Source organism: Sardina pilchardus, chromosome 4 (assembly GCF_963854185.1).
Source record: "Sardina pilchardus chromosome 4, fSarPil1.1, whole genome shotgun sequence".
NCBI lineage: Eukaryota > Metazoa > Chordata > Actinopteri > Clupeiformes > Clupeidae > Sardina > Sardina pilchardus.
The window spans coordinates 12694335-12759971 of NC_084997.1; the positions used below are offsets into that span (position 1 = coordinate 12694335).

Sequence of the window (65637 nt, forward strand, 5' to 3'; positions counted from 1 at the left end):
AGCAAGGTAAAAAATGATTAAATTTTCCTGAAATTACACAGTTAGAGGGAATCACTTCAGATTCATTGCTTCAGAAGCTAATATCAAATAGAATAGAAGAATAAAAGAATATACTTTATTGATCCCGTGAGGGAAATTCGTTTCTCTGCATTTAACCCAATTTAACCGAATTAGTGAACACAGCACACACACAGTGAGGTGAATCACACACTAACCCAGAGCAGTGAGCTGCCATGCCCAACCAGCGGCGCTCGGGGAGTGAGGGGTTAGGTGCACTTCAGCCGTGGTGGACTGGTCGGGGATCGAACCGGCGACCCTCCGGTTACAAGCCCGAAGCCCTAACCAGTACACCACAGCTGCCCAAATAATAGACTAAGCTCGTGTTCCAGTAATAAGCAGGTTAGCTAAAGTTCACCAAATGTTAGCTTAGCTACCAGCTAACTAACACTTTGGTTACTGTAATTTGTCTAAATGATATGCACTTGTATTTATCGTGTCAATTTACCGAACACTCTGGGTTAAACTCTGAAGTTAGTTGATGTTAAAGGGATATTCCGCCATTTTTGGAAATACGCTCATTTTCCACCTCCCCTCGAGCAAAACAATCGATATTTACCTTGCTCCCGTTCATCCAGCCATTCTGTGAGTCTGGCGATACAACTTTTAGCTTCAGCCTAGCATAGATCATTGAAACGGATTAGACCATTAGCTTCTCGCCTGCTAGCTTCATGTTTAAAAGTGTAAAAGATTTCTGGTAATTTTCCCATTTAAAACGTGTATCCTCCCAAGTTAGAAAGTGCAATAAGACCAACTGAAAATGAAACCTGGAGTTTTTCTAGGCTGATTTGACATGGAACTACACTCTCATCTGGCGTAATAATCAAGGCAACTTGCAAACGTACCATAGGCGCAGTGATATCGTATGCAGCATCTGATAATAGTCCCCATAGACAACAAGCAGTAGTAGTGCCAGAAGTTTGCAAGTTGCCTTGATTATTACGCCAGATGAGAGTGTAGTTCCATGTCAAATCAGGAGATAACTTGATGATAACTTGTGCAACCGATGTACATGATTTTTTTTAATGTAAATCTGAAAGACTTTTTTTTTCAGTGTATCTGGTACTCAGGAATATAGAAAAGTGTTACGAAATCATGAAATAATAGCAAAAAAAAAAAAAAACGCTAATTGTCAATAGAAATTTAATTTCAAAACCTCACATCATTACCTCTTGGAACACTGTTTTGGAAGAACTCTTTTAAAAATGGTAAGTGTCTGTATGTTCATGTGATTTAAAAAGGATGCAAGAAAATGTGCTGCCACATCATTATTATTGTCATTTTATTATTCTTATTTTTCTCATTATTATTATTGGATCTTATGATATGAGCTCACTTTCCCTGCTGTATATAGTTTTCTTTTGATGTCTAGCATTTTGTATGCTCAATAAAAATTGTTGATCACACACAATTTTTTTAGGCATAATACCATCTTGACATTTCACAGTCTGAAAGCCATACTCTTTCTGGAGAATTCCATCAAAAATACAGTATAGACACCTCTTAATTATTTTTCCAAAGACAGCTTAAACACATCTGTAGACAGACATAGTCATTTGCTAAACATTTTGTTTATAAGATTGAACTTTTTGGAGACTAAGATTGAACTTTTTGGACTGAACTCCAGATGTTAACCAAACACAGTACACCACCCAGGGCTGGGCAATTGGTCAGGATAGAAGTGAAAATGGATGCTTCCAAGTACACCCAAATTCTTGAGGAAAACCTGCGTCCCTCTGCATTATTATTATTTTGTATTTAAGTATTATTGTGTTGCATGTTCCAAATCTAAAGCACTTTGAGCTGCATTCTGTGTATGAAAGGTGCTATACAAATAAAGATTATTATTATTATTATTATTATTATTATTTACAGTAATTCACCTGGCTATCACCACACCTCAATGGGGATAGTTCAAATGGACAGGAAGCAGTAGAAATGTGCAGGTTTCCAGCCTGAGATGCAGGGCAAAATCCAATCACCGGCAGATCGGGCTGAGTTTACCCAGTCTACAAAGTAATGTTAATTTAAAAGAAATATGTAATGCAAAATAAGTGATTGCATAAATATTCACCCCCTTTAAGTTAGTATTTAGTAGAGCATGGAGTCTGCGTGGACAGGTCTCAGTTAGGCTTGCACATCTAAATACTGCAATTTTACTCCAGTTTTCTTTGCAAACTTTGTTGGTGTGAACAGCCCTCCAGTCTAGCCACAGATCATCTATATCTGGGCTTTGACTCGACCACTCAACATTCATTATGTTGTTTTTGAATAATTTCTGTGTTATTTTTGAAGTATGGGCTTATTGTATTGCTATAAAGTAAATCTTCTCCCATCAGGTTGTCCTCTAAGATTTCCATATATTTTGCTGAAGTAATTTTACCTTTAATTTTACAAACCTTCCAGAGCCGGCTGTCGAGTATCACCACAGCATGATGCTACCACCACAATGCTTCAAATTTGTGGTGTGGTGATGTGCAGTGTTTGGTGTACGCCGAACATAGCATCTAGTCTAATGGCCAAAAAGCTACATTTTGGTCTCATCAGACCAAAGAGATTTCTTCCATTTGACTTTGAGTCTCCAACATGTCTTTGGGCAGACTTTAGCCCAAAGAGCTTTGCCACTCACCCATAGAGCTTTGACTGGTGAAGAACTCAGACAACAGTTGTTCTAGAATTTCTCCCATCTCAGCTGCTGAAGCTTTGCACTCCTTCAGAGTTGTCATACCTTTGTGGCCTTACCCACCAGTATTCTTGCGTCTATGTTCTTCGAATGGAGGGAGGGACTATCAGTTGTGTATTTTCAAAATCTGCTGACCATTTTTCGAATTCCATACCCAACCTTTAGGGGATTTTTGTAAATTACTGTTTAAAAAGCCAAATTCAATTGATTAGTATTCCATTCCAAAAATTTCCAAAAGCAGTAAAAGGGGAAAGATCCAAGGGGGTGAATACTTTTTATAGGAACTGCGTAATACACAAAATACAGCATCCTACCCTGCTTAATGGGGATTACAGGTCTGCTCCAATAGAGAGCACCTGTGTGTGTGTGTGTGTGTGTGTGTCCGTGTGTCCTATGTATGAGAGAGAGTGAGTGTCAGCTGAACTCAGCAGCAGCCCCTGTGTTACCGTCTCCTCTATGTGACACCACTGATGCTGCACAGCTGGCTGCCAGCACAGCCAAGACCCCCAAGTACCTGACTTTCTCCCCTACCCTCCAGCGCTGCTCACTCAGGTCCTGGATTAAGGAGAACATCAAGAAGAAGGAGTGCTGCTTCTACGTGCAGAATGAGAGGTGAGTCTGTCCGTCTGTCTGTCTGTCTGTTTGTCTGGACTGTTGTTGTCTGTCTGCTTTGACCTTGTGTATGTTTTGGTGGTGAAGGGAGTGTGTGTGTGTGTGTGTGTGTGTATGTGTGCAATTCTGATACCCCAGAGACGTATATGGTAGCAAAGGAGAATAAGTCTATTCCGTGTAAGTGAAAAGCTAAGCAGTATTGGTCTTGGTCAGCCGGTTCGATCCCCGACCAGTCCACCACGGCTGAAGTGCCCTTGAGCAAGGCACCTAACCCCTCACTGCTCCCCGAGCGCCGCTGGTTGGGCAGGCAGCTCACTGCTCTGGGTTGTGTGATTCACCTCACTGTGTGTTCACTGTGTGCTGTGTGTTCACTAATTCGGTTAAATTGGGTTAAATGCAGAGAACTGAATTTCCCTCACGGGATCAAAAAAGTATATATTCTATTCTATTCTATTCTATCATAGCAGATGTTATCTGAAATGAAACCTTACAAATCAAACAGGAAGTGGACCACAGTTGAGAAACGTGCAAAATAGACACACTAACCACCAGTGTTGGACAAGTTACTTCAAAAACGTAATACATGTATGTTACTGTCATTTCAAAATAATGTGTTACACTACAATATAACTGTCTCTGAATTGTAAAGAATTACACTACTAATGCATTACTTTTGAGTTACTTCCATATAAACTTTAATATATATATATATATATATATATATATTATGTAGCTTATTATGCTCGATCCAGCTTAATCATATAGGCAGAATTTTTTTAAACTGACAAAGGGTTTAAGTCTGATAAATTGCACTAGAAATACGGTAACTTTAGGCCTAGCCTATAAAATCAGTGCCCACTATGTTATAACCTAAAGTCAAAGACCTGACAAGATACACTTTTTTTGCATTTCTATTCCACTTGAACCTCAGGAAGTAAGGACACTTGTGGCAGCTCATATTTATTGCTAATGTTTATTGTGTAGGCCTACAACAGACGTGTTTGTCTGGATCACAGATTGACATGATGTTGCTGTTCTAATAGTTATTTACAACAATGACAACCTGTTGAGGCAACAACACCTTACCTTGTCATTGCTAGTCTGGACGGGGGTCTTGCTAAAAGCTGGAGACTCCACTGCTGACAGCGGATGCATATCTTCAACCATACTCTTCCACAAGTCTCCTTACTTCTTGAGGTTCATGTGGCATCGCAGAACGGGATAATGTAGCTGCTTTGTATAGTCTCCTCTCGTCCACACTCACAGTTTGCTTTCTTTTTATTCGCGTAATGTTAGCGTGGTAGGCCTATCGCTCTATGTTTCGTGAAATTACTTGTGCTATTGCGTGAGGTAGATCTTTTGGTTTCGCACATAAATTGCACTTGCTGTCCCATCCTCATATCTTTGTCTCTAACAAACTGAAAGTAATGAAAGTATGTCCATCTCGAACATGTCCTGTCCGACGTCGAGCCTGCTTCAGCTTCAGCCATCTTTTACAAGTAGCCTAAGAAAAAAACGTTCTAGGCCTATATTAGCGCGGATTGCTTCTCCTCTACTTACGGAAGAGCAATAGGGCCACGGAGTAAAATATTTATTCTAAATCTCTGAGAAAAAAAGTCCAAATTTTCGAGAAAAAAAGTCGAAAATTTAAAAAGTCAAAATCTTCGAGAAATAATGTCAAAAGTTTTGAGAAAAAAAGTCACAATTTTCGAGAAAAATAGTCAACATTTTCGAGAAAAAAAGTCAAAATTTTCAAGAAAAAAGTCAGAAATCTGTAGAAGGCGGTAAAGGTTATGATTGAGATATTATTACACCATTTGCACAGTGACAGTGGCGCAACGCTAGCGCGTTCGTCTAACGGTGCAGTCACACGCTTGCCTCCGCCAACGTTCGTCTGTTATTTTCCCATTCACTTTACATTGGCTGGACTTCATTTCATGCCGCACTGAATTGTGGATCCAATGCGTTGCCTGGGATACGTTGCCTCCGCTAAAAAGTTGAGAAATGTTCAACTTTTGACGTATCGCGCAAGCGCCAGCCAATGAAATTCTGTTTATGCAAATTTTCCAACACTGACAAACCAATCAGTTTGCGTTTATGGAAATGTGACAAAATGAGGCAAACGTTGGCGGACGCAAGCGTCTGACTGCACCGTTACACTCAATAGACCAGGGTTCGAGTCCCGTTAAGGTCCAGCATCTATAATTTACATATTGACTGAGTTCCATGGCCATTTTTCAACGACGAATTTTCGTTAATGGTTTTTAATAACAAACTATCTGAAATAAACAGATGAATAGACAAACATTTTGAAATAAAGACAAATAAGTAGTCCAACAGATTGTCACAAACGATCGGGCAGGCAAATCTCCTCTCTTCCTGCTACTATTACGCGCGTGCGCAGAACAGATCACAGTCCCAGAATGGACTTGTCCTTGATGTCAAGCCTCGCCTTCCATGTCGCCTTCCCGCGGGCCGGAGCGAGCTGTACTTGAACGATATCCCTGCATCTGTCCGCATGCAGTTTCTCCTGCACGAAGGCTATCACATTGTCTATGTCCGACTGATTTCGCCTCCTACAGTCTAAGTTCACGACACCGCCTCTTCAGGGTCCGGATAGAAATCACAATAGGGCCTAGCCTACTGTAAATCTGTGCTAAGATTGCAGATCTTTGCTAGTTAATCCAATCTCAAAATAAAATGTAATTAAGTTGTCCATTACAGCAGCACTATGCCAGGAGACGAAGACTCTGTCAGCTCCTTGTTCCTGGTCAGCTAAACAACTTATTAGCCTAAGCTACAAAATCCTACATATGGCAAGTATTGAACCCCGGTCGAATGATTTCTAGACGAGAGAGCTAGCGTTGTGCCACTTGACACTGCATACTCAAGTGGACAATATCCCAAATTTGTAGCGGCCTTCTACAGTTTTCTGACTTTTATCTCGAAAATTTCTCAAAAACTTTGACTTTTTTTCTCAAAACTTTCGACTTTTTAAATTTTCGACTTTTTTCTCGAAAATGTTGACTTTTTTTCTCGAAAATTTTGACTTTTTTTCTCAGAGATTTAGAATAAATATTTCACTCCGTGGCCCTATTGCTCTTCCGTATCTACTGATCTTTACGGAGCCCGTGAAGGGTCAGGTGTGTGAATATTTTTGAGTGCACTTTTGCGTTCCCTCGCAATACTTTTTGCGTTCCCTCGCAATACTTTTTGCGTTACCTCGCAATACTTTTGCGTTCCCTCGCAATAATTTTGCGTTCCCTCGCAATACTATTTGCGTTCCCTCGCAATAACTTGTATGTGTTCCTGTCAACTTGGGCTCCATGCATTAGCCCACCATACAGGTTTACATGGACTGCAGTTCAACTCATGGATAATCTGGACATTATTAAGTTTTACTTTAACCTGGGGCTCACATAGGCTACAGCAATACTGGCGGATTTGTCTGTGAGACACAATGTGATTATAAGCATGAAAACTCTGAAGCGTCTGCTAAAGAAAAACGGCTTGTTTCGGCGCAGCATGAGAGTTGACAGCGCATTAACCTGATGTAGCCTAGGCTAGCCACCGTACGGAGCCCAATGTTAACTTTTGTTTACGTCTCAGTAGTTTGAGATTTCAGGGGAGACTTATATTTGGCTGCTCCAGGGCCGAGGTACTTGAATTGACTCGGGTTAACTCCCTCTCTCCTTCACAACAGCAGCGGGTTAATAACTTGCACAGTGGTTTGGATCAGAGAATTTATTTTGTGATCTTTATAATATAGCCTACATTCAGATCACTCAGGTCCCTGTAACATGCCTCTCTCTCCCACTCCAATCTCACACACCAGCACGCACACACACACACCCTTGCTCCCTCTCTACCCCTCCCACTCCGCAAACGGAACCTGCGGCTTAAGGGCATACATACAAGTTATTGCGAGGGAACGCAAAAAGTATTGCAAGGGAACGCAAAATTATTGCGAGGGAACGCAAAAGTATTGCGAGGTAACGTAAAAAGTATTGCGAGGGAACGCAAAAGTATTGCGAGGGAACGCAAAAAGTATTGCGAGGGAACGCAAAAGTGCACTCAAAAATATTCACACACCTGACCCTTCACGGGCTCCGTAGATCTTGCGTGGCGATAGCCTAGTATAAAAACAAAACACCACTTAATTGCAATGTAACTTGCGTTACTGACCTTTGTACAGAGTAAAATATTACCCATTTCGTTTTTGGAATGCCTTACATTACCGCGTTACAGCAAAAAGCAATAGGCTAGGATACATTACAGCTACATTACTTTTGTAATTCGTTACTCCCAACACTGCTAACCAATAGGCTACACCATCATGACTAGCCTACAACTGAGGTGCACTCTACACTGTCAATTGAAGGAACCGAGATTTAAGAGCTTGCTGTTGATGAGTGTGAGATGCTGCATCGGAGATTCACATGATGAGCATTTTGAACCACGTGTCTAAGCAGTGTTTCCGAAAGACTTGAATTTTGAAAGCTTGACACTGATTTGAGATGTCATTTCGAGTGCCACATCCACGTGACTACAGCTATACTGTAGGCTACTATAGTTTAGAGCAGGGATTCCCAAACTGTGATGCGAGATGAAAAGGTCTACGTCAGCCAAAGACTTTTAAACAAGAGACAGGGCAGTATTGACTGCCCTAGATAACTATAAACAGCTATTAGGACATTGTAAGATTTACTCAAAAACGTTTTAGCAACTTTACATTCTTCTCCTGAGGAGACTTACAGAGTATCATTTTCTTCCCATGTCACTGGTCCAGTGAGAACATTTGTAAATGTGGCTACCCCAAAGACAAGAATGCTTTCGAGTCAGAGAGGTTTCTGGGACAGACCTTGGAGGGACAGAGGCACATACGCGAGGTTCCCACCGATGCCTTTGGAGAAATCAATTTTGGAGGCCACAGCCAAAACATGGCACAGGTGATCACATTTGCCTGTTTTAGATTGTGTGTCTTCAATTGCACTTCCGACTTCAGTTTTTGTACAGTAGGCCTATACATATGATTGAAACCTGTCATTTGCCTTAAATGCAGTATTATGCTCATTTCACATAATAGCTTAATGCATGTGTGCATGCATGAATGAACAGATGTGTCTGCATGTCCTCTTGTGCACTTGTATTGGTGGTGTGTGCACTTATTGATATGTACTGTATGCATGTGTGTGTGTGTGTGTGTGTGTGTGTGTGTGTGTGTGTGTGTGTGTGCGCATGCAGTATGTGCGTGTCTCCTCAGATACCCCGCCCGAAGATTTGTACCACCTGATTACGGAGTACTGGAAGCTCCGCCCCCCGAACCTGCTCATCTCAATCACAGGTGGGGCCAAGAACTTCTACATGAGGACACACCTGAAGCAGAAGTTCCGCAGAGGCCTCATCAAAGTGGCCCAGAGCACAGGTCAGCACACTCCTTCATCAACAGGAGCTAAGATACAGCATTTGAATGTAGCCACAAGCAACAATTGTACAATTGACAGTAATAATTGTATATTGTAATTGGAATAGAGACTGGTCAGGAGGGGCGCGATGAACAGGAGGATTTTTTTTTTTGTTAATCTTAAATTGTGCTTTTTTGCTTTTCTTTTTTTGACAAGATCAAAGATTTAACAAAATTGATTTTGTTCGCCCTCAAATCTTACATGCTGGTACATGAATAGGAATAGTATGTAGCAAATTGTCATGTTTGGTCTGGATGATCCTGCATGGTCATAGCTGTCCCTCAAAATTGATCAAAACATATAGGAGATTTTGGCTTGTGAACTTTTCAACTGGCTGTGTCTTGGAAAGCATTGATTTTACATAAAAGTAATTTTACAGTCTGTCTCCTGGGTAACATAGGTACACCTGGTCATTTTTTCAGATTTTTTTTTAAGTGCATGGGCCCTGGTTGAATTGACACGGAATGACCCTACTCTCTTTTCTTGGATCATAAAGTTATATATTTATATTTAAATCTGGTATGGTTATAATAATTATCTGTATATTACTGGTGGTTGGACAGGTGCCTGGATCATCACCGGGGGCACCCACGCCGGGGTGATGAAGCAGGTGGGGATGGCCGTGCGTGACTACACCCTCAGTAGCGGTTCTGCCCGGGGGGAGATTGTGACCATCGGGGTGGCGCCCTGGGGCATTGTACACAATGGCCAGTCCCTCATAAACCCTAAGGTATGGATGAACAAGTGCTAATATGGCTATAACTAAGGACTCTTATGCATCACCTCCCGTCCCTGCCCCCTCTACAACGTTAGTTGCATGCCCACAGCTGAACCACTAGCACAGCTGAATATTGCGACATTAAAAACAAATCTAAGTTTAGCTATTAAACATTATACTAAGATGTCAACAAACAGCGACATACAGATTAGGCTTAAATTCTACTAATCCAATTAAAAATACTTGAACTACGTTATTTACTGCACCTGGACTAGGGCTATGACAGATTGAGAAGTGTAGGCTATGTCGTGACAGTGTTGGTCAAGTTACTTGGAAAAAGTAATTAGTTACTTATTACTGATTTACTGATTATAAAATGCAGTGTTGTGCATAAACGAGTTCTGTGAACTATGAACTGCATGCAACACATTTGTAATTAAAAAAACTTGAACGTCAATTCGTTCAGATTATGTTAAATGAACGACGAGCGTCACTGCTGAGTTCCAATTAAACGTTACGCAGTTAATCGGTCCAATCTTTCATCGATGCTGTGGATGTAACAGAATATATCAAGGTCAAGGTCAAGGTTAGATTTATTGCCATATAGTGTAATATACACAATAGGAAGTCTTTTCAGCCATTCACGTATGGGTGTGGTTGACAAACAGACATTGAAATGGACATAAGACATGACAATAGTGACAATAGATGCTGAGGTGGTAATGTTGATAGTGCTGATGATATGCAGGCAGTGAGCAGTAAAGTGCAGTGGACAAACAGTAAAGTGCAAACAGTGCATCAGTGCATCCAGTTCTGGAGAGAGTTCGAGCTGTGATTGAATAGCCTGGCAGCTGTTGGGAAGAAGCTCATGCGATGCTGGGACTTCACAGCTCTCGGGAGCCGTAGCCTTCTCCCGGAGGGGAGCATTTGGAAGAGGGCGGAGCCTGGATATGAAGGGTCCTCCATGATCTTTCTTGCCCTCTTCAATGCCCTGGTGTTGTGGAGTGACTCCAGGCTGGGTAGGGTGGTGCCAATCACCCTCTTAGCTGTGTGGATCACCCGCTGCAATTTGGCCTTATCCTTGGCTACTGCAGCGGGGAACCATGTGATGATGGACTGTGTGATTCGATGATGGCAGTATAGAACCGGATTTGTATTGACTTGGGCAACCTGAATTTATTTCGCTGTCGCAAGAAGAACAGCCGCTTGTGTGCCTTTTTCAGGAGGGCCAAGGTGTTTAGGCCCCATTTCAGCCCTAGGAGGCGGCAGGACTCTGCAGTGGCCACTGCTGGGGTGTTCCCCAGCATGAGGGGAGGGGGCGGCGCTCCTGCATGAAATCCACCTCCATCTCCACTCTCCGTCTTTAGGGCATTGACCAGCAGTTGGGATAGCTGGCGCTCCAGGATGTGAGGCAGAATTGTGTTAAAGGCTGAGCTGAAGTCCACAAACAGGATCCTGGCATAGGTCGCTGCAGTGTCCTGGTGTTGTAAGATGTAATGCAGAGCCAAATTCACAGCATCCTGAGTGGATCTGTTGGCTCTGTAGGCAAACTGCAGGGAAATGGTAAATGGTAAATGGTAAACTGCAGGGAATCCAGTGCAGGATCCGTGATGGACCTCAGGTGAGCCAGGACAAGGCGCTTCATCACCTTCATGGCCACTGAAGTCAGAGCGACGGGTCTGTAGTCATTCAGACCCGAGACTTTGGCCTTCTTGGGGATTGGGGATGATGGTCGCAGCCTTAAAGCATGCTGGGATGCGCTCCAGCTCCAGAGAGGTGTTATAGATGTGAGTGAACACCGGGGCTAGCTGGTCCGCGCAATGCCTCAGGGCTGATAGTGATACAGAGTCCGGGCCAGGGGCTTTTCTATATCTATATCTATATATGCTGCATTGTTGCAACAACATTCGAAACGGAAGCGCTGTCGGTGATAAAACAAAAACAGTAAGCCCTGTGACACCGGCCGTATATTCTGCGTCACCCCTCACTCAAACACACAGAAATTCTGTAATATAGGCCTATAATTAATGAAGGGTCAGACCTCCGTTTGGCAAACCTCATAGGCTTCTGTAGGGGTTATGTCTGAAAGCTACTACAGAGAACACAGATGATACAGGCTCTACCTATTATTTACGGACATTTTACTCATTGTACCGTCGGAGTCTTTGCGGGACAATGAGTAAAATGTCCGTAAATAATAGGTAGAGTATGGCCTAGGCAGTGAGTTGGCTCTTTGACATGCTGTGTTAGGTTGAAGGTGTCAAGTAGTATTAGTAATTTGTTAGCATAACTGTTTACTGGATTGTCAACATGCAGGTTGAAATCCCCAGTAATTATGATGCAGTCATACTCTAGACAGATGGCAGACAGTAGCTCACTAAATTCTTCAATGAATAGTTTAGGAGAGAGCTTTGGTGGCCTATAGATGATCAGCAATAGGATCTGAGGAGAACACTTAATAGTTGTGTACAGGTATTCAAAAGAAACAAAGTCACCAACTAATTTTTGTTTACAGTGAAAAGAGTCACTATAAACTGCAGCCAGTCCTCCTCCTTTTATTCCCCCACGGGTGGCACTCATAAAGTTATAACTTGGCGGTGCTGTTTCAATGAGGGTAGATTCATTGTTTGCCAAATCTAGCCATGTCTCAGTTAAAAGCAAGAAATCAAGTGAGTAAGAGCAAATAAGATCATTGATTAAAAAAGATTTGTCTAAAAGAGAATAGGAAAGGGCCATCCCCGAGCTGGGCTTGGTCCCTTAGTTCCAGTGAAAGGAACTCTGAATGCTTTAGCATTAAGAGATTTTGGACAATTCCATACTCCCAACTTTGTGGGAAGTTTGAGGATGGCCGTCATTATAAACCCTATGGATTCGCTGTAGTGAGCCAATTTTTGTCATGGGTTAGATGTGTGAAGGTCGCCGCTGCTTATAAGTAATGGCTTGATTGGGTTGCCGAAATGTCGAGGATTTTGGTCAGACATAGGTGGCAACCCTACTGTAGTTACAAGTGTACTGTATAGGCTATCTAGCTTGGTTAAGCTGTGACAAATGCACCTTCAAAATTGCTGCAGCTTGTGGGAATTGAACTCTAAGGCGGGGATCACACTAGCCAGCGGCAAGCGCAGGGCTCCAGAGTGCGACTAATTTTGGTCGCATATACGCCCCAAATTTGTAAGAGTGCGCCTGAAAAAAATTCTAGGTCGCACTGGTGCACCTGACGCTGCTCGGTGAAAGCATACATTTCTTTCACAAGTTTGACAAGACTTGGAACGTGGAGCGTGGAACTTTACCAAACTATATAGAAATAAACCCCCTCCCTCCCTCCCTCTCTCTCGTGCTCGCTCAATTGACACCCGCGCCCCTCGACATGCACATTCACAATCGTGAAAGCAATGACGCATAGAAGACGACTAGCTAAATTATAATAAATTATGATAAAATCCGGTTAGCAATAGCATCATAGCATACTGCACAAACTTGATTAAAACTCTTGCATTCAAGTTGACTGATCATCTCAATGTTTTCCAACTCCATGACAGGCAGCCTGCGCTTTTCCCTCAGTGCGGCCTATTTGTAGGCTACATACCTCACCATGTTTTTATGTACACGTTGCGAATCAAATATGCCTGAAATGGACACAAAAACGTTACATCTGGCCCTAGATTTTGAAATCAGCTTTGATATTCACAACGCTCCTCCAGTGGACGTTGTGCTAGAAAGTTGAAAGTGATGGAAATATTTTGAGTTTTGGAGGCAAACGTAGGCCTACAATAGGCCTAGTAATAAGAAACCAGGATGAACATTCCTTTTTTATGACTTCTGTTATGAACTTAAATGTTTAAATACATGTAATATGCTATTAAGATAATTATTCAGTGTGTTTATCAATACCATAGCAATGCTAACTTCCGCTCGGATTGTCAGATAGGAACCGTCCGTTGCCTGTCGTACGACTTTTCTAACACATCCGGATGACCGAGTTCTGCGAATCTCCATAGGAAATGAATGACTTCCAGTCATTTCGCTGCCGTATCTACAGTGTTAATGTGAAGGTGGATTTGCAATGATTGCAGCGATTCGCAGACTGCATGCGAATGGGTCAGAGTCTATGCAAACGTGTGCAGTGTCAAACATTCGGGTCTGTTGGTCGTCCGGATGCGTTAAAAAAGTAATTACCGAACAGATCCAAACCGACAATCCGACCATGTTATTGTATTATATGCTTTTAAACAATAAAATCTATACCAGAAGGCAAAAAGGAACGTGCATGATCCATAGTGGTGTACAAGCACTTATTGTGAACTTAAAATGAACGGTTGGTGTAAAATAAAAAAAATATTTCCAAACTAGCTTTTTGTCATGTTATTGTCTCACATGGTTTTTTAACATTATTTTGGCCGTTAGACAATTAGTTGATAAATAAATATTACTATTTTACGTTTGCCTCTCAAACTCGAAATGCTTCCAATTTCATGAGCATTGTGAACATCGGAGCTGATTTCAAGTGCCAGTGTGGAGGCGGCGTTAGACCAACCATTTCAGACCATTTTGCACCAGCACCAGTATGTAGCCTATTGGTGTGTGCTGTAGGCTATGCACTATATAGCCTACATGCTGTACATAGCCTACTGTACATATTTGTACAGACATTATAAACAAAATGTAAACTCTATACATCACATTTGAACTATACTGTTGCACATCATGCCACATACATCCATCTGTAATGGTCTATCTATCTTTCTGCTTGTCTGTTTATTTGTTGTTTGTCTCTTTCCAGGACGGTTTTCCTGCCAACTACACACTGGATGAGCAGGGCCAGGGCAGGCTCTCCTGCCTGGACAGCAGCCACACGCACTTCCTTCTGGTGGACGACGGCATGCACGGCCAGTACGGCGGTGAGGTCGGCCTGCGCAGCCGCCTGGAGAAGTTCATCTCAGAGAAGCCCCTCCTGGGAGACGGAGGTCAGCTGCCTGACACACACTCACTGTGTGGGTTTATAGGTTAATATAGTTCAGTGTATATCCTTATAACTTATTTGCTACAGTGCACTTATAACTTAATGCTAATGTTAAAGTTAAAGTTACCTAACTTATTACATTTGGTGAACACTATTCTCCAAGGGGGGAACTCTCCCATGCGCGTATGGGTCTTGGCGTAAATCTTGGCGTTTCTTATATACAACTATTGTGCTAATTCTGTCATGGCTTAAACACCTTTTCACCTACACGCTCCGGAGGGCTGTATTAAGGTCGAGCGCCACTACAAGGTGAAACAGCATATTGCTCGATGTCGGCAGTATGCCTAGTTCTTAAAGTGTAAGTTTGGCGGAAAAAAAACTGTGTTTTTCTGAATGAAAATACATCAACTAAGCCACGGAAGAAGCATTTTTCGTTGATCACGCAGTACTGAGCTAGCACGGGCAAGAGCTCCAGCCCAAAATAGCAAACAGTGGGTTAGCATAGGGCCCACAGCCATACGCTTTCAAATTCACATTTTTAAGCCACTAACATTGCTCAAAACAGCGCCAAACCTCGTCAGCAACTTGCTCTAGGTGTATACACATAAAACGAAGCACCAATCAGTCTGTAAACGTTGGAATAGTTTGTATACAGTTAGAATTAGTTCGAGACAGCAACCCTATCTGAAGCACAGAAACGTCCCACAAGATCTCACACGGGAGCATTGCGTGATAATCACGGACTTTCCTTCATGAGGAGCTAGAAGGGGTAACTGTGCGTTCAGACCAAGAGCGACTTGAGCTTCCAAAATCGCTCTGGACGCCCTGTAAAGGACGCCGTGGGAAGCTTGGAAGCTTTGGCCGCTCTTGGTCTAAACGCACAGTTACCCCTTCTAGCTCCTCATGAAGGAAAGGCAAACGGATAACAAGTTGGTATGGTTCGCCTCTTCGTGGCGAAATTTGGTCGTCGTCGGGGGGGCGGGGAGGTCTGTTGCTTTAAATTTAAGATCACTTTCTGTTTGGCGGCGTCAATGCGGAATTCGATTGGCTGTATTGGGCAAATGCTTGAGAATATTGCTTAAAGAAACAAGACATATCTAAGGCTCAGTCTGAACAGTATTAAAAGACACTACTAATAAGTTTCAATTCAAAACATGTCAAAAGTTACAAGCCAAAATGCATTTTTGCTAAATGTAGTGACCCTAGAGGTCAAAGGTCACCAAATTTCTTGGCCGTCCTCCCAATGAGGCCATGAGTCCATGTACTAAAGTTTGGTTTTGATATGTGACAGGGTTGCTCACTTCCTGTTTGGCGGCTTTGCCACAAATTTCGATTGGCTGTTACGGGTGAACGATTTCAATTCCGAAGATGAAAAATATATTATTATATTATACAAGTATATTTTTGTGAGGAATGGTCTGAAGATGATGTGTGTCAAGTTTGGTGTTGATTTGACAAAAGTTATGACCTGTGAAAACCTTTAAGTGTTTTTGATGAAATCCAAAGCCATGTAACCTGCTTTGGATATTGGAGCTTACCGACTGCTGTGTGATCTTCAGTTTTAACTCGACGTGAAGTCATAATCCCATATCCAAGTTTGTTCAAGTCTGTCCATTTCTTTCCAACTTCACTGAAGTCATCCATACATTTGCACAGAAGTCTGCACTATTGCCGAACAGTAACCTAGAAATCTAGACGCCCCTAGCGGCAGCAAATGTCATTTGGCTGGCGGGGCAGTCTAGGCACGATCCATAGAGCCAGGGAGCTGAGAACTCGAAAAACCAGCGGGCCAATCACAGCGTGTATAGAGTCAGTGGGTGGGCTTAACATAATGGTGACTGACATGCGACCAGAAGTTGCGACGGTAACGCATCCTGTTATTTGAAAACAAGAAGATGATTCGTTTAGCGTTATCCTATTGCGTAGAGAGGGAAGGTTACGCATCCTGCCACTTGAAAACAAGAAGATGATTCGTTTAGCGTTATCCTATTGCGGGGAGGGAATTTGAAAGACAACTGTTTATCCCACCCCTCCGATTGAGCCCTGTCTACGGTGAGTGTCGATGTGGGTCTGGCTCGTCAGGCTAGCCGAACAGCATAGTTTATATTCTTTTGATTTATTTGTAATGGAGGTTGGCATTGTTATGCCAGTATAGATAAATTGCTATTTTTAGAAGCAGCTGCCATTGAAACGTTCTTTCTCAACAGTTTTTCAATTATGAATCGACATACCTCAAGCACGTCTTGACTCCTTACAAACAAACCTCAAAGCAAAGCATAGCACCTCAAACTAAAGTCAATCATTTGTTAGGCTATGTGATGAGGCGCCATTTTACTGTAGACAGTTCTCTTTTCAGTTTACCATGCTTATGTTTTCAAAACCAAAGATGTGGTTTGGGTTCTTTCTGGGTTTACATGGCATTTAGAATGTCATTGAGAAAGTCCACTTTCCATGTTTTCATATCAATCTAAATTAAGGAGTGGTGTATCAGTCTGGCTCTTTTTTAAATAAATCACGCCTCTTTCATAAGGCTGTGTTGATTTCGAACTTGCACGCTATGCATAAATTCAGTGCATTAAGAGAAAGCTTACAAGCGATGAATGGAAGAAATCCCCCCCAAGTGACTTACAAAATACATATTATAATACAATAATGTAGTGGTTCTCAAAGTGTGGGTCAGGCCCCATTCAATAGAGACATGATACTGTAGATGGGGCACAATGAACAGGAGGATTTTTTTTTTCTTCTTCTTATCTTTAATATTGCTTAATAATATGGCAGAGACTATTTGCACCCGGGTGTAAATAATGAACATTACTATTTACACCCGGGTGCAAATAATCAACATTACTATTTACACCCGGGTGTAAATAGTGTAATAATCAACATTACTATTTACACCCGGGTGTAAATAGTGTAATAATCAACATTACTATTTACACCCGATGTCTAACATCCATGTTCTCTGTCAATAGGCCTGTGTATTTACCAGCTCTACAGTAGGCTAGGCCTAATAGTTTTGAACAGTTTTTAGCTGTTTCGCCATGTCTGGGTTACTTGGAAGTGATTATACAAATATTAGGGTAATGAGTGGTCATGTGGTAGCTTCATCAAAGACAAGCTACTTTAAAGAGTTGTTTTCTGAGTTGTCTTCCAGGCAGCGCTGCCACTGTTGACTTAAAAACACTTAATCCTACTCCTAACCTTAACCCTAACCTTAACCTTAACCCACGCCTAAGCGCCTTCCAGGCAGCGTTGGGGGCTCAAAGTCAAAACACAACCTTTCTAACAACTACTGAAGCCTACTTCTACTTAACTCTACTCATAACTGAAATAAAACCAGTAAATCTTTGACAGGTTCAAAAAGCACAAACTCTTATTTGCCGCGAGGTAACGTCATCTAAGAAAAAAGAAGTCATGGTGCGTACTTTGGCAGGCAAAAAAAAAAAAATTCAATCTGAGGTTCGAACCCAGCACCTCAAGCATAGTAAATCAGTCACTTTACCGCTGTACTGCGCCCCGTCAAAGAAGAAGGGGAGAATACTAATTATTGACTCACTTGTTGGGGTTGCTAGGTAACGGTAAACAAAATAAAAAGATCGTGTTTCTTGATTGTGCTTGCAAACGGACGGCTTTACCCGTTCACTGAATAACGTTTGTGGAAATTTAGCACCACTTTACCATCTCAAATATAGTTTTAATAATCCTAACTTGTTAGATTTAGGTAGGCCATCTCCTGCCAAGATGGTCCCGCTATGTTGGATAGCACGCATTTCCGGTTTGGGTGCAAATAAGAAAATGCCTCCATTCCACTATTTACACCCGGGTGCAAATAATCACTCCGTAATAATATTTCTTTTTTGACAAGGAAGATCATAGACTCAAAACTAGAAAAGCACTCAGAGACCGCAGACCCCCACCTGCATTGTTCTTCCTAGGTTGTCATACATTTGAACCTGAACTATTCAGATCGTTACCACGTGGCCATACCATGCCATTACACCACTAAGCGAAATACATAAACGGCTCTGGAATCCCGACGGAATTACGAATCACTCCCAAAATTGTATCGTTTCTTCCTTGGGTCATGCCTGACATTCGCTGAAAATTTCATCGAAATCGATCCATTACTTTTTGAGTTATCTTGCTAACAAACAGACAAACAGACAGACAGACAAACAAACAGACAAACAAACAAAAGCCGGTCTCTGATGAAAACATATACCTCCTTGGCGGAGGTAAAAAATAAACACAAACAAAGGTGTCAAAAACCAACTGACATATGTATTAAAAAAACATCTGATTCATCAAACCGAGATGGGAAATGTAACATGGAACCTTGATGGGGCCAGGTGGGGCTTGAAAATTCCCCACCTCCATAGTGGGGAATGACCGAAAACGTTTGATACATTTATATTTACATTTATTAATTTGGCAGACACATTTGTCCAAAGTGACTTACAGCAATGGAATAACATTTAGGCTATTAACGTTTCAGTGGAGTGACCATTATTTAACCCAGACTGGTTGGGATCAAGGAGGTCATAATACAACATAATATCCTAAAGGAACACTTCACCGTTTTTTCATATTAAACTATGTTATTCTCTTAACTAAGACTAGTTAAGAGTCACACGACCAAGTAAACTGAAAGTGCAAGAGTGATGATATAACTGCGCCGAATCAATGTGCTCCCAATTGTTATTCCGCCACACAACATAGTTATCCCTCTTACCCACTTAAAAATGCACCACAATTTATTTTGTCTCACCATACTTGGTCGTGTGACTACTCGTTACTGTATTTTAATGGGCAAAACATGGAGATGTTTGGTTGTTTCTAAATTCATTGGATTCTAATGAATGAACTGGGCTGGCTAAGTGCTATCAAAGTAGCGCCACGCGCCAGAGCCAGTGAGTGCACGCATTGAAATGTGAGAGGTATGTATCAACTCGTCTTAGTTAAGGGAATAACATAGTTTAATATGACAAAATGGTGAAGTGTTCCTTTAAAAACAGTTTGTGTGTGTGTGTGTGTGTGTGTGTGTGTGACTGCCTCTTCCAGAAAGTCATGTGAAGATCCCTGTTGTGTGTGTGGTGTTGAACGGAGGAGAGAGCACTCTGAATGTAAGAGCTTCAATGCATATGGAATTAATTTACATAGTAGGAGCATTTGTTATATTAAGGAAATATTAAATTAACTTAACAATTATTATTTTGATTGACTGTCAGCGTTTAAAGTGTGTCTATCTCTGTGTCCTAACAGACCATCTACAGTGCCATGTTGAACGGCACCACGTGTGTGGTTCTGGAGGGTTCGGGCCGGATAGCAGATGTAATCGCTAACGTGGCCGGGAAACCCGAGTTGCAGGTCACCCCGGAACTGATCCAGACGCATATAGAGAGGTTCTTCGGACATGAATATGAAACCCTCTCCGAGATCAAAGTCAAAGAGTGGACGGAAAAGGTTGAGCAGAGGAGTCTAGTCATTGGGGTGGTGTTCTGTGGTGGAAGTCTGTATTGTTATTGGTGGTCATCTACTGTAGTTATTGCTGCATGATGTTATTGGTGGATATTCAGTTGCTGAATTATGATGCAGCATAACATTTTAGCACGGGGTCATTTATAAATAAGGCTTTTGAAAATGGACAGAATGCATTTTCTTGGTATTAAAGGGATATTCCGCCATTTTTGGAAATACGCTCATTTTCCACCTCCCCTCGAGTAAAACAATCGATATTTACCTTGCTCCCGTTCATCCAGCCATTCTGTGAGTCTGGCGATACAACTTTTAGCTTCAGCCTAGCATAGATCATTGAATCGGATTAGACCATTAGCTTCTCGCCTGCTAGCTTCATGTTTAAAAGTGACTAAGATTTCTGGTAATTTTCCCATTTAAAACGTGTCTCCTCCCAAGTTAGAAAGTGCAATAAGACCAACTGAAAATGAAACCTGGTGTTTTTCTAGGCTGATTTGACATGGAACTACACTCTCATCTGGCGTAATAATCAAGGCAACTTGCAAACGTACCATAGGCGCAGTGATATCGTACGCAGCATCTGAAAATAGTCCCCATAGACAACAAGCAGTAGTGCCAGTAGTTTGCAAGTTGCCTTGATTATTACGCCAGATGAGAGTGTAGTTCCATGTCAAATCAGCCTAGAAAAACGCCAGGTTTCATTTTCAGTTGGTCTTATTGCACTTTCTAACTTGAGAGGAGACACGTTTTAAATGGGAAAATTACCAGAAATCTTAGTCACTTTTAAACATGAAGCTAGCAGGCGAGAAGCTAATGGTCTAATCTGATTCAATGATCTATGCTAGGCTGAAGCTAAAAGTTGTATCGCCAGACTCACAGAATGGCTGGATGAACGGGAGCAAGGTAAATATCGATTGTTTTGCTCGAGGGGAGGTGGAAAATGAGCGTATTTCCAAAAATGGCGGAATATCCCTTTAAGTAACTTATGAATACATTATTGTGTACTTTATTTATTCACATATACTTTATAAAAAAATGGGAATACATATTTTAAGCACATTTTAATAGAATAATTAGATACAGCACATTTCAACCATTTGCTCACTTTAACCTACTGTACCTATTTAGTTTAAGTTAGTATTTTCCCTGGTTTCACCCAATGCAATGTCTCGCCATTGACCCATGTTCATATGTATCATGGTACATACATCTCCCTCTGAAAAAGTCTCTCAAATCAATCCATTTTAGAGACACAGACACATTTATCCCTGGTCACAGCAGTGGGAAGATATGATATTGTCAGGTTGGAAATAAGAGCACAGATGCAGATGCAGTTCACAGTTGCAGATGTTTAATATTTTAGTCTTTAAACAGTCATAAGGAATCAACAGAAAATGTTCAGTGTTAACAGCACCAGGATTACAAAAAAGGAACAATTCTTCTCAGTTCAAAGTTAACTTACATGTAATGTAAGCTCAGTCCATCCAGAAATAATGAGAATAGTCAGAATCCAGGTCACTGGGCAGTACACAGATATTCGTCACAATTAGGTGTCTGCACAGCGTCATAGAGAATCGCGGAGTACCCCGAAGAGCGCCATCTTGAAGGTAGAGGCTAGCTCAAGCAACATAGGCTAATAGCCATCATGGCTAGCACACACAATTACAGTGGGGAGAAAATATATTTGATACCATGCTAAAGTTGCCTAAAAAGAGGAATATAAAATCATCATTTGACAATAAATCTTAATGTCTTAATTAAAAAAAGTAGTACAAATAAAACCGCTAAGTAGACCAATTTTCTTTGTGATTGAAGAATGTATCGTAAATAAATCAATGTTCTTCCTAAATGCTAGGGGGAAGGAAGTATTTGACCTCCTATGTAACCCTATGGGAATTTAACACATAGGCTTAACATAGGGGCAGGCAGATTTTTTTTTTTTTAAGGCCAGCTATTTCATGGATCCAGGATATTATGCATCCTGATAAAGTTCCTTTGGCCGTTGGAATTAAAATAGCCCCACATCATCACATACCCTTCACCATAGCTAGAGATTGGCATAGTGCTTTTTCCAGTAGGCCTATTAGCCTGTTTGATGCTCATTGAGCTCAATGCAAATCAAACAGGCTAATAGGCCTTCTGGAAAAAGCACCATGTATTTACACATACCGTATGCATGTGTAAGTACATACACTTAACTCTGAAACTGTCTCACAGATCCAGGACATCATCAGTAAGCCACATCTCCTGACCGTGTTCCACATGGACGAGGACAGCAACAGCGATGTGGACGTGGCCATCCTCCAGGCCTTCCTCAAAGGTGCCCATCCCCATCTCACTGTGCTGGCCTCATGTAGACCTCATGTTTTTAGATTAGATTAGATTTAACTTTATTGTCATTGTGCAGAGTATGAATAAGAATATAGATTTTACTTGACTGTCATTGCGCAGAGTAAAAATTATATAGATATATGCAGAAAACAGAGTAAATATGAATATTCAGTATGAACCATTTAGACAGATATGTACAGCATAATACAGTTATGTGCAGTGTAATAACAGTACCATTGTAGTGCAGAAACAGTTACATTACAAAAATAGTAAGAATACAGTGTATGTGTAGGATGAATAGTATGAAGAGCAGTAGAAGAACACTATGGGTGGGGTAGAGGGTAAAGAGATATTGTTGTGCCCAAATGACAAATTTTCTAATCCAGGTGTGTTAAAACCAAAAAAAGATCTGTGAGGAAAAGGCTGGGGGTGGTTCGCACACTGAAAAAGGTAACTAGACAGAGTCTTTGCAAAAGGAGCAATTTTTAAATGAGGAGCAAACTCTATTCTCAATGCTTGCAATGAGTCAACCACAAACATGTCATTAATTTCACTAAATTGGTTGATTGTCCTCTGGATGCAGAGCTAGAGTTCAGTAGGGTGACAGCTGCAGGGAAGAAGCTTCCTCTGTACCTGCTGGTTTGGGTGCGGAGAGACCTGTAACGCTTCCCTGAAGGGAGTGGGGTGAACAGTCTGTGGTTGGCGTGAGAAGAGTCTTTGATGATGTTGTGCATCTTAGGCAAGCATCGCTTGCCCTGGATGGCCTCGATGGAGGGGAGTGAGGAACCGGTGGGCAGTTTTCTCCACCCTATGCAGTGCTTTCAGAGGCAGTGCAGTTGCCATACCATACTGTGACATAGTTGGTGAGGATGCTCTCAATGGCGCAGCAGTAGGAGTTCACCAGGATTCGAGGAGACAGGTGGACCTTCTTTAGTCTCCTCAGAAAGAAGAGATGCTGGTGAGCCTTCTTGATCAGGGCAGAGGTGTTGAGGGTCCAAGAAAGGTTGTCAGAGATGTGACACCCAGAAATTTGAAGCTGGTGACACGCTCCACCTCCTGTTGATAAGAATGGGGCTGTGTGTCCTAGCTTTAGACTTCCTGATATCCACAATGAGCTCTTTAGTCTTCTTGGTGTTGAGAGCCAGGTTGTTGTCAATGCACCACAATGTTAGGTGCTGGATCTCCTCCCTGTAGGCCGTCTCATCGTCACTGCTGATGATAAATTTAATATAAAATTTTAAATAATTTGAATTAATATCATAGCTATGCAGATGACACACAAATCTACTTAGCTCTGTCGCTAAACGACTATGGCCCCCTTGATTCTTTATGTCAGTGTTTAGAACAAATCAACACCTGGATGGCTAAAATGTCTTCAGCTGAACAAAGAAAAAACTCAAGTAATTACTTGGTAAAAAGGAGGAAAGACTTAAGGTCGCCACTCTCCTTGACACAAAAGGATGAAAGCAAAGGATACTGTTAAACAATCTTGGTGTATTAATCGACAGTGATCTAAACTTCAACAGCCACTTGACAATGATCGCTAAATCAGCTTTTTACCACCAAAATATTGCCCAACTGAAAGAGCTAATGTCAAAACTTGATTTAGAACAACTCATTCATGCATTTATCTAGCAGGGTTGACTACGGCAAATTACAGGCCTTCCTAAAAAGACTATCAAACAGCTTCAGGTGATTCAAAATGCAGCAGCTAGGGTTCTCACAAAAACAAAAATGACTGAGCACATTACTCCAATTTTTAAATCTCTGCACTGGCTTCCACTAAATCACAGAATTGACTTTAAAGGAATATTTGGGTATTTTACACTTTAAGCCCGTTTTCTGTATTGCCTTGCATGAAAACGAGTGTTTGACACCGAATCTTGACGATTGAGCCTGTTTGTTGAATTTGGCAGCTTTAGAATGGAGCTCTGTATGGCTTTAACATTGCTCGCTTTGTGCATGAACTACTCTGTCCTTAAAACACTCCTAAACGTTCGTTTTTAAAAATGTGCAGCTCACCGAGTGGTTACTGGTCTTCAACGATCTTCTATAGCAAATTTAGCAGCGAAATACAGCCTCTGTCATCTTTTATCATGATTTTCGAAATCCCGGAAGTACTTTTTCAGATACCTCACAACCGTGTGTGCCTAATATAACTAACTTTTGAATTGTTTTAAAGGAATACGCCACCCAAAAATGAAATTAAGCTAGTCTCGGTCACCCCCAGAGTTAGAACAGTGAAAAAAACCTGGTTAAAATCCGTCCGGGCATTCTCCTGCTTTGGGAGCAGCGATGTTAGCTTTAGCTTAGAACAGTTGCTGTAGTTGAAGGGTGTCAGTGAGCACGTCCTCCAAAAAGTGACCGAGACGTCTACATTTTTTTCTAAATATATCTTGGGAGCCGTGTGTTCAAAACGAGTACAAATCATAATGCAAAATCGAACGAGACTATTACCTGGGCAGATCTTTACTTGGAACTATTTTCAGCCTCATCGCCGACGAAGCACCGCTAGCTAGGCGCAAAGTTCTCACGTAGCACCACTTGTGAAGTTCCAGTCGAAGCTAGTTGGGAGTTTACAAGACTGCTACGTGAGAACTTTGCGCCTAGCTAGCGGTGCTTCGTCGGCGATGAGGCTGAAAATAGTTCCAAGTAAAGATCTGCCCAGGTAATAGTCTCGTTCGATTTTGCATTATGATTTGTACTCGTTTTGAACACACGGCTCCCAAAATATATTTAGAAAAAAATGTAGACGTCTCGGTCACTTTTTTGGAGGACGTGCTCACTGATACCCTTCATCTACAGCAACTGTTCTAAGCTAAAGCTAACATCGCTGCTCCCAAAGCAGGAGAATGCCCGGACGGATTTTAACCGGGTTTTTTTCACTGTTCTAACTCTAGGGGTGACCGAGACTAGCTTAATTTCATTTTTGGGTGGCGTATTCCTTTAAGGACAGAATAGTCCGTGCACAAAGCGAGCAATGTTAAAGCCATACAGAGCTCCATTCTAAAGCTGCCAAATTCTTTCAGGCACTGTAAATAAACTTGACTTGACTTAACAGACTGAGGTCTGTTGGTTAGAAAGTCCAGGATCCAGACAGAGGGAGGTATTGATACCCAGTTCACTCAGCATGGTGTTGAATGCTGAACTGAAGTCAATGAAGAGCATTCTGACATAGGTGTTGGAAGGGGTGCTGTGAGGGTGGTAAAGCAGGTCTTGAGGTGAGCCAGGATCAGCCTTTTAAAGCACTTCATGATTATGGGGGTGAGTGCAACTGGATGGAAGTCATTAAGGCTTGTTTTAGTCGAGTGTTTTGGTACTGACACAATTGAGGTGGTTGTATAGCACACGGAGACAGCTGCTTGGGCTAGTGACAGGTTGAATATGTCAGTCCAAAGCTCAGTCAGCTATACAACACAGGGCCTGAGGATGCATCCAGGGATGCCATATAACGCTAATGTAGAGGTGTGTCCCCCTTTATGTATCTTTATGTCTAAAGTGGGTGTCCTTTCAGGATCCAGGACTGAGAACGTGGGGTATAGGAAGCAGCTGGGAATGGCCTTGGACACTGAAGAGAGAAAGATCTTCACAGAGGTGAGCCAGTGGCAGATTGGCATTCACCACAGCTGGCATGCTAATAAGGCCTTTTATGAAGTGCCTGAAGCAGTTATAGAGGAGTGCCTGTTGAAAAACTATTTACACATACCTTTACTACTTTACATTACATTACTTGGTAAATATTTTGAGCTTTTTAAAGCAATTCTCACAACAATTCTAGGGTAGAGTGGAGTAAAAATAAGTGCATCAATGAGTCCTGTTTGTTGGAATGTCCGCCTCCTTGTTTGGGGATGTCCCTACTCTAGTAGGAACTGGTAGTGCTTTCCACCAACGCGGAACAACAGATGTAAAAAGTTGGGATTGGCCTGAGCGTGCTGGTGGCAGAGCTAGACGTTGTTCGTCTGAGCAGCGCAACGGTCATCTGGTAGCATATGCTTTTTTATGCACTACTATAAGAGGCTTCTCAGCCTTTTAGCCGTATTAAATATTTGCATTGTTTCTCATGTTCAACCCAAGTCCATATTTAAATAAACTGATTTAAAAGCTGTCCAAGGTCACAACAGTGGACAAGTGTAATATATTCTGTTTGCGCTTTTAACCCCCCCCCCCCACCCCGCAACTGATCTCATGATCTCATCCCATGATATTTTTTATCCCACTCTTCTCTATGCAGTCTGATGACCTGCACAAGGCCATGTTCTCGGTCCACATGAACCACAAGTTGGAGTTTGTGAGGCAGCTGGTGAACAAAAAGGTAAGAATCTCCCAGATCCTGTTTGGGTATGAGATGTGCAGTGAGAGCTCCACTGCCTCCTGTCCGACTGCCTCTTCCTGCGTAAGCTGGACAAGCGGCTACAGGGCGACAAGGGTCATCGCTTGCTTGTCCACCCCAGCCAGAAATCAATGGACAGCCTGTGCTAGCTGATGCAAGTGTCGCTGGTCACTGTAGCTGAGGTGGTGTGCCAGCTACTGGGCAGCTTCACCTGGTTCCGTGTCATTGGTCCAACATCCCATTAGTCCGACATCCCATTACCCTGAAAATGAACCATTGAGTAGAGATCCCATTAGTCCAACATCCGAGCCTAGCAGGGCTCAGTCGGAGGGGTGGGATAAACGGTTGTCTTTCAAATTCCCTCTCCACGCAATAGGATAGTGTAACGAATCATCTTCTTGTTTTCAAGTAGCAGGATGCTTAACGGTCGCAACTTCTGGTCACATGTCAGTCATCATTATGTTAAGGCCGCCAACTGACTCTATACACAATGTCATTGGTTCGGTGATTGCTACCAAAGCCCAGCTCCCAAGTCAAACGGAGAGTTATTAGACTACCCAAATTAGATTTGCTGCCGCTGGGAGCATCCGGATTTCTAGGCTACCGACATCCCGTTAGTCTGAAAAAAAGAGGCCCATCGGTCCGACATCCCATTAGTCTGACCATACAATAAAGCCTGGGGTGACCTCGCATCCCACGATGGGCTTTATGAATCTGGCCTTAGTTGTATGTTTTTCTTTTTTTGCAAACGAACATCGAAGCTAGCGTGTTTCAGTCTAAACAATTTTCATACGACAAAACCCATTACAAATTAGCACATTCCAAATGACATATGAGGAGGAGACAGACACGCACACAATACACAGATGCATTCACTCACACACAGAGGAGCATAGAGAACAGTTAGGTGCTTTAACACTGAATCTTGAATTAATCTTTGAATTAATCTTGAATCTTTGAATTAATCTTGACAGCACTCCGGCAATTTGCCGTCTTTTTAGCGGTTCGGTCCAAGGTTTCATACAGAAGGCAGCACGCTGGCGGTCAATTAGTACATCTGGCATTGAGCGTCAAAAAAAACTGTTAACTGTCTTGTCCCTTAGGAAGAGGAAGACCCTGTGAGAGACTTCTTCCTGTGGGCCATTCTGAAGAATGAAAAAGAGCTGGCTCAGATTGCCTGGGAACAGGTACAGGACAACAGAAAACACTGCTGTGGTCTAATAGGGAAAGGGAATTAGATGCAACACCTACAAATGTCAAATGAGTATAGTCATACATATAATCAATTTTCACATGAACACTGGGAAATTATCTTGTGAGAAAGGGAGTCACATTTATGCGTTTTGTGGACTGAATGGGACATTTGGTGGAATGAGTTGCCCAGTGCCAATAGTAGTTTTGAGTCGTTCAAGAGGTATCTGAAGGCATATTTGTGACTCTGCAAATAAAGCGAAACCAGTAATTTCGGTAAAATTGACTAAGTTAAGTTATTGTACTCACTTGAACGACCATAAACTAAGCTTTCCAACGGTATGTATATCGAGGGTATTACACAAACTATCGCTAAGAAAACCGCATCCAAAGTTGACATGGTTCTCCTGTCAGGATATGCCAGAAGAGGAGAAATCTCCTTTTTAAGCAGCGTGTGGACAACTGGAATGACAGCAAATGTGTTGAATCTTCGCCGGCTTTAACAGTCAAAACGTTTTTCTGTTAAATGCGTTCACAATATGAAACTGTAGACTGTATACTGTCGAATTATGCGAAAACGTGAAATTCAACATTTTAACCCGGAAGTTTGTTATTGTTGATTTTCTCAAAATAACGTTCTGCGCAAAGCGACTGATTTCGCTTTAAATGGTCACATTTATACAATATGCATTTAGTCTATTAATGTTCTTATGGTCAGGTTTGTATGTTTTAGCGTTGTTTTGTTACCATTAGGCCATTGATGAAATTGACATTGTTTTTATTATTGTTTTTATTCCATAGATATTGTTAGTATATAATTGATTGAATGACTTTATTGTTTAACTACTATTCTCCTATGTAGTCATTGTTTTATTTTCATTGGATTGCTTATATTGACACTATTGTTTAAAGGAACACTTCACCGTTTTTTCATATTAAACTATGTTATTCCCTTAATTAAGTTGAGTTGATACATACCTCTCACGTTTCAATGCGTGTCCTCACTGGCTCTGGCGTGCGGCGCGACTTTGATAGCACTTAGCTAGCCCAATGCATTCATTAGGATCCAAACAGAGATGAAGTTAGAAGCAACCAAACACCTCCATGTTTTCCCTATTAAAATACAGTTACACGAGTAACGTGGATACTTGACAACCTGTACTCAGCCTGTCCCTGCCATCGTGAAGTGCTTCTGGGAAGTCTGAAATCACCCATTGCCGCTGCAGAATTGGAAGTCCTTGTAGATAGCATTCCGGCTACGCGGCTGATAACAACCTGCATTTCTTCCACACTGACGCAGGTATCAACCAGCTGATGAAGCTCAACAGTTTCTCCACTCCACCATGTACTGCAGTGATTAAACAACTTCTTTGCCGTCCGCGCTACATCCATAGAAGTTCCCGCAGAAAGTTTGTCTGCTCACAGACAAGTCCTACCATCCCGGATCTCTGGTCAGCAACGCAAACTGTCACTCCACGCATACATCATCAGAAAACTGTCTCCTACCGGATAAGTAGTTTGGACGTCTCCATGGCAACACCTCTCAGTGTGCTAAATCAGAAACGTGGAGTGGACTCCAGTCTGCTGCGGCCAGTGCAAAATTAAGTAGCAAAATTTAACTCTTCAATGCACAGTCTATTACAAACAAATCCTGCCTCATTCATGACCATATCCTGGATAAATGTCTGGATTATACGTACATTTAACCCAATTTAACTGAATTAGTGAACACACACAGCACACAGTGAGGTGAATCACACACTAACCCAGAGAAGTGAGCTGCCTGCCCAACCAGCGGCGCTCGGGGAGCAGTGAGGGTTTAGGTGCCTTGCTCAAGGGCACTTCAGCGATGGACTGGTCAGGGATCGAACCAGCAACCCTCCGGTTACAAGCTCGAAGCCCTAACCAGTAAGCCACGGCTGCCCCAAAGAGTGCCGAATCCTATCCAACTACAGACCCATCTCTAATATCCCCTTCATATCATGCCACCCACCTTCAGGACCACATCAAACAAAATAACCTCTTTGAAAAATTCCAGTCCGTTTCCGCTCCGCCCACAGCACAGAGACTGCCCTTGTCAGAGTCACCAACGATCTCCTTATGTCATCCGATGATGGCTCTCCCTCCCTCCTCATCCTCCTGGACCTTTACCATGGCATTCTTCTACATCGGCTTCACTGTACCACTGGACTCAATGACACTGCTCTCAGTTGGTTCAAATCATACCTCACAAACCAGGCAGAATACATCTCCCTGGGTCACTCCAAATCAAGTCCACACACAATCACCTGCGGTGTCCCCCAGGGGTCAGTCCTTGGCCCCATCCTCTTAATCCTCTACCTCACCCCCTTGGCCAGATCAGCCGTCACAACATTTCATTCCACTGCTATGCTGATGACACACAGCTCTATGTTAATGCCACAGCTGCAACCCCATCCTCACAGCCATCCGCATCAAAACTCACCACCTGTCTGGAGGAGATGGAGCACAACTTCCTACAACTAAACAGCTCCAAATTCGAAGCCATCCTGGTTGGCACCCCCCACCACACATCATCCATGACCAGCATCATCTTTTCTGGCTCCAACATCCCCCTCTCATCAACAGTCACAAATCTTGGTGTAAAAATGGACTCTCAACTCTCAACTCTCATTTGAAGCCCATATAAATTTTTAAAGGTTATTTTTTGGGCTTTTTATGCCTTTAATTGGACAGGACAGTAGAGAGAATGACAGGAAGCGAGGGGGAGAGAGAGCTGGGGTGGGATCCGGAAAGGACCACGGGGCGGGAATCGAACCCGGGTCGCCGGCGTGCGGTGCAGGTGCCCCAGCCAGTTGCGCCACGGCTGGGGCCTCCTCCGTAACATTTTTAAACTCCGCCCCATTCTCTCTCTCTCCCAGATGCTGAAAAGCTGGTTCATGCTTTTGTCTCCTCCAGACTGGACTACTGTAACACCTTATCATTGGGATCCCTAGCAAGAGTCTGCAGAGTTTCCAGTACATCCAAAACTCAGCTAGGATCCTGATGATGAGAGTGCGGAAACATGAGCACATTACCCCCATTCTCCACTCACTCCACTGGCTTCCCGTGTCCACCCAGATTTCCCTCCTCACTCACCATTGCATCCATCCAGCTTTTCTGCGCAGAGGGAAGACAGCATTGGAAGTTGGCACGGGGCATGTTCGGTCATACCCCGTGGCTTTTTTGCACAGAGGGAAGAAAACATTGATGGTTGGCAGTGTGCACGGTTGGTCGTTCTCCATGTTTTTTCTGCGCAGAGGGAAGACAGCATTCGCAGTTGACAGGGAGCATGTTCGGTCATTCCTAGTGGCTTTCTGCGTAGAGGGAAGACTGAAGTTAGCCTGACTCTCGCCAGACCCTTGTAGTTCCGCCATGCTCCACCAGAGGCGTTTCGCTGAGCTCCACACAAGGGTCTGGGCTCGAGGGCAATCCAAACTCCTTCCAGGGAGCAAAAAATTATGAACCAATCAGGAGCGCCGAAGCGAGTGTTTGATTCAAACAACAATGGCGGCACGCAGCGAGGAGTCTTATGCTGACATTGATTCTGCTATTTCAACCGTTTTGTCGAATCTATCGAGTATTCATTCTTTAAGGCGAGACACGGCAGGTGAAAATACTGTTTTTGTGACCTCCGGTCAATTTCGAGATTTTGAGCTAGTTTGCTACTTTAGCATGTATTCTACCACCCTACTACAACAACAAAGTCCGATTTGCACATTTAAGTGTTTATTTCACGAACTTTTGTCTACTCGCGCCTGTATATTTCTCCTAATTTTACCAAAAGTTTCCATTCTAAAGTGTCATGTACTACCGTGATCGTGATCCAAATCATATCGTGTTTGATACCGTTGGAAAGCCCTGCTTCTCCTACAAGACGCTATGCTATCCAAATATGGGCATTTCCTTTGTATTAGCAACCAATCGCGAAAGTTCAAAGACGAGTCTAAGCTGAGAACGCATTTCATTGGCTGTGTTTCAAGGCTGTTTTCTCAAAACGAGTTTTCCCCCACACGCCATGCAAAGGATCTCCACTTCTGCAGCACCTACATACACCAAACTTTCCAGTCTTATTCTTAACTATATTTGGAAGATATTTACAGAGGGATTTGTTGATATAGCATTCTTGGCATGATTTACATGACTTTTTATGCCTAAAAATAGGGCGAAAATCCACTTTTTAAGCCAATTGGCAGTATTTTCTGATTTACTGGAAAACAAAAGAAGATATTCATAATCCCCTCTGTAAATGTTTTTTTATTTGATATATTAACACAACAAAAAAATAATTTTCAACCTGGCTTTTTCCAATGGTCAGATCCTTCGCATCAAAATATATGCAAATTAGCGCATATTTAATAAGATATAGCCTAATTAGCATATTTAAACATTAAATTAAAGAAAACTTGCAATACATTTTATTCTCCTATTTATGTGAGTATTCAACTGGTAAAGTTTCATGAAGATATCTTTAAGTTTAAAATTTTCCCCTATTCACCTGGGGTGTCTCGCCTTAAAAGATGAACAGAGAATTGTTTTGAAGACATGTTGGTAGCAAGGATGTTTTCACTCTTCTTCCGACTGGGTTTGGCAAGAGCTAGCACGACATTCAAGTTAACGGACAAGAGGTTTATCAAATCACATGCAAGGATGTTTTACAAGGCCCCGCCTTCAGAAATACTTCTCCTATCGAGAAGTCCCAGATCCTTGTGTGAGCAGCGAACTACAAGGATCTGGCGAGAGTCAGGTTAGACTGAAGTAGGGGCTGAGGGAGACCCCTTTCTCTTGACGCCAGTCATCACGTGAGGGACGCTGAGTGCACTGCTGGGGCACTGGCATGGTCCAGAGTGCTACCACCGCGTGAATAAAAACCCAAGCATCCTACGCATGTGTCGTGAGTGTCAGGGGGAGAAAAGGCGGTGCCACAATAGCATGCTCCTCCCGGTGTGGCCCGCCTCTTCTTTTTCGTCGCCATGTAGATAATCCAAAAAGTCCAAGTAACACTAAATATTGCTCACTACCAGGCTCTCTTGCGAGCTTTGGACCGTTAAGGCAGTGAGTGAGACTAATTTCAGCATTCAGCATTCACAGCGAAGTGTATCAGTCGCGCTGAAGGAATCTAGAGGAAGTACGCAGGCACGTTGCGAGTACTTATAGCCGCGGGGCGGTACTAAGGCGTGCGTGCCTGCAGCCAAGTGATTGGGTCTTTGGTGTTATACAGCTTCAGTAAGGTTGTCCTTAAGGGATTCCCATATCTTGTGACCAATATGAAGGGGAACTATCCCTGCTATCTTTACTGCCTGCATATTCTATTTTCATTAACCACTTGAATAAATGTTTCCATAACTGAAACTAAATAGAAACATTGTGCTGTTTTAACAGTGTACAGACAGCATAGCTGCTGCTTTGGCAGCCAGCAAAATTCTTAAAAAAATGGCACAGGAGTCGGAGAACAATAATGAAGATCTCGCCAACAACACGAGAGAACTTGCCAACCACTATGAGAGACAGGCCATTGGTAATGCTTTTAGCAATGTTTTCAAACTTTTGCATTTGTATGATGATCTCATTCTTCATCCCCACTTGTAGGACTAGCATTGTGCTAATCCTACAAGAGCATTGCTCTTTGGGGAGATCTTGATGCATAAGGTGCTGTGTCCACCAAACGCGTTTTTTGCGCCGACGGCGACAATTGTCAATGTAAAGTCTATGTAGCTCAGCGTTCACAGCTCTGAGCGCCCTCGGCGCAAAAAAACTCTCGGCGCCGACCGTTTTTTGTCGCAGCGCTCAGAGCGCTCAAAGTTGAAATCTGTTCAACTTTTAGAACAGCGCCGGGCTCGTCAATGGCACTTCTCGTTATAAACCGTTTCTGGTTTTGGTAACTTAGCAACAATAAACACTTATCGAAGCGCCGAGAGGAGGAGGTTGAGGGCGCTCTGGCTGTTAAAAACGCGTTTGGTGGACACAGCACCTAAGTCGCTTCCTCTGAGCTGCATGTTTCTTCTTAGATATGAAATCTAAGACTAACAATATGGTTCATGGGCCTTTTGAATGCACTTCATTTATATTTCATTGAAGGGTACGAAACTTTGAAACAGAAAAAGAGGTCATGCTAAATTTGAGTGAGCAGCATAACTCAGCTTACTTTCAGAGGTGGACAAACTTCAGCTTCAGAAAGTAAAAGTCCAAGCATTGGAGCTTTCCTAACCAGTGAATGTAGATGGTGTCTACTAAATACAGAACTGCAGTAATTATCCTATTTCTGTTAGATGTTAACTCCATTATTTTCTCTCATTCTTTCTCCTTCTTTTCCTCCTGTCTCTGTCACACACACACACACACACACACACACACTGATATCCCAGGTGTGTTCAATCAGTGCCATAGCACTAATGACTGGAAAGCCCAGAAACTTCTGATCCGAATCTCTCCATCTTGGGGCGAAGCCAGATGTCTACGCTTGGCACTGGAGGCGAACGACAAGAACTTTGTGGCTCACTCAGGAGTTCAGGTCTGTCTGTCTGTCGGTGTTTCTCTCTCTCTGTGTGTGTTTTAGGGGTGAATGAAATGTTTAAACCATGGTTGAAGGATATCACATGACTCTTTAATTTAAGAAAATTAACTTGACAAAAATGCATATATGCAGTTGTTAGGTAGCACGCTTGTTTGCATTTAGCACGTGGTCTTTTTTCTTACGTCTGTCTGTCCCGCCATCAACTTTACGTATTGGCTTCAGCCACAGATTGTTAGGCTACTTAGGCTGCGTTTAGACTGCAGATTGGACATGCTCAATTCCAATTTTGTGCTCATATACATGTATTTTTTTGATTGCATGTTTACATATACTATCGCCGGTGACCCAAATCCAATCGTGTGTTTACATTTGCCAGACACTTGAAATGGCCCGCATGCGCATGGGCTAAACGTTTCTTGGAAAACATTATTTGTAACCTACGGGCACTGCACCAGTTAACACATTCACACATTTTATTTCAACACTGGTTAACAATTTCAGTCACACAAGACCTATAATGCTAGCCTGACGACGTCATACTCAATTCTTATCAGAATATGAGTCTGAAACTGCTCCATTCAGCTGCGATTATGGGGCGTGATTCAACTGATACAGTGCGGGGGGGGGATAGCTCTGCACTCATTGGATAGACCAAACCAAACAGAACAAGTTATTGGCTGTCAGTATCTGCGAAATCTAAGACAGAAATATGTAGCAGGGTAGGCTATGGAAAACATCCTCCTTCGTTTTTAAAAATAATTCCTTCAAACTGTATGCAATGAACAGCTGGGGAAGTGTGTCGTTAACCCAACGAGCAAACAGACATTTTTAAACAAACGGGAACAACATCACCCAAACATGCTGTTTTAACTGGGTGAAAGTGAAACTGAAGTTTCCCACATATCCTCGTTGGTCTAAGTGTTCAGAAATAGTTGTGCGAATCCGTGATAAAACCTCCGTTTCAATAGCTAAGATAAACGAAAGGCCAAACTGCATGAACAAATTATGCATTCATAGCCATAGCGTTTCTGTTGCAATCAAAATCAACCTAAGCGAACATGGTCTCACACCCAACTCGTTGAATGAGGACGCATGCAGCCGTGAACGTCACTGCTGTTCATATGTCAATCATCACGTAAAGCCCGCCCTGTGAAATGTGATTGGTCCGAGCAGAAGTGTATCTCGAATAGTAGCAGCTGAACGGAGCAGTGCCAGACCGAAGTTCCCTGCAGAAAAAGAATGGAGGCGAGGCTAAACTTCGGTCTGGCATCCAGGCTACTATAATGCATGTCTACGTTGATTAACTAATTCACTGCATCTGAATACAAACACTTGCCAGAATGGCCGCAACAAAATTAAGTCTGCTCTTCGCATTCGAAACCCTGCAACGTCCTCTTGATATTACCAAAATTCTAAAACAGAGAAGGAAGAAACAGGCAATCATATCAGCGTACGCTTACGGTGCAATTATTGCTGCCATCTCAATTGAAAGGGAGATTTGGGTCCGCGAAAGGACGCAGGACTGGTGGGAGCGAGTTGCCGCCGGCTAGGGCCATAACGAATGGGTGGGCAATTTCAGGATGGGCAGGACAACTTTTAACATACTCCGCCAGCACACCCACTCTGAATTGTAACCTGACGTCCTTAACAGGCGTAAAATTGTCACAGATTAATGATGAGTAGGACGCATTGCATTGGAATATCCGATTTGTCTGTTTAGACTGTAGACACATGTACAGATATCCGATCCATATTTGATTTAAAACCACATAGGAAAGGGGCCTGTATCCGATCTGAGGAGATCGGAATTCATTTGTTTTTTTACTGTTTATACTGTCGTGGCACAGATCCAATACATGCCACATGAGAGCAAAAAGTCGGATTAGGGTCACTTCAAACTGGTAGTCTAAACGCGGCCTTAGTTGCTTTATCAACAGAGCTGCTTCAGCGTAGCCTCAGCTCACTTCCCTTCATCAGATCTTGGCAAACAGTAGTGTCACACACTTGACATCGCTCCAACTGATTATGTGGTTTTTTTTTCATAATGCACGTTGGTGGGCCTACCCTGCTGACATATTTTGTCAACCATGTTTACACTGGAGCTAGTTATTTTCAAGTAATGCATGCGCAACACTATATGGAAATACATGGGCCTTTTTTGCACTATGGACCGGTTTGATTCCCATTTTTTTTTCCACGGACGGTCAGGCTCATCTCACCCAGATCTGGTATGGAGAGCTGTCTTTGGACACCCCTCAGTGGAAGACACTCCTCTGCATGCTGTTCTTCCCACTCATCTACACAGGCTTCATAACCTTTAGGTACACTCAAAAACAGTAGCCTATCACACATATTCTTTCAAAGTCAAGTAAAAGGTCACCTATGTTAACATATGCTAATGAGGCCTCTTCGTTTCCAGATGTGATAACAAGAACATTAAGAGGGAGAACTCAAGGGATGAAGAGACGGGAAGCTCGGCCGATACCAGGTAAGGCTCTATTCCAGTGAGAACACGACGAGTCCAATCAAATGTACTCACATGGGAACTCATCCATGCTCTCATGTTCCGGGGCTGATAAGCTATTTGCTTTGTGCTATTTGCTACTGGAGACCAATTGTTTGTAACAACTTTACTGAGACCTCTGCTCCTCCAGCGATTCTCAGGACAGTGACCAGCTAAAGCTACTGAGTTGCCTAGACTGTGGAAGTTGGAAGCTGTGGAAATTCTACGCAGCCCCACAGGTGAAGTTCTACTGGAACATCGCCTCCTACTTTGGGTTCCTGTGGCTCTTCTCTTTCGTGCTGATGATCGACTTCCAGCCCACGCCGTCATGGACGGAGTGGCTGCTCTACGTTTGGGTGACCTCTTTAGTGTTTGAGGAGGTCAGACAGGTAAGATGTGACCCATACAAAGTTGTTTTCTTTCTCTTGGTTGTTTCTTGGTCCTCTCTATGAGTAAATACAATGTCAGCATGCATTCAAACGTATAAACAGCCAGTATTATGAATTATTACGTTTCCTGTGTACTGTGTCCCGCTATTGATTACTTCTCTCTACTTGTGAATCTTCCTATGTGCACTTTAGCTTTTTGATGATCCGGATGGATTTGGGTTCCGAAGGAAAGCCAGGATGTATATTAATGACTTGTGGAACATTCTAGACGTGGCTTCCATCCTGTTCTTCATCGTTGGTCTTGTCTGCAGGTTGGATTTGAGTCTCAGATGGTTGATTATTCAGTAATATTATCTTTAATACTATAGGTATCACCTCTAGTTGTGTTTCCATCCAACTTTCTAATGCGCATTTTAACTATTGAAATACAAAATCCCCTGGGATAGCCAAGCCTCATTCAATATCGTCGAGCTGCAGCCGGATTTGCTCTCCATCCGCTGTTGGTCAGTGAAGTGTGCACCCCCCACCCCCGAACTGCAAGACACTTGTCATTTTCCTTGTAAACAGACCCATGGATGCGCTGGATAGGCAACTGTGTTCTGTTCCCAGAGCATGCCTTCTCTGGCTATGATCTACAAGGTTAGGGCCTCCTTGACGAGGAGAATGTTGATCATTTTTGGCACAATTGAACAATAGGCTAATATGGAACTGTGGACCGAAAGAAAAATAAACTAAACCTTTTCCAGATGAGAAAATATTTCTTAATTTAGTGTTATCAAATAAAGAGGCCTGCATTTGGGGGTAGTGGTGTCAGCGCTCATTCAATGTATCTGCATGTCAGCGCAGGTAAACCTGAACTACCGGATATGGCGTGTGTAGAAGCAACAAAACAACGACCAAAGCAGTTGAAGCAAAGTTTCACACTTTCATACACATATTGCATAAATGAAAAGGTTGCATTAAGCACAATGATGACAAAAATATTCTAAACATTTGAGAGTGGTATACAGACTTGCTGTTGCGTAAACAGAGTCATTTGTGGTGTTGAATGGGAAAAACATGCTAGCTGAATTTTTCTTCTTGTGACATAGGCTAGGTCTACACAGTAGGTGTCATTGGTTTCCGTGAGCACTGCTCCAGCGCAAAACGCTAGCTGTTTGTTCCATAGATATCTTCGTCTAGGGCAGATGATGCATTTTTAAAGTACAAAATCACTGGCAATTGTCAGAATTGTTGCTCAGTTATAGAAAATCAAAAATCAAAACCCTAACTTGTCTTCGGCAACACTTCTGTTAAGAAACTTGTCCCAGACCACAGCTAAAATAAACAAAAAACAGAAAATAACAAACTCGTAGCAAAAATAATTTAGACTATGGTGCCCGATTATGCAGACCGCGCAATGAGCTTTCGCGACTTGCGCGACCTATAATTACTATTCTCTGTGAGCGCATCCTTCATTTTTCCAGCGCAAATGTACGTTCTCTAGATAGGAGATGATATTGCGCCCTAACGGGCGTGTCAGTGAAGATAAGAGGTGTGGTCCGGCGCAAAGCTTGCCAGTCGCTACTATATGGATGCAGAAAGTAAGTGCACCACTGACCAGGAAAAACCTAGTCAGGAATCATTCACGCATAGCTGAAAGGCTATTTTATGAGCGCATGAGGCTTGGGGATATGGAAGAGTGCACAGTGCGCGGCTGCGCGCACACACCCTACTTCTTTCATCAGCAGGAGCGCGCAGCCCAAATATAATTAAATAATATTTGTCCGTTTCTCGGTTTAAGGTTTGTGTATTAACCCTATGAGCCCGACGGATGCAAAGTGCGTCAAAAAACACACCCATTCTTCTCTGTTACATTGCTCCGCGATTATTTGTCACAGCGAGATGAGACGAATACCGCAAGAAAGGGCAGAACCGGGGCTTTCCAACGGGACTAAACACTTGTCTGTACGATCAAGTATGAAAATAAAATAAAATCATGAAGTTAAATCAAAGTATATCATATTTACAGTCTATATTGCTCTGCGTTCACCCAGGCATCCAGTCTTGCTTGAATTACTCACGCACCCGGCATCGCACAGACACGACACGCATATCAAATGAAAGAGGAGAAACAGAGCTTTCCATTGATACCAAAGACATTGATCCTTTTGTGTTATAAAAACAGACGAAGTGACAAACAAATCATAATGTCATATAGCTTCGGCTACCACTACTCTCGTTTGATTTACTCATGAAACCGCTATCAGAACGATATGGCACGCATGTCAGATGAAAGAGGAGAGATAGAGCTATCCACAGATACCAATTACAACCTTCTAGGCCATAAAACAGACGAAGTGACAGCAAAATAATAACTTCATTTAGCTCCACTTACCCCATGTTTTTGTGTGGCATAATAGCCTATGTTCATAATCCAACGTTATCATGTGTTTCTCTATGGCAAATCACGTTCATAATATGGTTTTGAGATCCTAGCAAACTCCTGTATGTTATCCAATTCAAGACTCATATTGCATCCAAATTTGTTTGACAAATAAACACTTTTTTTGCCTTTACTTTGTTCATTGCAATGCAGTAAAAAAGATTGTAGAGAATCATCTGTGCACGTCATGTGCGCTACCACGCAAACAAGTCAGGTCAGATCAGCTAGTGTCACAAATATGGAGTGCAAAAAGTGTCAAAAAGTCATTTCTCATCACTAAATAAAAATGGCCATTTATTTCTGGAAGGCACACACCACATATTTCTGTAAATTGCTCAGCCCCAAAGTATACCTCCACCATGGTTCTTATATTGCCATTTTCAGGACAGTCAGGTCTACACAACCATGAAAGTCATGTCGAGCTGTAAGCTTGCTGTGGTGAGATACACGTCGAAATGTAGGAATTTGTATAGTATGCTTTTTACATTTTTATTATTTAAAAATCTAAATCAAATCAATGCAAGTATTTATACATGATATTGTGGCAGATCTTGGTAGCCTAGACTGTGCTGAAAAAAAACAATATGTAGCATGTGTGAATGGCACTTACAGCGACCAGGATAAATGCTTCTAACTAGAGGTAGTGAAAATGCCCTTAAAACAGCTTAGGGCTCATAGGGTTAATGAAGTAAGAAATGTCAGTATCAAGCAGACAAAGGCAGTTTCAGAGATTATAAAACATGGTAAGACATTTATTAGCGAACAACAGTTCAAGACTATACGGCCGGAGACCCAGCGTCAGCACACCGCTTAGGGCGATGGCCTACTCCCTACTGGGTCTCCCGGGCTGTGTGTTCTCTCTGCATTTAAAGGCCTTGCCTCCTCCTGATTGTGTCAAGAGGAAAGGCCTCATCAACAATGATCAGTCACACGGTCACAAGGCAGTTGCATCATCAACAAATGATCAAAAGGTCACATGGGTCGTTGGTTGACAAGTTTTGGCGTGATCAGAAGCTGATGTTCATGTTTAAAGTAAATTATAAATATTTCTACTACATATTGGTCAGCAAAAAGTAGCCCACATAGCATAACAACATCCACATGCAATAATACAACAACGTCTAACAGTGGCTCATTTAGACAACATTACACAGCCCTATGGCTAAGTTACTTTTAGTTTTGTTCTAGCATACTTTTAACGTCTGGCATTTAACAGCTGTAGCATTCTGACAATTGTCTACCTTGTTATTGCTCATCTGGAATAACTCTAACTGCTGCCTCCATCCTCCATCCTTTCTGTTTTGTTTGTTTCAAAGAAGTTTAATTAACTTAATTAAGATGACCCCTTTTCACTGTGCGCCGAGCGCAATGATCTGTTTTCACGCCATCATTATACCCAAAGAAACTTGCGCGTTTGACTTGCGACAATGCACATTTGATCCTGAGAAATTGAGAATAGAGCTCATTGAGGTAGGCTTCAAAAGTTTATTTTCAATTTGAGAGTACAGTTCTGTCATTAGCCTAGTCGTAAGTCTTTACATGTCCTTACAAAATAGATTTTATGACGTAGGCCTATCATGCATTAATAGCCCAGTGATATAGACATAGGTCTCACCTAAGCTACTCAAAATTAGACTGTTGTAGGCCTATAGCTTAAGTTAAAAGTTTAATGGTCATAAGTCACGACTTACAGAGTTAAATATTATAGCAAATAGTAATATAAAAACGATTACACAGCTTTTAAAATGTATTTCACTCTTGCTGGAGTGAACGCAGAACGGATTGTTACACTAACAAATTAATTAGGGTGATGATCTGCATCTCTGTTCCCCAAAAACTATGGTTTTGATAACCCATTTGCACAATAAATACTTTCTTCTAGGTTCTATCCATTGTTAACGTGCAACATTTATCCATGTGGGGTAGTGTCAAGCAGTGAAGTGAACCCACTGAGCAAACAACGTCTATGGACGTCCAGAAAACAGTGGTCTGTCCAGGCTGTGATCTGGACGTCTATTTTACAGTCAAAATGAGTTGATAAATGACACTGGGACAATAGTCCAGCCTGACCCGGTTCAGGACGTCTATAGACAACCAACATTAGTTGCAAATAATCGTTCTGCGAGTTCATAATCTGGATGTCTATTTGACAGCCAGAATCAGTTAATAAGTGACATTGGGACAATAGTCCAGCCTGACCCCATTCGGGACATCTATAGACAGCCAAAATTAGTTGCAAATAGACGTTCTGCCATTCTGGCTACTCTGAGGACGTCTTCTGGATGTCTAATGGCCTGGTCAGATTACACGATTTCAGCCCGATTTTGGCCCGAATTTGTTGTGACCGACAAGTTTACAGCGTCGTATCCGATTTCATCCAAATGGTCGGGCACAACATCGCACGCGGAGTGAATCTTACAATGTGACATGCTTCATGACTTGCGATTTGTCGTTCACAACGTTCTAAAACAGCCCGACAAAAAGTCTGGCTTGTCAGAATTTGGCGGGAGTCGTATGACGCGACCGATGCTTCCGGTGTATGTGACCACTCTACCGTCCAAGACGCAGAGAGGTTTTCATGGTTCTAAAATCGTATAGTGTGACATGGTAGATCGTAAACGATCATCGTGAGCGACAAAAAAAAATCGTATAGTCTGACCAGGCCATAATTAAGTCTTTCAGACGTCTTCAAGCGACGCCTATATCACACCCAGAACAACACATCCATTCAACGTCAAGGAAATACGTCTTAAAAACTTTCATTCTGGCTACTCGGAAGACGTCTTCTGGAGTTTGGCGACCACGTCTTCTGGACATATTTTGGACCAGTTTTTGCTCAGTGGGAAGCCTATTGCAGGCAGGCCATGTTGAAGTCAGACAGAAGACGGACACTGCTTTCTCTATTCTGTATTTCTATCCCACCGAAAACTGCGTTAAAATTGTATGTTTAGCAGTCAAAATGTATGGGGAAGAAAGTCCCGGACCCCCACTGACATCATCCATACCCCCTGTCAGAAAATACTTCCAACGTCCCTGTCAACAGGTGTTGGAAACAGTGCACGTGCTAATGTGCATTTAATTTATGTGCATTAACCACGGATGCGCATCCCTAATTCACATGAATTGGATGGGAATGCAACTATTGTCACTACCCTGAAATCTTTGTTGTCCCCTACAGGTGGACTAGCACTGCGTTTTACGCAGGAAAGATCATCCTCTGTATCGACTTCATCATCTTCTGTCTGCGCCTCATGGCCATCTTCACCATCAGCAAAACCCTGGGCCCAAAAATCATCATTGTCAAAAGGATGGTGGGTATCAGACTTTGCTAAGAATATACAATAGACAAGGCATCTCCTCTTACTTTTCTTTGGCTGTATGAACGACAGCAGATGTCTCATGTGCGCTGGTTTGACCCTCTCTCCAGGTGAAGGATCTGTTCCTCTTCATGTTCCTGCTCAGTATCTGGGTGGTGGCCTATGGGGTGGCTAAACAGGGCATTCTGATCCACAATGAGAACAGACTGGACTGGATCATCAGAGGAGCTGTGTATGAGCCCTACCTCATCATATTCGGCAATGTCCCTACCAACATCGACAGTGAGTCATATTCAGATGTACAGATGGTACGGGTTGAGAATGCTCCTTTCTTTCCCGCACATCGGGACTCCCGAAGCATCGGGAAAACTGCAACCGCAAGGGGGCAACATGGACCGCCCTAATAATATGAAGGTTCGGCTCATGGAAAAACCCGAGGACACCGCGCTGGTGACAAGCGGAGAAAAGAGACATGACGCTCGGCATGTTAGATTGCAGTTGCAGAGTTTTCGAATGTTTACAGCCTACCTCACAGCTCTCTCACTCGACGTAGCCTATAACTCAGTCAGTCCAGCAGAGATGCCAGAGCAACGTTTTGGTCAATGGAGAGGGAGAGAAATGCTCCGCATATCCGTCTCATTTAATCATTAAAATGAAAGTGATGACTGGCGAAATTAATCAAGCGACGTTTCAATAAACCATTGTTGAAATGAATGAAAATGGTTTTAGAAACATATAGGCCTATCAGAAGGAAATAGCCTTCAATTCAACCTGAAATACTAAGGCAACCTTAGATTAATTCATGAATTCATTACGGTTACAAGACCGCATTTCCGTGAATAGGCTATTATTGTCAACGTCAAGGCGAAGACGAAAGAGATGGACAAGATGGACATTTTGGCAACATTTACATGCTAGGAATACTTAGAAATGTGTAGGCTATTTTAAAACGGAGGCATGTTCATTTTAACCGGCGACGCTGGGTAGCCTACATGTACCCAGCACTTATCACAGATTTTGTCCCCACCACTTTTGACGACTGAAAATAAAATGTATTTAACAGAAATCTCTTTAATACATGCCTATGCTTGTCACTTTACTTATAACCGTAGGCTACATGCATGGAGAAGATCGCGCATTTTGTTACATTGTAACAATGAATGGTCAGATATGCGATAGGGCAGTGAGGGTAATTCATTGTAACCATCGACTAGCAGGCCTAGCTCCGCAAAATAAGTTTCTAGCAACTTATGTATCGTATGCATGTTCATGTTGATTCAGAGATAGGCATAGACTACCATAGGCTGCTGGGCGTCAAGCTATATGACAGCATTTTATCATGTGGTGAATTAATAACTAACGTCAGTTTAACATGTCAGAACTTTTGATCGGCGTTTCAAGTAGGCCCTACATCTGCCGAATAAAGCCTGTTAAACTTCACATCCAGCTGTGGCGCAAGTGGTTGAAGCATAGGTGTCGTACGCCAGCGACAGGGGTTCGAAACCCAGTCGAGGAACCTCTCCGAAAACCATCAAAACGAAATGCATCGATTTATTAAAAAAAATGAAAGACTTTCTGTTTTGAGATTCTTTTTATGTTTGCGATGTCTGCTGAAAAGAAAAGTTAATATGTTAATTCGTGGTTCAGCGCGCACTCACACACATTTTTACATTGACATAGTGTCGGGCTCAAGTGTCGTCCTCAGTGCCGCATAGGTAGGCTATAATGTATGAACTGGTTAGACGAGTGTGGGGGAGGGGGAATGATCGCACAAGACAGGCGGCTGTCGATTTTTAAATGTAGCCTACTACACCACTTGCGAAATCGGACGTGGCACATAGCCTAATTATTAGGCTACTGGATAGCAAATCCATAGACTTTGTTATATCCTTGGCGGAGATAATAATTAGGCCTATCAAATTAAAAGCACACTACGACAGGTATACTTGTGTGATCACGCAACACAAGAGAGCATTTAGCGATGGGACAGTTGTGAATGAGTGCTTAACACCCTGGAGTCTAAATACCCCCGGGGGATTTGAAAAACTGTTCCAAACACACATCTCAATCTCTGCTTTTATCATATTATAGAAACACCATTAGAAGCCTTTAATCAACTCGTTTTCAAATATATAGCCTATGTTTTAAGAGAATATGGCAATGATAATGGCACTTTCTAAAAACAATAAATTCTTAGGATTTGTCCTCTCACCTGCAGCAGGCCCATTCAAAAGCCCATCCACCTAATTTGCATTTGAAAGAGCCAATCACTAAAGTGACACATTTAGTCTAGCCTACTTTATGAGTTTTTTTGACCCCTCTAATAAATTGCCTATAGTCCTACTACGATAATGGAGGAAGGGCTGCCTAACTGTTCCCCCTAAGAGTTTTTTCATAAGATAAAATGTTTACTCTATTTAAGTTTAGGATTTGGTAGACAAGACAACCTCGGAAAAGTTCTTCAGATAAACAATGTTTTATTGAATTAAAGGAAAGAAAATGTATCGCCACTGTTTCGGGGCTTGCGAAGGCATTCGTTGATCTTATCGATGCAGTCCTTGCGGCCACTTCTCCCCATCGTAGGAAACGTTCTGCTTAGTGTTGACAACACAAAGGTCTTGACGTTGTGTGGCAGTGCTTGCTTGCCCTTCGATCCATCCCAGTTGGTGGTTTTGCACCAGGCTCTGTAGTGCTCCTTTGTGGTGATGGCTCTGAAGAGCAGGCATCCGTATCTACCAACGTTGCCGCGACTCTGTTGGTGAATCCGAGCATGTTGTTCTGGGCCAACAGCAAGCAAAGTCACGTCTTCGTGCTGAGAAGGAACTTGAATGCTGTTGTCGAATGTGGCAGAGAATACAGAAGAAGACTTTAACGATTACTTATATATTTCTTATAACGAAACGCGAAGAAAAAATACGAGGACTGACCATCTCGCCTCTCCGCGTTTCCCCCAATACCATGTCGACAAAGAGAAATAAATATGATTTGACATTTTAATGTTTGTAGCGCGCCAGTTTACCCAGTGTGTGTCCATTGAGTAGCCTAGTTCCTTAAAATACGGAACAAAGAGCGTCCCGTAGGCTATCTGTTCAATACAGAAGAAGACTTTAACTATTAGCCTACTTATATATTTCTTATAACGAAACGCGAAGAAAAAATACGAGGACTGACCATCTCGCCTCTCCGCGTTTCCCCCAATATCATGGCGACAAAGAGAAATAAATATGATTTGACATTTTAATGTTTGTAGCGCGCCAGTTTACCCATTGTGTGTGCATTGAGTAGTTCCTTAAAATACGGAACAAAGAGCGTCCCGTAGGCTATCTGTTTAATACAGAAGAAGACTTTAACTATTACTTATATATTTCTTATAACGAAACGCGAAGAAAAAATACGAGGACTGACCATCTCGCCTCTCCGCGTTTCCCCCAATATCATGGCGACAAAGAGAAATAAATATGATTTGACATTTTAATGTTTGTAGCGCGCCAGTTTACCCAGTGTGTGTGCATTGAGTAGTTCCTTAAAATACGGAACAAAGAGCGTCCTGTAGCCTAGGCTATCTGTTTAATACAGAAGAAGACTTTAACTAGGCTATTACTTATATATTTCTTATAACGAAACGCGAAGAACAAATACGAGGACTGACCATCTCGCCTCTCCGCGTTTCCCCCAATATCATGGCGACAAAGAGAAATAAATATGATTTGACATTTTAATGTTTGTAGCGCGCCAGTTTACCCAGTGTGTGTCCATTGAGTAGCCTAGTTCCTTAAAATACGGAACAAAGAGCGTCCCGTAGGCTATCTGTTCAATACAGAAGAAGACTTTAACTATTAGCCTACTTATATATTTCTTATAACGAAACGCGAAGAAAAAATACGAGGACTGACCATCTCGCCTCTCCGCGTTTCCCCCAATATCATGGCGACAAAGAGAAATAAATATGATTTGACATTTTAATGTTTGTAGCGCGCCAGTTCACCCAGTGTGTGTGCATTGAGTAGTTCCTTAAAATACGGAACAAAGAGCGTCCCGTAGGCTATCTGTTTAATACAGAAGAAGACTTTAACTATTACTTATATATTTCTTATAACGAAACGCGAAGAAAAAATACGAGGACTGACCATCTCGCCTCTCCGCGTTTCCCCCAATATCATGGCGACAAAGAGAAATAAATATGATTCGACATTTTAATGTTTGTAGCGCGCCAGTTTACCCAGTGTGTGTGCATTGAGTAGTTCCTTAAAATAGCCTACGGAACAAAGAGCGTCCCGTAGGCTATCTGTTTAATACGGAAGAAGACTTATAACTATTATAATACGGAAGAAGACTTATAACTATTACTTATATATTTCTTATAACGCTGGCTGTAGGCGATTTCTATAACCATTTTCATTCATTTCAACAATGGTTCATTGAAGTGTCGTTTGAATAATTTCGCCAGTCATCACCTTCATTTTAATGATTCAATGAGATTAAGGAGTCGACTATTGACGGATATGCGGTCTTCATCATTAAATGCCGTTGAAACTTTCTGCCACCTGGTGGTTGTTTGGGTACATTGCCTTAGCCTCGAAAAAAATCGGCTTGACGCACTGCGGGATCTCTTCGGGAGTCCCGCGGGAGAAGGTGCATTCTCAACCCGTACCCACTGTAATTAAACACAGTTAAGGAGAATGTTGCAAACAGTGTATGCAAAGGAATGGATAAAGCATACATAGCTAGGGTGTGCATTACTATATTCATCCAGGAAAATTACCACACATTTTACAATATACTGTATGCTACACATGTTCAAATAATACATGTACATGAACAAAATATACCTAACCATCTAGATACTGCATTTGATATGAACACCTGCACTGTGAATGGCACTGACCCTATGCGACCAAAATGCCCTGTGCTCAATGCCAACCAAATGCCAGCCTTTCCTGAGTGGCTGACTATCATCATGCTGTGTATTTACCTTCTCTTTGCCAACATCCTGCTCCTCAACCTCCTCATTGCCATCTTCAAGTGAGTTCACTCTATTGCAAACATCTGCTCCCCACTTCTCGACCTGAACCACACTGCACACACTACACACATTGGCCGCGTTTCCCAGATTCAATCTTTCTTAAGGACTTAAGAGGGATCCAAAGAAGGAATCGCTAAGAAGGAGCGCTAAGATACGGGTCAGTGATGCGCGGGTACGTGTCTGAACGACCCGCCCCGCCCCGCCGTTTACAACTAACCCGACCGCAACTCGGACCGCAAAAAAAAAATATTGAAATACAGGACCCGACCCGCTTCCCGACCCGCTTATTGTAAAAAGTAGTCTAACTTAGTCGTAGCGTCATTGAGCTATGCAAAATTGGTATCAATTTAATATATATTGCCTAATTAGCCTATATATAGCCTATAATTGCTCAGAATTTGGGAAACATGCATTTAGTCTACCTTTTTTTGTTCCGTGTCAGCATTCATCCAAAAATGTGGCTGTTTGACTCAACATTGAACATAATTAGCCTAGGATTTTCCTATACAAATTCTGTTTCAGCCGTTCCTCACATGAATGCCTTGAAGCTCTCCCAAGCATGAAATGCAGGCATAGAATATTATTAAGAAACTCTTTATTAACGTCTTCATCAATGGACCAAAAGTCCATTGCTCCGCGATTATAAATTGCAGCGAGATGAAACCTTTATTGCACGACGTGGGGAAGAGCAGACGTGGGGCTTTCCAACGAGCCACTAGGCCTATAAGTTGCGCAAGGACGCACATATTGCATGCTCATACCAATTGTAGGCTATATGCCTTGATGACATTAAACTAAGAAGTATTTCCTGATTTGGGAAACTTTTAGTTTATTTTTCTTTCCATAATACCATTCGATCTTGCTGCAAATTATCAGACTTGAGAAACATGCATTGCATCGGCAACTTCGCTGCTCAGTAGACGATTCTGCCACTTTCTGTAGAGGCCAGCAGTTCGAGATAAAAGCTGCAGATCATAGACAGAGAAAGCATATGCTCTGAGAACAGAACACAACTGCATGTCAAGTGTAGCCGAGGGTCTGTCTACGCAGAAACAACAAGTGCATTTCTACATGTTCGTGACAAAATGTGGGGGATAGAATCGCGTTTCAGTGGGAATTGCTGCAACTTAGGCTATGTCTTTCTCTTCTAAAGACAATTATGTACGATATAAATGACAATTTTTTTTTTTACCGACCCGACCAAACATGACCCGCATATCATTAAAAATATTTTTTCTTGACCCATAACCGCGGGTGACCGCGGCTGACCGCGGTCGCCCGCTCGATTTGGATCAGCCCGCGCATCACTGATACGGGTGTTTCCCAGACGCGTTCTTAACTGCCTTCTTAGGAGAACCTTAAGATCAAGCCAAAGAAGCTTCTGAAGAAACTCTTAACGAGAGCTGTTCACCACGGTGGTGCTGAAACTGAATCAATCGATGCCAGGCAAATCGATCACCCACCCCTTTATCAACGCACACACAGCGCCCCATGTTCCCCCTACAGGCGCAATTAGGCTACGCATGTATCGTGTGTGTGTGTGCGTGCGTGTGTGGGTGCGTGCGTGCGTGCGTGCGTGTGTGTGTGCAGGCCCGGGTGGCTAAGCGGGAGATTCGGGAGGATTCCCGGTGGGCCGTTAACGTTTTGGGCCGTTGTGAATATCGTGAGCTTAAATATATTGTTTCTGAACACAATTTTTTGCGCCCTTGTGGCACTTCTGCAGCCTGGGCTGTGCGGTCGCGGCTCCTTACACCTATAGTCTGCCAAAAAACTCAAACTAACTGATCAAACAGGGTGATTATCAATATAGCCTAGGCCTATTTGTTATTAGCTCAGGCCATTCATATATTAACTCATGCAAGACGCATCCCATCTCTCTTATAGATAGTGTGGTAGTGGGTATGTGATGTAGGCTAGACTACTTTAATATAGCCGAAAAGATGTAACCCTCCAGCCCATGTGGCATGTACAGTATGCATTAATGTAAACCGGACTTTTACATCGCGGCCTTTGGCAACGCCTAGAGTAGCAGGTGAAGCCTCATTGGATTAGGTTCAGCTGAGTTCAATTACATCTGTTTCCTTGATATCTGTGAAATGCCACAGGGTTGTTGATGTTTTTTGTATGTGTAGTACTATAAACTCATATGCAGATGTGTTGAAAACTTAAACGTGTAATTTCATTTTATTTTTTAAAGTCTATGTTTCTTGCGCCAGTGGTCCACAGCCACGAGTGCTTTGCAACATTGAAAATTGTTTTATTGTTTAAAAAAGTGGAGGATATACATTTCCCTGACACAGCTTGATCACTAAAGCCTAGAAATCTACATGCCTCTAGTGGCAGGCTATGCTCACTGAGCATTTGATCGATAAGAAGGCTGTTAAGAGTGGGTCAGCTCGATCTTACGTTTCCTTCTTAGTGAAAGATCTTCTTAAGCTAAGAGCGACTCTGGGAAACACATTCTTCTTTCACAGTGTTCTTAAGAGCGCTCCAAAGAAGATCTTAGCGTTAAGAGCTTCTTAACGAATCTGGGAAACGCGGCCATTCTCTGTTGGTAGGCTCTGTACAGCTTGTGTTATTATTTCCTTGGGATATTTAATTAAAACATTGTATTGATAGCACTGATGATACAGTAGGCGTTACATTGTGATGGCCGTTTCCCTCACGTGTTGACTGATTCACGCTCTGTGTGAAATGTATTACAACTGTATTACAACTTACCGCCACGAGGTGGCAGTATAGTCCGCTGTAGCATTGCTGCGGTGTGATTGATACTGTAGCCCAGTTCTACTCATTCAATAGGAAGCAACCTCTGTGGCCCAGCCCGCATTTAGAATCAAGAATAACATTCGTGAACCATTTTGTTTTGTTGCCAGCATAAAAACAAGCGTACCATCGGCCTATCCGCACATTTGAAATAAAATGTATGAATTGACCCAAAAACGAGAACACAAGTTGCGCTTCGGACATAGGCTTATGCTTTTAGTGGAAACTGGCCTCGTGACCTCATGAAACCATTAGTGACAGCAAAACAAACTTAAACGAAACAGCCAGATGCCTCTTCATAAAATAGGCTAACAGAAGACACCTTCATAAACAATAACAAGTTTTATCATGAGACTAGGCTATTAAAAGCAGAAAAGACGTTCAGCTTGCTTCGGGATTTAATTCACTTTTGGATTGTTTGGCTAGTGGTAAATGCCGACATTCCTAACCCTGCTCACAAGTGCCACATGGTGGTTGTTTGGGTCATTGCAGCTTCACTTGGGAAAAATAAATAAAATACACATGATTCACGCGTGAGGTCTCATGAGAATCTCACGTGAAAGCGGCCAATGTCATCCAACGCCCACTGTACATACATACATACATTGCATTACAGAACAGGAAGCCTCCGCTGACGGCCTGAGTTCAAGAGGTTAACAGAGAGTGGAATTAATTAGAATTTGTACCGGTTCAAATACCTTTTCTTATTTTTAACTGGAATGTTGTAACGTCTGCCAGAGGGTAGTAGTTTATATTCTGTGTTTAAGACATGAGAGGGATCTGCAATGATTTTTTTTAGCTTTTCTCAGTACAGTTTCCTCAAATATTGTTTGAATAGTGGGTTGGTCCTTCACTCCCATCACTTTAAATGCAGTGTGAACTAGTCCATTGATTTGGGACTTCAACTTTACAGTTAAGTTGCCAAACCAGGCAGGGATTGCGTAACGAAATACACTTAATTACAGCACGATAGAAAACCAACATCACCTTCTGTTGTACACCAAACACCCTTAGTCTACATAGAAAGTGAAGTCTCTGCTGGATCCTAGTACACACACTATTAACATGGACATTCCAGGACAGGTTATTATCAATATGCACACCCAGGTATTTGTATGTAACATAGGACCCTTTTTGGAAATTTAAGAAAAAAAGGGTCCTATGCTCCCTGGTCCCATTCAAAGTGGGGAACATAGGACCCGGGGAACATAGGACCTGGGGAACATAGGTACACTCCCCCATAGATTTGTGGATTTGGTTCTTAGCAGGAGCGTCTACTGCCTTCAAAATCCTATTTTCTTTACTCTGTGCTTGGAGTTTGGTGCTGGGCTGTGAACTCACGCTGCATCGTCGTGAAATTAAAATTCCACTGGAGCTCCATGTGGATTGTGCCCATAGCCTTACAAATGTTTACAGCTCTTCGAGTGATAGTAAAATTGAATTTATGTTACATAGCTCATTTAGATACAAGTATGTCGTCTGCCATGCGTTTCTTTATCCACCATCTTGGTTTTATTGAAATGAATATTAAGTGACATACACGTAAAAGGACAATAAGAGGTGACTGACTTTGATAGCACAGCATAGGACAGAGATCCGTGACTTTCTGCTTAACCTGTTTGAAAATGGGTGGTAATGGTGACGTTTTCACAACCGAAGTGTCGAGGTGTAATGCGTAAGGTGAAGGTGAGGCTTGTGGACCTGGGCTACTAGCACCAGTTTGGCCCGAAATTAACCTGGCCCAGGCTTGCTCGATGGTCTGAAGCCGGCTATTGAGAATAATTTATGAGCAATTCTTTACAAATGATTGACCTTTTACTAATAGTTAATAAATGCTTTGTGTGTAGTTATTATTAAGTGTTACCGATATTTCTGTGCTGCCTGTCTCACACATAATCATGGGACTTTGACTGTTTCTCCTTCAACAGCTACACATTTGAGGAGGTGCAAGACAACACCGATAAAATCTGGAAGTTCCAGAGGTACGACCTGATTAAGGAGTACCGCCGTCGCCCGGCTGCGCCCCCTCCCTTCATCCTCCTCAGCCACCTCTACCTTCTGTTCAGGCACTACATCTTAACGAGCCCCTGCTGCCGCTGCTGCAAAGAGAGTGAGTGCAACACTCGCCTGATAACTTTATCAACCAATCAGATGTTTTTATGCACAACTAACTATGTATAATAGAGTGATATACTTCAGCTAAACCAAAAAACAAACAAACAAATATTCTGAATAGATAACGGCTGACTTGTTTCTGCATCTGTGTATGGGAAGGTTCATCTAAAACTAATGAGTTGATGACATGGGAGGCTAAAATGAGGGATAATTACATGGCCACCCAGCGTCAAGAGAGGATTGAGAGCTCAGAGCGTCGCATTCAGGACACGGTTGACCGGTAAGGCTCCCACAGAACCAAGAGGATAAATGCTCTCTGGACACTGGTAATGCACACGTACAACAGAGAGATAGTGCTATTCTTGACATCAAGCACCAGACAGGTTCCTTTGTGTGTGTGTGTCTGTCTGTGTGTGTGTGTGTGTGTGTGTGTGTGTGTGTGTGTGTGTGTGTGTGTGTGTGTGTGTGTGTGTGTGTGATCACATCCTGTCAGGGAAAGGTGAATCAGAAAGTGTGTTTGGGTGTGTTTGTACGCCTGTCTGTCTAACAACATCTGATAGACATTACAGAAGGACCTACTTGACAACAGCATTTTTAATGTATACTCACTATGTACAGGATAAATTACTATTAAAGTCTGTTGGTAAATGCCCAGCATTGTTGACTGAATTGTTGTGGCTTTCTCCACAGGGTTGGCTCCATGTCAGAGCTGCTGGAGAGAGAACACGACCAGAGCAACATGGCAAAGCGGCTGGTTCAGCTGGAACAACAGGTACAGAGCAGTTAATTCTCTTTCATTTCCCTCAGAATAGATATACAGTATGAGTGAATAATGCATGTTCCCACAAGCATGAGTTGTGCATTTTCTTTTTTTCCCCCTCAACTTTGACCAGGCCTCCCAGTCTGCTAAAGCACTACAGTGGATCATGGACACCCTAAAAGCCCAAGGTTTCCAATCTAAAGAGGAGCCTCCTTCCATGTGAGGTGGCTTTAGACTGGCTTCCTCTGAAATCAACTACGATTAACTGGAGTTAGTAAGCAAAGGTCCTTTTAAGAGCATCTCGCATTCATAAATTAATTTGCTTTCAAACGCTTTACCTGTGAGAGTGAGAGAAAGACTCTGGACAATCACACATGCACATACAGTACATACACACACACACGCTCCCACATTTAAAGGACATACTGTATGTCTTATGCTCATTGCATTGATATTTGAATGTGTATGGACTACTGCTGTTGTTTTTTTTTTTAAAGGGAAGGATGGCACGGACCATTAACACATTCACATTGATTTGTTTGTAAGGCTGTTGCTCTGCCATTTCATTTAAAACTCATTTGTTACTGCTTATAAATTCATGCTATAATTGTCATCAACAAAACCTAAAGCTGCTGTGAGCCATTAAAACAATTTACTGAAGCCAATCACTATTTGTCATTATTTGTGTCTGCAAAAAAATGTATATAGCTTACTGACAGCAATTTCAAGTTATCACTCACATTATCTCCTAGATTAAAGGAACACCGTATAACCGTAAAACTATGTTTCACCGTATAACCGTATAACCGTAAAACTATGTTTCACAACAATTCAGTTTTTTCATATTAAACTATGTTATTCCCTTAACTAAGATGAGTTGATACATACCTCTCACGTTTCAATGCATGCACTCACTGGCTCTGGTGCGCGGCGTTACTTTGATAGCACTTAGCTAGCCCAGTTCATTTTTTAGGATCCAAACAGAGATGGTTATGGTTATGGTTATGGTTATGGTTACTTAGCAGACGCCTTTGTCCAAAGCGACATACAAATAAATAACAATACAAATTAAATAATGAACAATTACAAAAAGGGAGAATAGCAATATTATCAATAAAACAATCAATTAAGCACTAACCTAATGAGAAATAAAACAATGAAATGAGAATAGCAATCAAATAAGTCACTCAGTTAATTACATAATAACAATAACTATAGCATGGTATGGCTAAATTTAAGGACAATAGCAGAATAAATGTGACGTTCCACGGCAAAACCAGTCGCTTGTCGCAACAGGCGTTTCTGAGAAAAATGGCCATTTATGTCACTTGTGCTAAAATCGTGGATTTTTTTTTGTAAGTGTTTTGAAACAGTGGGAGGTCTACACTGTACGGTCGTGAATACATTTCGCCGAAAAACTGACCTTTTGTAGTCTAAAAACGTGAGTTTGTTGAGGTGAGAAAGTTAGAGGAAGCAGGAAGTTAGAGGCGTCTCGTTTTTTTGCCCCTCTATTCCAATATTTACGGTAAACGCACTCATTGACAACCACCAAGCCATCCGCGTGCTATGTCGTTGATACAAGTACCGTAAAACGTGTAATAGCGGCGACCTTACAAAGCGTTCGTGAGTGTTGAGCCGACGGTTAACTTCAGAGGCAGATTTCTCCGTTTTTCTATTGGCATGACAGGATGAACTCAACTCCTTTGAATGTTTATATTTCAGTAATATGACGTTCAATTCATTAGATATAGGTATCGTTTTGAAGGTTGATTATGCCCCTTCCTGAAAACGTAATAACTTTGATTTTGAAAATGTGGACATTGTGACTGATTTCGCCGTGGAAGGTCACAAATGTCAAATTCTAACAATGGACAAATTATAATAACAATACTATTATACAAACCATAGCACATAACAAACGCTCAAAAGACTAAGTGCATATTAAACAAATATGCCTTAAGACCCCTCTTGAAAGATCCAAAACTGTTGCTGGAACGGAGAGCACTGGGCAACTCATTCCACCAACACGGAACCACTGAAGAATAGGATCTACAGTTTGACCTAGCATGAATGGTTTGTCGACATAACAGACGCTCCTCAGAAGATCGCAATGGGCGGTTGGGAATGTACATCTTGATCAAAGAACTGAAGTAGCTAGGAGCAGATCCAGTCAGTGTCCTATAGGCCAGAGTGAGAGATTTAAATTTAATTCTGGCTACTATAGGGAGCCAGTGGAGAGTAACTAGGAGAGGGGTTACATGTGTCCTCTTTGGCTGATTGAAGACCAGTCGTGCTGCAGCATTCTGAATCAACTGTAGTGGTCTTAATACGCAAGCAGGTAGGCCAGCTAACAGGGAATTGCAGTAGTCCAGCTTGGAGATAACCATTGCCTGTACAAGAAGCTGAGTGGAATCTTGTGTCAGATAAGGTCTGATCTTCCTAATGTTGTACAGGGTATACCGACATGACTTTGCAATTGAGGCAACATGCTCAGAGAAAGTAAGTTGGTCATCAATTATGACACCCAAGTTACGTGCCGATCTAGTTGGAGTCAATGAGGATGAATCAAGCTGGATGTTCATCTGTTGGGGAATGGCTGTTTTTGCTGGAAACACCAAGAGCTCAGTTTTTGAAAGATTAAGCCGAAGGTGCTGATCCTTCATCCAGATTGAAATATCCTTCAGGCATGCAGAGATCCGATGGGAAACACTAGAGTCCTCAGGTGGGAAGGATAGGAAAAGTTGAGTGTCGTCCGCATAGCAATGATATTCAAATCCATGAGAGCGAATAATCCCGCCTAAAGAAGTGGTGTAAATAGAGAAAAGGAGGGGCCCTAATACTGATCCTTGAGGGACTCCTGTAGTGAGGTCATGAGACTTTGATATCTGTCCCTGCCAAGACACGCTGAAAGAACGCCCTTTAAGGTAAGATTTGAACCAGTCAAGAGCTTTCCCAGAAATTCCCAGTTCATATAGTGTAGAAAGGAGAATGTCATGGTTAACCGTATCAAAGGCTGCAGATAAATCTAACAGAATTAACACTGATGACTGAGCAGAGGACTTAGCTACTCTCAATGCTTCAGTCACAGATAGAAGAGCAGTTTCAGTAGAATGACCACTCTTGAAACCAGACTGCATAGGGTCTAGTAGGTTATTCTGATAGAAGAAGTCACACATTTGCTTGAAGACCACTTTCTCCAAAACCTTTGACAAGAAAGGAAGAAGGGAGACAGGTCTGTAGTTCTTCACATCAGTTGAATTAAGTGTACTTTTCTTCAGCAAAGGTGTAATTCTTGCCTGTTTAAATGAAGAAGGAACTATTCCAGAACTGAGTGAAGTATTAAATACATGTGTGACTGCCGGTATAACAGCGGGTGCTATAGACTGCAGGAGAGTAGACGGGACAGGATCCAAAGGGCATGTTGTTGGACGGCTTCGCTGAAGCAGTTGAGAGACCGCTTCCTCATCAAGAGGAGAGAAAAAGTCCAATGATGGCATTATGTTAACACCAGGCAGAGTCCTTCTTACAGGGTCATCAAACTGAGCACTTATCTTAGCAACTTTCTCAGTGAAAAATGTTGCAAAGTCATCTGCTGACAGTAGCTGGGTTTCCATTACAAATATGCGCAAAAACTTTGTCGATATTGTCTTAATGTCGAAAATCACAATTTTCGCAATTGCGGTGTTTCCATTACATTCGGCTAATTAAATTAAAATCTCGTGTATTCTCGCGTGCTTTAAGTCATTAGGAGACATCGCGGTTATCAACATAACCCAGATTTACACTAAATGCATTCAAATTGCCACCACGGCACTACCGCTGATTATCAGTCATTAAGCCATCAGAGGAGGAGGCACGTTTTGGTGGGGCAGAAACATAAAATTAAAAATGACATCAATCACAGGAGTTTGTTATAGGCCTATGCTTAAATCATGTCACAGCCATGTCAGTGGAATATTTCGTAGATCAGCCCAGTTGATTAGTTTCTAGAACTAGAATCTAGAATCTAGATTTCTTTGAGCACCGTTCTCATCACGTTGAACCAGCAAAGCATAGCAACGTTGTTGCTATGGGTAAACAAAACTAGTTGAGCGGTTGCGTATGCAGCGTTTTTGAGAAAGTGTTGTCGGCGAGTTCACAGAGGAGCTGTGGATTCAACATTTTAGAATGACACGAGCCACTTTTAATGAATACAAATATATTTTTTTACATTATTCTCCCGGTGCCACTTCCTGTCGACAGTCTTCTTCGTCGGTTTTGTTCCTCCTAACATCCGGTTGTTGGATCACGTGACTCGTTAGATGCGAAAAAAGTGTTTCCATTGCAGTTTTGCGAAATATACAAATTTCGATACGCTCGAAATACCACCTCACCCAAGCGCAAAAACTTTTTATCGAAAAATGTGAGTTTTTTCGAAATGTGTGTGTTTCCATTCACCACATTTCTTTTCGCAACTCTTAATTTGCGCAATTTAATGGTCAATGGAAACGCAGCTAGTGAAGTAGCTGATGGCGGTGGTGGAGGATTGAGAAGAGACTTGAACGTAGAAAAAAGTTTTCTGCTGTCAGTGGCGTTCTCAATCTTACTCTGATAGTATGTTCTTTTTGCAAGTGTGACAGTGGATGAAAAAGATGAAAGCATAGACTGGTATTTACTAAGATAATTTCTATCTCCAGATTTATGCCATTTCCTTTCAGCAGCTCTAAGTTCCTTGCGAACTGAGCGTATACTGTTTGTCAGCCATGGATGGCGAGGTTTAGAACGAGTGGGTCTTGTGGAAAGAGGACATGCTACATTCAGACAGGATGCCAGTGTAGAGCAAAGAGTCTCTGTAGCGTCATTAACCTCAAGTGATGAGAATGAACTCGGAATAGGTAGAGCAGAAGTTACTAATGTTGCAAAATGTTCACTTGAGAGGCTTCTGAGGTTCCGTCGGAATGACATCGTCGGAGCAGGAACTGTAGGGTTATCAAGGAGACGCACAGAGAATCTAATGAAGTAATGATCTGATACATGTAGAGGATTAACCCAAACGTTGTCTGCAGTACAGTTACGTAGCAGAATCATATCAAGATCCTTACCAGCCTTGTGAGTAGGAGGACTGTGAACACGTGTGATACTAAATGAGGAGAGTAAGGACAGGAAGTCAACTGAAGAGGAATTGTCCAAGTGAATATTAAAATCTCCAAGGATCAACAGAGGGCGCGTATCCATTGGAATAGCAGACAGTAGAATGTCCAACTCATTCACAAAGTTGCCAAGCTGTCCAGGAGGGCGATAGATAACCACCAAATACAATTTGTATGGTTCAGTTATCATGATGGCATGATATTCAAATGAGCAGTGGTTTTGAGTCGGCAGCAACTGAGTAAACCTCCAGTCATCAGAGATCAGAAAGCCTGCCCCGCCTCCTCTACCAGAGGAGCGACAGGTATGCGAAAAAGCATAATTGGTCGACAACGCTGCAGGTGTAGCAGTATTTTCTGGCCTAATCCATGTCTCTGTAAGCGCAACCAACTGAAGTGATAGCTGTGAGGCCAGAGCAGGAATGAAATTAGCTTTGTTCACTGCAGATTGGCAATTCCACAGCCCCATAGAAAAAGTAGGATATGAAGCTTGTTGCCTTTCGGCATTAGAGCGCATACAAACTTGTTTATGTTGAATGCACATTATTACCAGTAGGATGGCAGATAACAAGACAAGGTGAGACAAGTGAACTTATCTGAGAGGTGCCAACTTATCTGAGAGGTGCCTTGCTTGTGTCCTTGCTCGGTGGACTCGTCGCAGGTAGACTCGATTCGTCTTGACACGAGTAAGTCTTCACACGAGGACAGATTCACACGAGAGCTGACGCTCCAGCACAGAAGCTACTTTAAATAGTCCTAGTTGAATTAGCTGAAGACCACCCCCTCGAAAAACTCACTGATGAAGTTAGAAGCGACCAAACACCTCCATGTTTTCCCTATTAAAATACAGTTACATGAGTAGTCACACGACCAAGTATGGAGAGACAAAATAAAACGTGGTGCATTTCTAAGCAGGTAAGAGGGATATTGTGTGGCGGAATAACAATTAGGAGCACGTAGACTCAGCGCAGTAATATCCTCACTCTTTCACTTTCAGTTTCACTTTGGAGTGAGGATATATTATGAAGTGCTGTCAAAGTAACGCCGTGCACCAGAGCCAGTGAGTGAAATTGAAATTTTTCAGTTTGCAAAATTACCCATTCAAATGTTTCAAGTTCAAGTGTTTTAATTGTAACATACATTTTACATGTAGTGAAATTTAAAAAGAGACCTTTGCTCTGCATAGAAGAAAAATAAAAATATACACAGTAAATGAAAACAGTCTAAAAATACATAAATAAATACAAGTTTAAAACCATTTCTGTCTAAGGGACAAGAAAAACGTATTTAAAATGTGCTGAGTTTAGCAGTCTCACTGCCTGTGGGTAGAAGCTCAGTCTCAGTCTCTCCGTCCTTGTATTTAGACAACGCAGCCGCCTGCCCGATTTTAGCAGTGAAAAGATACTGGAGTTGGGGTGAGAGGTGTCCTTCATTATCTTCTTCGCCCTTGCCCCCACCCTATTGGTGTAAATGTCTCTCAGGCTTGTGAGGGGGGCTTTTATTGTCCGCTCTGCAGAGCGCACCACTCTCTGCAGGACCTCCCGGTCGTGTGCAGTACAGTTACCGTACCAGGCAGTGATGCAACCTGTAAGAATGCTCTCCACCACTGAGGAGTAGAAGGTCTTCAGGATGGAGGGAGAGACCTTGAACTTCCTCAGTCGGCAGAGAAAGTACAGTCGCTGCCTGGACTTCCCTGTCAGGTGTTGAGTGTGCAGTGACCGGTCCTCAGTAAGATGAACCCCCAGGTACTTAAAACTAGGAACCCTCTCCACAGGCTCCCCACTGATGGTAACTGGGTTGTTTGTGGTTTGTTGCTGGACACCTTCCTGAAGTCCACCACCATTTCTTTAGTCTTCCTGACGTTCAGGGCCAGATTATTGGACTGGCACTATAGTGCTAGGTCAGCCACCTCCTTCAGGTAGGCCTGTTCGTTGTTATTTGAAATGAGACCCAGCACCACAGTGTCATCTGCAAACTTGATGATGGTGTTTGAACTGTTGGTGGCTGTCCAGTCATGTGTGTAGATGTTATACAACAGCGGGCTTAAAGGAATAGTTCGGAATTTTGGACATAGGACCTCATTTCCAACTTTACCGAGGTGATATAGGTCGGTGGAGACCGTTTTTATCGCGTTCAACCCCTTCCTTCAGTTGCAGCGTCCCCCTTTGCTAACGCTGGTTCTTAGCTAACGCATTTCTACGGTAACATCAGTCTGACATCAACAACAGTCTTACTCACTCCACTGCACAACCGAGACAAGTCAATTAAAACGTCAGACTATCGATATACGTGTCCGTGTTGATAGAATCATTTGAGAAATAAAACTAACCTTGCAACTCAATGATTTATTACATTTTGAGGGACTAGTTTCTCAATATCAATCCGCCACTGCCATACAGGGAACAAAGTAGGCTATTGCAATGCGATGCAAGGTTAGTTTTATTTCTAACATTGTTCTATCAACACAGGCATGTGCATTGATAGTCTGACGTTATCATTTATTTGTTTCGGGTGTTCTGTGGAGTGTTTTCAGTGGCAGGCTGGATGTTACCGTTGACTTGCGTTATCTCGGCACCTAGGTTAGCACGAGATGAACGCTGCAACTCAAGGAAGGGCAGAAATTCACTGAAAATGGTCTTCACTGATCTATATCACCCCGACTAAGTTGGAAATAAGGTCCTATGTCCAAAATTCCGAACTATTCCTTTAAGACACACCCCTGGGGAGAGCCTATATTGAGGGTCAGCTTCCCTGAAGTAACTCCTCCCCCCACCCTGACCACTTGGGGGCGATCCGTGAGGAAACTGAGCACCCAGTTGCACAACTGGGTATGGAACCCCAGCATCCTCACCTTATAAATCAGGCGGAGGGGCACTATGGTATTGAATGCTGAGCTGTAATCTATAAACAGCATCCTCACATAGTTACCCCTCCCCTTGTCCAGGTGAGCCAGTGTGGTGTGCAGGAGACTTGTAATTGCATCGTCCCTGCTTCTGTTTGCTTTATAGGCAAACAGGAAGGGGTCAAAAGATGTGGGCAGGGTTTGGCAGATATACCTTTTCACTAGACTCTCTAAACACTTCATCACTGCTGGTGTAAGGGCCACAGGGCGGTAGTCATTCAGCTCTACAGGATTGCTGTTTTTGGGCACGGGGTCGGGGACTATAATAGACTGTTTAAAGCAAGATGGGACAATAGCATGGGCCAGAGACATATTAAAGATCTCTGTATAAACAGGGGCTATCTGGTTGGCACAGGATTTTAGGACCCTACCAGGAATCTGATCGGGCCCTGCTGCCTTTCTCCCATTTACCCCCCTGAACACTCCCCTCACGTCACTCTCACTGATAGTGAAAGGGGGTGTCCCAGTTACACCAGTCCTTACAGCTCCGGCTGCCATATGATTGTCAAGGTCAAAGCGCACAGACAGTGTTTAACTCATCAGCTAGTGAAGGATCAGAGCTAATGGGGCTAGACTTGGTTTTAAAGTCAGTCATGACCCGAAGACCTTTCCACACACTGGCCGGATCACCAGCATGAAAGTCAGCTTCCACTCTGTCCCTTTGCAGCTTTCACAGTCCTCCTTAGGTCATAAACGGCTTCTTTATGGCCCGTCATGTCACCTGATATGAGTCCAGAATTGTATGAGGCAGTGCGTGCTGCAAGTGCTGCCCTCACAGTTTTATCCACCCAAGGTTTCTGGTTTGGGTAAAATCTAATTTTGACATGTTGTACGATGTCATTAATCAGGAAATTAATGTAGTCCCCACCACATCCGCAAATTCATTGATGTCATCTGAAGTCACTCGAAACATCTCCCAATCCGCGTTCAAGGTGGAGTGTAGTGTTTTGAACAGTGGAGGTAAAATGTACCTGCTTGTCATCTAATGTGCATCAAAGACTACTGGTCTGCCATCTAGTGGTTGATGCCCCTTACATGCAAGAAAATATGACTTGGACACAAACCTTTAAATGAGATATTGTATCTGAATATAACTGAAATATACGGTCTCCAATAGACAGGCTTTTTCACAAGATAAAAGTATTCAGTATAGTAGCACTGAATTAGGATCACCTTTGAATGCAGAGGATATGCATCTGTATATTAACACAGGCAGAGGCACTTCATAAATACAACTTTAATAATCAAACACGGTTGTGTGGTTGATCACCTGCTCACGTTTTTTTATCGTAGCTGTGAGCTAGAGGAATAGTGACAACATGTATACAGTCTCTCTCACACATACGCATGACTAGGGTGCATCAAGTGCCCCTCTTTCTCTCAAAAACTCGTCTATGGTGGAGAATATTATGCTATTTGATGAATAAACAATAAATATGAAGTTTGGTGAAGATTGATGATAATGATCTAGGGGTACCACAATGCATCTGAAGTTTGACAATATGGGCGATTTTGGTTATTTTCCAATAATCTTCTTTACACTGCATTTAAACTTAATAACGTCAATTAATGACATATCTAGCTTATGTTTACAAAAAAACATAAGAGCTGCATGTATTTTAAATGCTTGCCTGTCTGTTTTCATGGACTGTCTTCCCCATGAAAGGCCCCAGCTACAGTATGGCGCAACTGGTTGGGGCACCTACACCACGAAGCAGAAAACCATGTGGCACCATGAAGCAGAAAAGTTCATCAGGGCTTTTCTAGTCCATGAAGACAGACAGGAGGGCATATCAGGAGCAGACAAGGCAAACATAAGAGGAAATATATGAAGAATAAGAAAAGGAGGAGAAGGGAGAAGGAGGAGCTGAGAAAATCTCAAGCAGAAATAGTAAGCAGTGACATTGTTGGGGAGATCAAAAATTGTCCAGTTCCAGATGCTTCTTCTCAAGTTGATCCTGACTTCCAAGGTTCCAGTCAGCTACGACCACGATTAGTAGAGATTGGAGGTGGTACCGCTGACTGAAGGTTTCTCATATGCCTCTCATATGCCTATCTATGCTAGGGAAAATGTATACAATGTTCACCAACAAATGTAAATGTTAGACATTCAAAATACATGCAGCTGTAATGGTTTTTTGTAAACAGAAGACATGTCATTAATTGACATTATTAAGTTTAAATGTAGTGTAAAGAATATTATTGGAAAATAACCCAAATCGCCCATATTGTCAAACTTAAGGTGCAATTGTAAGAGTTGCCAACCTTGGTGACACTGTTGCAGTATTTTGTTATTAAAAAAAAGTATAGTTTCACATCTACAGGTCAGGTTTACAGAATTTTCCTGTTTTGATTGTTAATGGATAAAAGTAGCTTCTCCACTTTGCTTATGGAGCACTTTGGGCACAATTAAAAGATTAGATCGGAAGATCTAAGGTTCCTTTGATAAGATATTAAAAGCTCAGAGATATGTGAAGGTGCTATGCCATTTAGAGCTTTGTAAGTAATTAACAGAACTTTAAAGTCAGTTCTATGGAAAACAGAAAGCCAGTGCAGTTCAGCTAACACAGGGCTGATGTGCCCCCTGTTTCTGGTCTTAAAAGTCTAGCAGAGTTCTGTATGAGTTTTTTTTTTAATGTATTTGTTTATGCTTTTTTGGGAGACCAGTGCAAAGTGCATTTATTGCAGTAGTCTAATCTACTAGTGATGAAGGCATGGATTAATGTGGCTAATTATTGTCTATTATTGGCTTATGAATGCGGGTCAGAATCGCTTTAGGACTTGCAGGAAAAGCTTGTTTTGCTGCATTTTGCTGATGCTTTATATGATCTTATACAGTATATGAGCTTTATAGTCTTTATAGTCTCTATGTCATCAGTGCTTGGAGAGCGTTACTTGTACAGCTGTCCCAGCCTGGGTGTGCCCATCCTGCCTTGCAAGGTGATTCCATTCACGCTGCTAAGGCAGTCTGGAAACTACAGCCCTAATTTTTGACTGAGATAGGGGACCAATCACAGAACAGGGGGGGAAAGCAAGACCATGATGAGCTATGCACAGACGCATTTGATAGACATCCGTGGCACCCAATGAACAGATCTGGGCATTTTTTCAAATACGAGTAAATGAACGTCTGGCTGGTAGACCACGTCTCATTTGAGAAGTGGTAGGCACTAGCCAGGCTCGTCCTAGTCCGGTTCAAAAACTAGTTCATGATCACATCATATCATGAGACATCATATCTGTGAAACTGGCACGCTGTATCAGGCCCTGCGGTTGTCACTGAACTCTAGCTCAGCACCCCTGTGACAACCAACCAACTTACTTTCGTTTTCTCTATACTTGTACTCTGTGGCAATAGTTGAATCTAATCTTATCTAGTGCTGTAAAAGTTGTGCATTACTAAATAACACATGCCTCCTATGTTCAGCTCCACCAAGTTGGCCATGTCTGCTCCTTCCCTCAGTGGCGCAGACTCTGAATAAAGCTGTGGAAGGGACACAGGTGAGAATTGCGGTTCTTTCCATCCTTTTGCATGTCAATGTTCATTGTGGCAGGGATTAGGTTCAAGGTTGTGGTGTATGTTTATTTGGAGGGCTTACTTTAAATTTCTAAAAACAACAAAATTTTCTGAAACAACAACATTACTGTTATTGCACCCTTGTTAATTACACAGGTACATCATTTGGCCATTAGGGTATTTGCTTATATGGAAACAAGTTTGTGCACATTGACCCTTTTCATCTCATTTGATCGACAAGATAGGTTACAAGATAAAAACTAAAAGCTCTCGTATATGCAGGTATGCTTTTAAGTCTTTTTAAAAGATGTGCACAGTAGGTCTACACAAATTTGTCTGTTTGATGTTTCTTTATTTGCTTTTATTGGGAGACCAGTAAAAAGTGCAGTGTAGTAGTCTAATCTACCAATAATTGAGGCATGGATTAATTTCTCTGA

The 65637-nt window shown here is 42.3% G+C and overlaps 1 protein-coding gene across 1 annotated transcript; it reads left to right on the forward strand.

Annotated features, from left to right (window-relative positions):
- The first annotated feature begins 3309 nt into the window (after nucleotides 1-3309).
- Nucleotides 3310-54309, forward strand: LOC134077998 (transient receptor potential cation channel subfamily M member 2-like). The gene is made up of 25 exons (XM_062533629.1): nucleotides 3310-3352; nucleotides 8142-8301; nucleotides 8597-8777; nucleotides 9381-9547; nucleotides 14316-14499; nucleotides 19560-19621; nucleotides 19761-19961; nucleotides 22191-22293; nucleotides 25768-25898; nucleotides 26536-26616; nucleotides 27738-27821; nucleotides 33226-33361; nucleotides 34209-34354; nucleotides 36566-36678; nucleotides 36777-36845; nucleotides 37012-37249; nucleotides 37442-37560; nucleotides 42853-42985; nucleotides 43102-43273; nucleotides 47833-48013; nucleotides 52709-52890; nucleotides 53055-53175; nucleotides 53586-53667; nucleotides 53789-53929; nucleotides 54153-54309. Exons 2-24 carry the CDS (start codon nucleotides 8293-8295, stop codon nucleotides 53876-53878), a joined length of 2985 nt encoding a protein of 994 aa, XP_062389613.1. The 5' UTR covers nucleotides 3310-3352; nucleotides 8142-8292; the 3' UTR covers nucleotides 53879-53929; nucleotides 54153-54309.
- Nucleotides 54310-65637: the final 11328 nt, after the last annotated feature.

Coding starts and splice junctions, on each gene's coding strand:
- LOC134077998 (XM_062533629.1), top strand. Junction 26,617..27,737: donor GGCAGCTGGTGAACAAAAAG/GTAAGAATCTCC, acceptor CTTGTCCCTTAG/GAAGAGGAAGACCCTGTGAG. Junction 42,986..43,101: donor TCATCATTGTCAAAAGGATG/GTGGGTATCAGA, acceptor CCCTCTCTCCAG/GTGAAGGATCTGTTCCTCTT.